A 72,089-nucleotide genomic window follows, 5' to 3' on the forward strand; every position below is an offset into this window, starting at 1 on the left:
AGAGAAATCATTCTCTGCTAAAATAGACTGAAAAAGTCAATCATCTGTAGGACAAGAAAAATTCTCTGTTAAAATAGACTGAAGATGTCAATCATCTGTAGGAAGAGAAAACATTCTCTGCTAAAATAGACTGAAGATGTCAATCATCTGTAGGAAGAGAAAACATTTTCTGCTAAAATAGACTGAAGATGTCAATCATCTGTAGGAAGAAAAAACATTCTTTGCTAAAATAGACTGAAGATGTCAATCATCTGTAGGAAGAGAAAACATTCTCTGCTAAAATAGACTGAAGATGTCAATCATCTGTAGGAAGAGAAAACATTCTCTGTTAAAATAGACTGAAGATGTCAATCATCTGTAGGAAGAGAAAACATTCTCTGCTAAAACAGACTGAAGATGTCAATCATCTGTAGGAAGAGAAAACATTCTCTGTTAAAATAAACTGAAGATGTCAATCATCTGTAGGAAGAGAAAACATTCTCTGCTAAAACAGACTGAAGATGTCAATCATCTGTAGGAAGAGAAAACATTCTCTGCTAAAATAGACTGAAGATGTCAATCATCTGTAGGAAGAGAAAACATTCTCTGTTAAAATAAACTGAAGATGTCAATCATCTGTAGGAAGAGAAAACATTCTCTGCTAAAACAGACTGAAGATGTCAATCATCTGTAGGAAAGAGGAAACATTCTCTGCTAAAATAGACTGAAGATGTCAATCATCTGTAGGAAGAGAAAACATTCTCTGCTAAAATAGACTGAAGATGTCAATCATCTGTAGGAAGAGAAAACATTCTCTGTTAAAATAAACTGAAGATGTCAATCATCTGTAGGAAGGGAAAACATTCTCTGCTAAAACAGACTGAAGATGTCAATCATCTGTACGAAGAGAAAACATCTCTGTTAAAATAAACTGAAGATGTCAATCATCTGTAGGAAGAGAAAACATTCTCTGCTAAAACAGACTGAAGATGTCAATCATCTGTAGGAAGAGAAAACATTCTCTGCTAAAATAGACTGAAGATGTCAATCATCTGTAGGAAGAGAAAACATTCTCTGCTAAAATAGACTGAACATGTCAATCATCTGTAGGAAGAGAAATCATTCTCTGCTGAAATAGACTGAAGAAGTCAATCATCTGTAGGACAAGAAAAATTCTCTGTTAAAATAGACTGAAGATGTCAATCATCTGTAGGAAGAGAAAACATTCTCTGCTAAAATAGACTGAATATGTCAATCATCTGTAGGAAGAGAAAACATTTTCTGCTAAAATAGACTGAAGATGTCAATCATCTGTAGGAAGAAAAAACATTCTTTGCTAAAATAGACTGAAGATGTCAATCATCTGTAAGAAGAGAAAACATTCTCTGCTAAAATAGACTGAAGATGTCAATCATCTGTAGGAAGAGAAAACATTCTCTGTTAAAATAGACAGAAGATGTCAATCATCTGTAGGAAGAGAAAACATTCTCTGCTCAAACAGACTCAAGATGTCAATCATCTGTAGGAAGAGAAAACATTCTCTGTTAAAATAGACTGAAGATGTCAATCATCTGTAGGAAGAGAAAACCTTCTCTGCTAAAACAGACTGAAGATGTTAATCATCTGTAGGAAGAGAAAACATTCTCTGCTAAAATAGACTGAAGATGTCAATCATTTGTAGAAAGAGAAAACATTCTTTGTTAAAATAAACTGAAGATGTCAATCATTTGTAGGAAGAGAAAACATTCTCTGCTAAAACAGACTGAACATGTCAATCATCTGTAGGAAAGAGGAAACATTCTCTGCTAAAATAGACTGAAGATGTCAATCATCTGTAGGAAGAGAAAACATTCTCTGCTAAAATAGACTGAAGATGTCAATCATCTGTAGGAAGAGAAAACATTCTCTGCTAAAATAGTCTGAAGATGTCAATCATCTGTAGGACAAGAAAAATTCTCTGCTAAAATAGACTGAAGATGTCAATCATCTGTAGGAAGAGAAATCATTCTCTGTTAAAATAGACTGAAGATGTCAATAATCTGTACGAAGAGAAAACATTCTCTGCTAAAATAGACTGAAGATGTCAATCATCTGTAGGAAGAGAAAACATTCTCTGCTAAAATAGACTGAAGATGTCAATCATCTGTAGGAAAGAAAAATTCTCTGTTAAAATAGACTGAAGATGTCAATCATCTGTAGGAAGAGAAAACATTCTCTGCTAAAATAGACTGAAGATGTCAATCATCTGTAGGAAGAGAAAACATTCTCTGCTAAAATAGACTGAAGATGTCAATCATCTGTAGGAAGAGAAAACATTCTCTGCTAAAATAGACTGAAGATGTCAATCATCTGTAGGAAGAGAAAACATTCTCTGCTAAAATAGACTGAAGATGTCAATCATCTGTAGGAAAGAAAAATTCTCTGTTAAAATAGACTGAAGATGTCAATCATCTGTAGGAAGAGAAAACATTCTCTGCTAAAACAGACTGAAGATGTCAATCATCTGTAGGAAGAGAAAACATTTTCTGCTAAAATAGACTGAACATGTCAATCATCTGTAGGAAGAGAAAACATTCTCTGCTAAAATAGACTGAAGATGTCAAACATCTGTAGGAAGAGAAAACATTCTCTGCTAAAATAGACTGAAGATGTCAATCATCTGTAGGAAGAGAAAACATTCTCTGCTAAAATAGACTGAAGATGTCAATCATCTGTAGGAAGAGAAAACATTCTCTGCTAAAATAGACTGAAGATGTCAATCATCTGTAGGAAGAGAAAACATTCTCTGCTAAAATAGACTGAAGATGTCAATCATCTGTAGGAAGAGAAAACATTCTCTGTTAAAATAAACTGAAGATGTCAATCATCTGTAGGAAGGAAAACATTCTCTGCTAAAACAGACTGAAGATGTCAATCATCTGTAGGAAGAGAAAACATTCTCTGTTAAAATAGACTGAAGATGTCAATCATCTGTAGGAAGAGAAAACATTCTCTGCTAAAACAGACTGAAGATGTCAATCATCTGTAGGAAGAGAAAACATTCTCTGTTAAAATAGACTGAAGATGTCAATCATCTGTAGGAAGAGACAATCATCTGTAGGAAGGAAAACTCTGCTAAAATAGACTGAAGATGTCAATCATCTGTAGGAAGAGAAAACATCTCTGTTAAAATAAACTGAAGATGTCAATCATCTGTAGGAAGAGAAAACATTCTCTGCTAAAACAGACTGAAGATGTCAATCATCTGTAGGAAGAGGAAACATTCTCTGCTAAAATAGACTGAAGATGTCAATCATCTGTAGGAAGAGAAAACATTCTCTGCTAAAATAGACTGAAGATGTCAATCATCTGTAGGAAGAGAAAACATTCTCTGCTAAAATAGACTGAAGATGTCAATCATCTGTAGGACAAGAAAAATTCTCTGTTAAAATAGACTGAAGATGTCAATCATCTGTAGGAAGAGAAAACATTCTCTGCTAAAATAGACTGAAGATGTCAATCATCTGTAGGAAGAGAAAACATTTTCTGCTAAAATAGACTGAAGATGTCAATCATCTGTAGGAAGAAAAAACATTCTCTGCTAAAATAGACTGAAGATGTCAATCATCTGTAGGAAGAGAAAACATTCTCTGCTAAAATAGACTGAAGATGTCAATCATCTGTATGAAGAGAAAACATTATCTGTTAAAATAGACTGAAGATGTCAATCATCTGTAGGAAGAGAAAACATTCTCTGCTAAAATAGACTGAAGATGTCAATCATCTGTAGGAAGAGAAAACATTCTCTGTTAAAATAGACTGAAGATGTCAATCATCTGTAGGAAGAGAAAACATTCTCTGCTAAAACAGACTGAAGATGTTAATCATCTGTAGGAAGAGAAAACATTCTCTGCTAAAATAGACTGAAGATGTCAATCATTTGTAGAAAGAGAAAACATTCTCTGTTAAAATAAACTGAAGATGTCAATCATTTGTAGGAAGAGAAAACATTCTCTGCTAAAACAGACTGAAGATGTCAATCATCTGTAGGAAGAGGAAACATTCTCTGCTAAAATAGACTGAAGATGTCAATCATCTGTAGGAAGAGAAAACATTCTCTGCTAAAATAGACTGAAGATGTCAATCATCTGTAGGAAGAGAAAACATTCTCTGCTAAAATAGACTGAAGATGTCAATCATCTGTAGGAAAGAAAAATTCTCTGCTAAAATAGACTGAAGATGTCAATCATCTGTAGGAAGAGAAAACATTCTCTGCTAAAATAGACTGAAGATGTCAATCATCTGTAGGAAGAGAAAACATTCTCTGCTAAAATAGACTGAAGATGTCAATCATCTGTAGGAAGAGAAAACATTCTCTGCTAAAATAGACTGAAGATGTCAATCATCTGTAGGAAAGAAAAAATTCTCTGTTAAAATAGACTGAAGATGTCAATCATCTGTAGGAAGAGAAAACATTTTCTGCTAAAATAGACTGAAGATGTCAATCATCTGTAGGAAGAGAAAACCTTCTCTGCTAAAATAGACTGAAGATGTCAATCATCTGTAGGAAGAGAAAACATTCTCTGCTAAAATAGACTGAAGATGTCAATCATCTGTAGGAAGAGAAAACATTCTCTGCTAAAATAGACTGAAGATGTCAATCATCTGTAGGACAAGAAAAATTCTCTGTTAAAATAGACTGAAGATGTCAATCATCTGTAGGAAGAGAAAACATTCTCTGCTAAAATAGACTGAAGATGTCAATCATCTGTAGGAAGAGAAAACATTTTCTGCTAAAATAGACTGAAGATGTCAATCATCTGTAGGAAGAGAAAACATTCTCTGCTAAAATAGACTGAAGATGTCAATCATCTGTAGGAAGAGAAAACATTCTCTGCTAAAATAGACAGAAGATGTCAATCATCTGTAGGAAGAGAAAACATTCTCTGCTAAAATAGACTGAAGATGTCAATCATCTGTAGGAAGAGAAAACATTCTCTGCTAAAACAGACTGAAGATGTCAATCATCTGTAGGAAGAGAAAACATTCTCTGCTAAAATAGACTGAAGATGTCAATCATCTGTAGGAAGAGAAAACATTCTCTGTTAAAATAAACTGAAGATGTCAATCATCTGTAGGAAGGGAAAACATTCTCTGCTAAAATAGACTGAAGATGTCAATCATCTGTACGAAGAGAAAACATCTCTGTTAAAATAAACTGAAGATGTCAATCATCTGTAGGAAGAGAAAACATTCTCTGCTAAAACAGACTGAAGATGTCAATCATCTGTAGGAAGAGGAAACATTCTCTGCTAAAATAGACTGAAGATGTCAATCATCTGTAGGAAGAGAAAACATTCTCTGCTAAAATAGACTGAAGATGTCAATCATCTGTAGGAAGAGAAAACATTCTCTGTTAAAATAAACTGAAGATGTCAATCATCTGTAGGAAGGGAAAACATTCTCTGCTAAAACAGACTGAAGATGTCAATCATCTGTACGAAGAGAAAACATCTCTGTTAAAATAAACTGAAGATGTCAATCATCTGTAGGAAGAGAAAACATTCTCTGCTAAAACAGACTGAAAATGTCAATCATCTGTAGGAAAGAGGAAACATTCTCTGCTAAAATAGACTGAAGATGTCAATCATCTGTAGGAAGAGAAAACATTCTCTGCTAAAATAGACTGAAGATGTCAATCATCTGTAGGAAGAGAAATCATTCTCTGCTAAAATAGACTGAAGATGTCAATCATCTGTAGGAAAGAAAAATTCTCTGTTAAAATAGACTGAAGATGTCAATCATCTGTAGGAAGAGAAAACATTCTCTGCTAAAATAGACTGAAGATGTCAATCATCTGTAGGAAAGAGGAAACATTCTCTGCTAAAATAGACTGAACTTGTCAATCATCTGTAGGAAGAGGAAACATTCTCTGCTAAAATAGACTGAAGATGTCAATCATCTGTAGGAAGAGAAAACATTCTCTGCTAAAATAGACTGAAGATGTCAATCATCTGTAGGAAGAGAAAACATTCTCTGCTAAAATAGACTGAAGATGTCAATCATCTGTAGGAAGAGAAAACATTCTCTGCTAAAATAGACTGAAGATGTCAATCATCTGTAGGAAGAGAAAACATTCTCTGCTAAAATAGACTGAAGATGTCAATCATCTGTAGGAAGAGAAAACATTCTCTGTTAAAATAGACAGAAGATGTCAATCATCTGTAGGAAGAGAAAACATTCTCTGCTAAAACAGACTCAAGATGTCAATCATCTGTAGGAAGAGAAAACATTCTCTGTTAAAATAAACTGAAGATGTCAATCATCTGTAGGAAGAAAACATTCTCTGCTAAAACAGACTGAAGATGTTAATCATCTGTAGGAAGAGAAAACATTCTCTGCTAAAATAGACTGAAGATGTCAATCATCTGTAGGAAGAGAAAACATTCTTTGTTAAAATAAACTGAAGATGTCAATCATCTGTAGGAAGAGAAAACATTCTCTGCTAAAACAGACTGAACATGTCAATCATCTGTAGGAAAGAGGAAACATTCTCTGCTAAAATAGACTGAAGATGTCAATCATCTGTAGGAAGAGAAAACATTCTCTGCTAAAATAGACTGAAGATGTCAATCATCTGTAGGAAGAGAAAACATTCTCTGCTAAAATAGACTGAAGATGTCAATCATCTGTAGGACAAGAAAAATTCTCTGTTAAAATAGACTGAAGATGTCAATCATCTGTAGGAAGAGAAAATATTCTCTGCTAAAATAGACTGAAGATGTCAATCATCTGTAGGAAGAGAAATCATTCTCTGTTAAAATAGACTGAAGATGTCAATAATCTGTACGAAGAGAAAACATTCTCTGCTAAAATAGACTGAACATGTCAATCATCTGTAGGAAAGAGGAAACATTCTCTGCTAAAATAGACTGAAGATGTCAATCATGTGTTGGAAAAGAAAACATTCTCTGCTAAAATATACTGAAGATGTCAATCATCTGTAGGAAGAGAAAACATTCTCTGCTAAAATAGACTGAAGATGTCAATCATCTGTAGGAAGAGAAAACATTCTCTGCTAAAATAGACTGAAGATTTCAATCATCTGTAGGAAGAGAAAACATTCTCTGCTAAAATAGACTGAAGATGTCAATCATCTGTAGGACAAGAAAAATTCTCTGTTAAAATAGACTGAAGATGTCAATCATCTGTAGGAAGAGAAAACATTCTCTGCTAAAATAGACTGAAGATGTCAATCATCTGTAGGAAGAGAAAACATTTTCTGCTAAAATAGACTGAACATGTCAATCATCTGTAGGAAGAGAAAACATTCTCTGCTAAAATAGACTGAAGATGTCAATCATCTGTAGGAAGAGAAAACATTCTCTGCTAAAATAGACTGAAGATGTCAATCATCTGTAGGAAGAGAAAACATTCTCTGCTAAAATAGACTGAAGATGTCAATCATCTGTAGGACAAGAAAAATTCTCTGTTAAAATAAACTGAAGATGTCAATCATCTGTAGGAAGAGAAAACATTCTCTGCTAAAACAGACTGAAGATGTTAATCATCTGTAGGAAGAGAAAACATTTTCTGCTAAAATAGACTGAAGATGTCAATCATCTGTAGGAAGAGAAAACATTCTCTGCTAAAATAGACTGAAGATGTCAATCATCTGTAGGAAGAGAAAACATTCTCTGCTAAAATAGACTGAAGATGTCAATCATCTGTAGGAAGAGAAAACATTCTCTGCTAAAATAGACTGAAGATGTCAATCATCTGTAGGAAGAGAAAACATTCTCTGCTAAAATAGACTGAAGATGTCAATCATCTGTAGGAAGAGAAAACATTCTCTGCTAAAATAGACTGAAGATGTCAATCATCTGTAGGAAAGAAAACATTCTCTGTTAAAATAGACTGAAGATGTCAATCATCTGTAGGAAGAGAAAACATTCTCTGCTAAAATAGACTGAAGATGTCAATCATCTGTAGGAAGAGAAAACATTCTCTGCTAAAATAGACTGAAGATGTCAATCATCTGTAGGAAGAGAAAACATTCTCTGCTAAAATAGACTGAAGATGTCAATCATCTGTAGGAAGAGAAAACATTCTCTGCTAAAATAGACTGAAGATGTCAATCATCTGTAGGAAGAGAAACATTCTCTGCTAAAATAGACTGAAGATGTCAATCATCTGTAGGAAGAGAAAACATTCTCTGCTAAAATAGACTGAAGATGTCAATCATCTGTAGGAAGAGAAAACATTCTCTGCTAAAATAGACTGAAGATGTCAATCATCTGTAGGAAGAGGAAACATTCTCTGCTAAAATAGACTGAAGATGTCAATCATCTGTAGGAAGAGAAAACATTCTCTGCTAAAATAGACTGAAGATGTCAATCATCTGTAGGAAGAGAAAACATTCTCTGCTAAAATAGACTGAAGATGTCAATCATCTGTAGGAAAGAAAAATTCTCTGTTAAAATAGACTGAAGATGTCAATCATCTGTAGGAAGAGAAAACATTCTCTGCTAAAATAGACTGAAGATGTCAATCATCTGTAGGAAGAGAAAACATTTTCTGCTAAAATAGACTGAAGATGTCAATCATCTGTAGGAAGAAAAACATTCTCTGCTAAAATAGACTGAAGATGTCAATCATCTGTAGGAAGAGAAAACATTCTCTGCTAAAATAGACTGAAGATGTCAATCATCTGTAGGAAGAGAAAACATTCTCTGTTAAAATAGACTGAAGATGTCAATCATCTGTAGGAAGAGAAAACATTCTCTGCTAAAACAGACTCAAGATGTCAATCATCTGTAGGAAGAGAAAACATTCTCTGTTAAAATAAACTGAAGATGTCAATCATCTGTAGGAAGAGAAAACATTCTCTGCTAAAACAGACTGAAGATGTCAATCATCTGTAGGAAGAGAAAACATTCTCTGCTAAAATAGACTGAAGATGTCAATCATCTGTAGGAAGAGAAAACATTCTCTGTTAAAATAAACTGAAGATGTCAATCATCTGTAGGAAGAGAAAACATTCTCTGCTAAAACAGACTGAAGATGTCAATCATCTGTAGGAAGAGGAAACATTCTCTGCTAAAATAGACTGAAGATGTCAATCATCTGTAGGAAGAGAAAACATTCTCTGCTAAAATAGACTGAAGATGTCAATCATCTGTAGGAAGAGAAAACATTCTCTGCTAAAATAGACTGAAGATGTCAATCATCTGTAGGAAAAGAAAAATTCTCTGCTAAAATAGACTGAAGATGTCAATCATCTGTAGGAAGAGAAATCATTCTCTGTTAAAATAGACTGAAGATGTCAATAATCTGTACGAAGAGAAAACATTCTCTGCTAAAATAGACTGAAGATGTCAATCATCTGTAGGAAGAGAAAACATTCTCTGCTAAAATAGACTGAAGATGTCAATCATCTGTAGGAAGAGGAAACATTCTCTGCTAAAATAGACTGAAGATGTCAATCATCTGTAGGAAGAGAAAACATTCTCTGCTAAAATAGACTGAAGATGTCAATCATCTGTAGGAAGAGAAAACATTCTCTGCTAAAATAGACTGAAGATGTCAATCATCTGTAGGAAGAGAAAACATTCTCTGCTAAAATAGACTGAAGATGTCAATCATCTGTAGGAAGAGAAAACATTCTCTGCTAAAATAGACTGAAGATGTCAATCATCTGTAGGAAGAGAAAACATTCTCTGCTAAAATAGACTGAAGATGTCAATCATCTGTAGGAAGAGAAAACATTCTCTGCTAAAATAGACTGAAGATGTCAATCATCTGTAGGAAGAGAAAACATTCTCTGCTAAAATAGACTGAAGATGTCAATCATCTGTAGGAAGAGAAAACATTCTCTGCTAAAATAGACTGAAGATGTCAATCATCTGTAGGAAGAGAAAACATTCTCTGCTAAAATAGACTGAAGATGTCAATCATCTGTAGGAAGAGAAAACATTCTCTGCTAAAATAGACTGAAGATGTCAATCATCTGTAGGAAGAGAAAACATTCTCTGCTAAAATAGACTGAAGATGTCAATCATCTGTAGGAAGAGAAAACATTCTCTGCTAAAATAGACTGAAGATGTCAATCATCTGTAGGAAGAGAAAACATTCTCTGCTAAAATAGACTGAAGATGTCAATCATCTGTAGGAAGAGAAAACATTCTCTGCTAAAATAGACTGAAGATGTCAATCATCTGTAGGAAGAGAAAACATTCTCTGCTAAAATAGACTGAAGATGTCAATCATCTGTAGGAAGAGAAAACATTCTCTGCTAAAATAGACTGAAGATGTCAATCATCTGTAGGAAGAGAAAACATTCTCTGCTAAAATAGACTGAAGATGTCAATCATCTGTAGGAAGAGAAAACATTCTCTGCTAAAATAGACTGAAGATGTCAATCATCTGTAGGAAGAGAAAACATTCTCTGCTAAAATAGACTGAAGATGTCAATCATCTGTAGGAAGAGAAAACATTCTCTGCTAAAATAGACTGAAGATGTCAATCATCTGTAGGAAGAGAAAACATTCTCTGCTAAAATAGACTGAAGATGTCAATCATCTGTAGGAAGAGAAAACATTCTCTGCTAAAATAGACTGAAGATGTCAATCATCTGTAGGAAAGAAAAATTCTCTGCTAAAATAGACTGAAGATGTCAATCATCTGTAGGAAGAGAAAACATTCTCTGCTAAAATAGACTGAAGATGTCAATCATCTGTAGGAAGAGAAAACATTCTCTGCTAAAATAGACTGAAGATGTCAATCATCTGTAGGAAGAGAAAACATTCTCTGCTAAAATAGACTGAAGATGTCAATCATCTGTAGGAAGAGAAAACATTCTCTGCTAAAATAGACTGAAGATGTCAATCATCTGTAGGAAGAGAAAACATTCTCTGCTAAAATAGACTGAAGATGTCAATCATCTGTAGGAAGAGAAAACATTCTCTGCTAAAATAGACTGAAGATGTCAATCATCTGTAGGAAGAGAAAACATTCTCTGCTAAAATAGACTGAAGATGTCAATCATCTGTAGGAAGAGAAAACATTCTCTGCTAAAATAGACTGAAGATGTCAATCATCTGTAGGAAGAGAAAACATTCTCTGTTAAAATAGACTGAAGATGTCAATCATCTGTAGGAAGAGAAAACATTCTCTGCTAAAATAGACTGAAGATGTCAATCATCTGTAGGAAGAGAAAACATTCTCTGCTAAAATAGACTGAAGATGTCAATCATCTGTAGGAAGAGAAAACATTCTCTGCTAAAATAGACTGAAGATGTCAATCATCTGTAGGAAGAGAAAACATTCTCTGCTAAAATAGACTGAAGATGTCAATCATCTGTAGGAAGAGAAAACATTCTCTGTTAAAATAGACTGAAGATGTCAATCATCTGTAGGAAGAGAAAACATTCTCTGCTAAAATAGACTGAAGATGTCAATCATCTGTAGGAAGAGAAAACATTCTCTGCTAAAATAGACTGAAGATGTCAATCATCTGTAGGAAGAGAAAACATTCTCTGCTAAAATAGACTGAAGATGTCAATCATCTGTAGGAAGAGAAAACATTCTCTGCTAAAATAGACTGAAGATGTCAATCATCTGTAGGAAGAGAAAAAATTCTCTGTTAAAATAGACTGAAGATGTCAATCATCTGTAGGAAGAGAAAACATTCTCTGCTAAAATAGACTGAAGATGTCAATCATCTGTAGGAAGAGAAAACATTCTCTGCTAAAATAGACTGAAGATGTCAATCATCTGTAGGAAGAGAAAACATTCTCTGCTAAAATAGACTGAAGATGTCAATCATCTGTAGGAAGAGAAAACATTCTCTGCTAAAATAGACTGAAGATGTCAATCATCTGTAGGAAGAGAAAACATTCTCTGCTAAAATAGACTGAAGATGTCAATCATCTGTAGGAAGAGAAAACATTCTCTGCTAAAATAGACTGAAGATGTCAATCATCTGTAGGAAGAGGAAACATTCTCTGCTAAAATAGACTGAAGATGTCAATCATCTGTAGGAAGAGAAAACATTCTCTGCTAAAATAGACTGAAGATGTCAATCATCTGTAGGAAGAGAAAACATTCTCTGCTAAAATAGACTGAAGATGTCAATCATCTGTAGGAAGAGAAAACATTCTCTGCTAAAATAGACTGAAGATGTCAATCATCTGTAGGAAGAAAAACATTCTCTGCTAAAATAGACTGAAGATGTCAATCATCTGTAGGAAGAGAAAACATTCTCTGCTAAAATAGACTGAAGATGTCAATCATCTGTAGGAAGAGAAAACATTCTCTGCTAAAATAGACTGAAGATGTCAATCATCTGTAGGAAGAGAAAACATTCTCTGCTAAAATAGACTGAACATGTCAATCATCTGTAGGAAGAGAAAACATTCTCTGTTAATATAAACTGAAGATGTCAATCATCTGTAGGAAGAGAAAACATTCTCTGCTAAAATAGACTGAAGATGTCAATCATCTGTAGGAAGAGAAAACATTCTCTGCTAAAATAGACTGAAGATGTCAATCATCTGTAGGAAGAGAAAACATTCTCTGTTAAAATAGACTGAAGATGTCAATCATCTGTAGGAAGAGAAAACATTCTCTGCTAAAACAGACTGAAGATGTCAATCATCTGTAGGAAGAGGAAACATTCTCTGCTAAAATAGACTGAAGATGTCAATCATCTGTAGGAAGAGAAAACATTCTCTGCTAAAATAGACTGAAGATGTCAATCATCTGTAGGAAGAGAAAACATTCTCTGCTAAAATAGACTGAAGATGTCAATCATCTGTAGGACAAGAAAAATTCTCTGTTAAAATAGACTGAAGATGTCAATCATCTGTAGGAAGAGAAAACATTCTCTGCTAAAATAGACTGAACATGTCAATCATCTGTAGGAAGAGAAAACATTCTCTGTTAAAATAGACTGAAGATGTCAATCATCTGTAGGAAGAGAAAACATTCTCTGCTAAAATAGACTGAAGATGTCAATCATCTGTAGGAAGAGAAAACATTCTCTGCTAAAATAGACTGAAGATGTCAATCATCTGTAGGAAGAGAAAACATTCTCTGCTAAAATAGACTGAAGATGTCAATCATCTGTAGGAAGAGAAAACATTCTCTGCTAAAATAGACTGAAGATGTCAATCATCTGTAGGAAGAGAAAACATTCTCTGCTAAAATAGACTGAAGATGTCAATCATCTGTAGGAAGAGAAAACATTCTCTGCTAAAATAGACTGAAGATGTCAATCATCTGTAGGAAAGAAAAAATTCTCTGTTAAAATAGACTGAAGATGTCAATCATCTGTAGGAAGAGAAAACATTCTCTGCTAAAATAGACTGAAGATGTCAATCATCTGTAGGAAGAGAAAACATTCTCTGCTAAAATAGACTGAAGATGTCAATCATCTGTAGGAAGAGAAAACATTCTCTGCTAAAATAGACTGAAGATGTCAATCATCTGTAGGAAGAGAAAACATTCTCTGCTAAAATAGACTGAAGATGTCAATCATCTGTAGGAAGAGAAAACATTCTCTGCTAAAATAGACTGAAGATGTCAATCATCTGTAGGAAAGAAAACATTCTCTGTTAAAATAGACTGAAGATGTCAATCATCTGTAGGAAGAGAAAACATTCTCTGCTAAAATAGACTGAAGATGTCAATCATCTGTAGGAAGAGAAAACATTCTCTGCTAAAATAGACTGAAGATGTCAATCATCTGTAGGAAGAGAAAACATTCTCTGCTAAAATAGACTGAAGATGTCAATCATCTGTAGGAAGAGAAAACATTCTCTGCTAAAATAGACTGAAGATGTCAATCATCTGTAGGAAGAGAAAACATTCTCTGTTAAAATAGACTGAAGATGTCAATCATCTGTAGGAAGAGAAAACATTCTCTGCTAAAATAGACTGAAGATGTCAATCATCTGTAGGAAGAGAAAACATTCTCTGCTAAAATAGACTGAAGATGTCAATCATCTGTAGGAAAGAAAACATTCTCTGCTAAAATAGACTGAAGATGTCAATCATCTGTAGGAAGAGAAAACATTCTCTGCTAAAATAGACTGAAGATGTCAATCATCTGTAGGAAGAGAAAACATTCTCTGCTAAAATAGACTGAAGATGTCAATCATCTGTAGGAAGAGAAAACATTCTCTGCTAAAATAGACTGAAGATGTCAATCATCTGTAGGAAGAGAAAACATTCTCTGCTAAAATAGACTGAAGATGTCAATCATCTGTAGGAAGAGAAAACATTCTCTGCTAAAATAGACTGAAGATGTCAATCATCTGTAGGAAAGAAAAATTCTCTGCTAAAATAGACTGAAGATGTCAATCATCTGTAGGAAGAGAAAACATTCTCTGCTAAAATAGACTGAAGATGTCAATCATCTGTAGGAAGAGAAAACATTCTCTGCTAAAATAGACTGAAGATGTCAATCATCTGTAGGAAGAGAAAACATTCTCTGCTAAAATAGACTGAAGATGTCAATCATCTGTAGGAAGAGAAAACATTCTCTGCTAAAATAGACTGAAGATGTCAATCATCTGTAGGAAGAGAAAACATTCTCTGCTAAAATAGACTGAAGATGTCAATCATCTGTAGGAAAGAAAAATTCTCTGTTAAAATAGACTGAAGATGTCAATCATCTGTAGGAAGAGAAAACATTCTCTGCTAAAATAGACTGAAGATGTCAATCATCTGTAGGAAGAGAAAACATTTTCTGCTAAAATAGACTGAAGATGTCAATCATCTGTAGGAAGAAAAACATTCTCTGCTAAAATAGACTGAAGATGTCAATCATCTGTAGGAAGAGAAAACATTCTCTGCTAAAATAGACTGAAGATGTCAATCATCTGTAGGAAGAGAAAACATTCTCTGTTAAAATAGACTGAAGATGTCAATCATCTGTAGGAAGAGAAAACATTCTCTGCTAAAATAGACTGAAGATGTCAATCATCTGTAGGAAGAGAAAACATTCTCTGTTAAAATAGACTGAAGATGTCAATCATCTGTAGGAAGAGAAAACATTCTCTGCTAAAACAGACTGAAGATGTCAATCATCTGTAGGAAGAGAAAACATTCTCTGCTAAAATAGACTGAAGATGTCAATCATCTGTAGGAAGAGAAAACATTCTCTGTTAAAATAAACTGAAGATGTCAATCATCTGTAGGAAGAGAAAACATTCTCTGCTAAAATAGACTGAAGATGTCAATCATCTGTAGGAAGAGGAAACATTCTCTGCTAAAATAGACTGAAGATGTCAATCATCTGTAGGAAGAGAAAACATTCTCTGCTAAAATAGACTGAAGATGTCAATCATCTGTAGGAAGAGAAAACATTCTCTGCTAAAATAGACTGAAGATGTCAATCATCTGTAGGAAAGAAAAATTCTCTGTTAAAATAGACTGAAGATGTCAATCATCTGTAGGAAGAGAAAACATTCTCTGCTAAAATAGACTGAAGATGTCAATCATCTGTAGGAAGAGAAAACATTCTCTGTTAAAATAGACTGAAGATGTCAATCATCTGTAGGAAGAGAAAACATTCTCTGCTAAAATAGACTGAAGATGTCAATCATCTGTAGGAAGAGAAAACATTCTCTGCTAAAATAGACTGAAGATGTCAATCATCTGTAGGAAGAGAAAACATTCTCTGCTAAAATAGACTGAAGATGTCAATCATCTGTAGGAAGAGAAAACATTCTCTGCTAAAATAGACTGAAGATGTCAATCATCTGTAGGAAGAGAAAACATTCTCTGCTAAAATAGACTGAAGATGTCAATCATCTGTAGGAAGAGAAAACATTTTCTGCTAAAATAGACTGAAGATGTCAATCATCTGTAGGAAGAGAAAACATTCTCTGCTAAAATAGACTGAAGATGTCAATCATCTGTAGGAAGAGAAAACATTCTCTGCTAAAATAGACTGAAGATGTCAATCATCTGTAGGAAGAGAAAACATTCTCTGCTAAAATAGACTGAAGATGTCAATCATCTGTAGGAAGAGAAAACATTCTCTGCTAAAATAGACTGAAGATGTCAATCATCTGTAGGAAGAGAAAACATTCTCTGCTAAAATAGACTGAAGATGTCAATCATCTGTAGGAAGAGAAACATTCTCTGTTAAAATAGACTGAAGATGTCAATCATCTGTAGGAAGGAAAACATTCTCTGCTAAAATAGACTGAAGATGTCAATCATCTGTAGGAAGAGAAAACATTCTCTGTTAAAATAGACTGAAGATGTCAATCATCTGTAGGAAGAGAAAACATTCTCTGCTAAAATAGACTGAAGATGTCAATCATCTGTAGGAAGAGAAAACATTCTCTGCTAAAATAGACTGAAGATGTCAATCATCTGTAGGAAGAGAAAACATTCTCTGCTAAAATAGACTGAAGATGTCAATCATCTGTAGGAAGAGAAAACATTCTCTGTTAAAATAGACTGAAGATGTCAATCATCTGTAGGAAGAGAAAACATTCTCTGCTAAAATAGACTGAAGATGTCAATCATCTGTAGGAAGAGAAAACATCTCTGTTAAAATAAACTGAAGATGTCAATCATCTGTAGGAAGAGAAAACATTCTCTGCTAAAACAGACTGAAGATGTCAATCATCTGTAGGAAGAGGAAACATTCTCTGCTAAAATAGACTGAAGATGTCAATCATCTGTAGGAAGAGAAAACATTCTCTGCTAAAATAGACTGAAGATGTCAATCATCTGTAGGAAGAGAAAACATTCTCTGCTAAAATAGACTGAAGATGTCAATCATCTGTAGGAAGAGAAAACATTCTCTGCTAAAATAGACTGAAGATGTCAATCATCTGTAGGAAGAGAAAACATTCTCTGCTAAAATAGACTGAAGATGTCAATCATCTGTAGGAAGAGGAAACATTCTCTGCTAAAATAGACTGAAGATGTCAATCATCTGTAGGAAGAGAAAACATTCTCTGTTAAAATAGACTGAAGATGTCAATCATCTGTAGGAAGAGAAAACATTCTCTGCTAAAATAGACTGAAGATGTCAATCATCTGTAGGAAGAGAAAACATTCTCTGCTAAAATAGACTGAAGATGTCAATCATCTGTAGGAAGAAAAAACATTTTCTGCTAAAATAGACTGAAGATGTCAATCATCTGTAGGAAGAGAAAACATTCTCTGCTAAAATAGACTGAAGATGTCAATCATCTGTAGGAAGAGAAAACATTCTCTGTTAAAATAGACTGAAGATGTCAATCATCTGTAGGAAGAGAAAACATTCTCTGCTAAAACAGACTGAAGATGTCAATCATCTGTAGGAAGAGAAAACATTCTCTGTTAAAATAAACTGAAGATGTCAATCATCTGTAGGAAGAGAAAACCTTCTCTGCTAAAACAGACTGAAGATGTTAATTATCTGTAGGAAGAGAAAACATTCTCTGCTAAAATAGACTGAAGATGTCAATCATTTGTAGGAAGAGAAAACATTCTTTGTTAAAATAAACTGAAGATGTCAATCATCTGTAGGAAGAGAAAACATTCTCTGCTAAAACAGACTGAAGATGTCAATCATCTGTAGGAAAGAGGAAACATTCTCTGCTAAAATAGACTGAAGATGTCAATCATCTGTAGGAAGAGAAAACATTCTCTGCTAAAATAGACTGAAGATGTCAATCATCTGTAGGAAGAGAAAACATTCTCTGCTAAAATAGACTGAAGATGTCAATCATCTGTAGGAAAGAAAAAATTCTCTGTTAAAATAGACTGAAGATGTCAATCATCTGTAGGAAGAGAAAATATTCTCTGCTAAAATAGACTGAAGATGTCAATCATCTGTAGGAAGAGAAAACATTCTCTGTTAAAATAGACTGAAGATGTCAATCATCTGTAGGAGAGAAAACATTCTCTGCTAAAATAGACTGAAGATGTCAATCATCTGTAGGAAGAGGAAACATTCTCTGCTAAAATAGACTGAAGATGTCAATCATCTGTGGAAGAGAAAACATTCTCTGCTAAAATAGACTGAAGATGTCAATCATCTGTAGGAAGAGAAAACATTCTCTGCTAAAATAGACTGAAGATGTCAATCATCTGTAGGAAGAGAAAACATTCTCTGCTAAAATAGACTGAAGATGTCAATCATCTGTAGGAAGAGAAAACATTCTCTGCTAAAATAGACTGAAGATGTCAATCATCTGTAGGAAAGAAAAATTCTCTGTTAAAATAGACTGAAGATGTCAATCATCTGTAGGAAGAGAAAACATTCTCTGCTAAAATAGACTGAAGATGTCAATCATCTGTAGGAAGAGAAAACATTCTCTGCTAAAATAGACTGAAGATGTCAATCATCTGTAGGAAGAGAAAACATTCTCTGCTAAAATAGACTGAAGATGTCAATCATCTGTAGGAAGAGAAAACATTCTCTGCTAAAATAGACTGAAGATGTCAATCATCTGTAGGAAGAGAAAACATTCTCTGCTAAAATAGACTGAAGATGTCAATCATCTGTAGGAAAGAAAAAATTCTCTGTTAAAATAGACTGAAGATGTCAATCATCTGTAGGAAGAGAAAACATTCTCTGCTAAAATAGACTGAAGATGTCAATCATCTGTAGGAAGAGAAAACATTCTCTGCTAAAATAGACTGAAGATGTCAATCATCTGTAGGAAGAGAAAACATTCTCTGCTAAAATAGACTGAAGATGTCAATCATCTGTAGGAAGAGAAAACATTCTCTGCTAAAATAGACTGAAGATGTCAATCATCTGTAGAAGAGAAAACATTCTCTGTTAAAATAGACTGAAGATGTCAATCATCTGTAGGAAGAGAAAACATTCTCTGCTAAAATAGACTGAAGATGTCAATCATCTGTAGGAAGAGAAAACATTCTCTGCTAAAATAGACTGAAGATGTCAATCATCTGTAGGAAGAGAAAACATTCTCTGCTAAAATAGACTGAAGATGTCAATCATCTGTAGGAAGAGAAAACATTCTCTGCTAAAATAGACTGAAGATGTCAATCATCTGTAGGAAAGAAAAATTCTCTGTTAAAATAGACTGAAGATGTCAATCATCTGTAGGAGAGAAAACATTCTCTGCTAAAATAGACTGAAGATGTCAATCATCTGTAGGAAGAGAAAACATTCTCTGCTAAAATAGACTGAAGATGTCAATCATCTGTAGGGAAGAAAACATTCTCTGCTAAAATAGACTGAAGATGTCAATCATCTGTAGGAAGAGAAAACATTCTCTGTTAAAATAAACTGAAGATGTCAATCATCTGTAGGAAGGAAAACATTCTCTGCTAAAATAGACTGAAGATGTCAATCATCTGTAGGAAGAGAAAACATCTCTGTTAAAATAGACTGAAGATGTCAATCATCTGTAGGAAGAGAAAACATTCTCTGCTAAAATAGACTGAAGATGTCAATCATCTGTAGGAAGAGGAAACATTCTCTGCTAAAATAGACTGAAGATGTCAATCATCTGTAGGAAGAGAAAACATTCTCTGCTAAAATAGACTGAAGATGTCAATCATCTGTAGGAAGAGAAATCATTCTCTGCTAAAATAGACTGAAGATGTCAATCATCTGTAGGAAAGAAAAATTCTCTGTTAAAATAGACTGAAGATGTCAATCATCTGTAGGAAGAGAAAACATTCTCTGCTAAAATAGACTGAAGATGTCAATCATCTGTAGGAAGAGAAAACATTTTCTGCTAAAATAGACTGAAGATGTCAATCATCTGTAGGAAGAAAAACATTCTTTGCTAAAATAGACTGAAGATGTCAATCATCTGTAGGAAGAGAAAACATTCTCTGCTAAAATAGACTGAAGATGTCAAACATCTGTAGGAAGAGAAAACATTCTCTGCTAAAATAGACTGAAGATGTCAATCATCTGTAGGAAGAGAAAACATTCTCTGCTAAAACAGACTGAAGATGTCAATCATCTGTAGGAAGAGAAAACATTCTCTGTTAAAATAAACTGAAGATGTCAATCATCTGTAGGAAAGAAAACATTCTCTGCTAAAACAGACTGAAGATGTTAATCATCTGTAGGAAGAGAAAACATTCTCTGCTAAAATAGACTGAAGATGTCAATCATTTGTAGAAAGAGAAAACATTCTTTGTTAAAATAAACTGAAGATGTCAATCATTTGTAGGAAGAGAAAACATTCTCTGCTAAAACAGACTGAAGATGTCAATCATCTGTAGGAAGAGGAAACATTCTCTGCTAAAATAGACTGAAGATGTCAATCATCTGTAGGAAGAGAAAACATTCTCTGCTAAAATAGACTGAAGATGTCAATCATCTGTAGGAAGAGAAAACATTCTCTGCTAAAATAGACTGAAGATGTCAATCATCTGTAGGACAAGAAAAAATTCTCTGTTAAAATAGACTGAAGATGTCAATCATCTGTAGGAAGAGAAAATATTCTCTGCTAAAATAGACTGAAGATGTCAATCATCTGTAGGAAGAGAAAACATTCTCTGTTAAAATAGACTGAAGATGTCAATCATCTGTACGAAGAGAAAACATTCTCTGCTAAAATAGACTGAAGATGTCAATCATCTGTAGGAAGAGGAAACATTCTCTGCTAAAATAGACTGAAGATGTCAATCATCTGTAGGAAGAGAAAACATTCTCTGCTAAAATAGACTGAAGATGTCAATCATCTGTAGGAAGAGAAAACATTCTCTGCTAAAATAGACTGAAGATGTCAATCATCTGTAGGAAGAGAAAACATTCTCTGCTAAAATAGACTGAAGATGTCAATCATCTGTAGGAAGAGAAAACATTCTCTGCTAAAATAGACTGAAGATGTCAATCATCTGTAGGAAAGAAAAAATTCTCTGTTAAAATAGACTGAAGATGTCAATCATCTGTAGGAAGAGAAAACATTCTCTGCTAAAATAGACTGAAGATGTCAATCATCTGTAGGAAGAGAAAACATTTTCTGCTAAAATAGACTGAAGATGTCAATCATCTGTAGGAAGAGAAAACATTCTCTGCTAAAATAGACTGAAGATGTCAATCATCTGTAGGAAGAGAAAACATTCTCTGCTAAAATAGACTGAAGATGTCAATCATCTGTAGGAAGAGAAAACATTCTCTGCTAAAATAGACTGAAGATGTCAATCATCTGTAGGAAAGAAAAATTCTCTGTTAAAATAGACTGAAGATGTCAATCATCTGTAGGAAGAGAAAACATTCTCTGCTAAAATAGACTGAAGATGTCAATCATCTGTAGGAAGAGAAAACATTCTCTGCTAAAATAGACTGAAGATGTCAATCATCTGTAGGAAGAGAAAACATTCTCTGCTAAAATAGACTGAAGATGTCAATCATCTGTAGGAAGAGAAAACATTCTCTGCTAAAATAGACTGAAGATGTCAATCATCTGTAGGAAGAGAAAACATTCTCTGCTAAAATAGACTGAAGATGTCAATCATCTGTAGGAAGAGAAAACATTCTCTGCTAAAATAGACTGAAGATGTCAATCATCTGTAGGAAGAGAAAACATTCTCTGCTAAAATAGACTGAAGATGTCAATCATCTGTAGGAAGAGAAAACATTCTCTGCTAAAATAAACTGAAGATGTCAATCATCTGTAGGAAGGAAAACATTCTCTGCTAAAATAGACTGAAGATGTCAATCATCTGTAGGAGAGAAAACATTCTCTGTTAAAATAGACTGAAGATGTCAATCATCTGTAGGAAAGAAAACATTCTCTGCTAAAATAGACTGAAGATGTCAATCATCTGTAGGAAGAGAAAACATTCTCTGCTAAAATAGACTGAAGATGTCAATCATCTGTAGGAAGAGAAAACATTCTCTGCTAAAATAGACTGAAGATGTCAATCATCTGTAGGAAGAGAAAACATTCTCTGTTAAAATAGACTGAAGATGTCAATCATCTGTAGGAAGAGAAAACATTCTCTGCTAAAATAGACTGAAGATGTCAATCATCTGTAGGAAAGAAAACATCTCTGTTAAAATAGACTGAAGATGTCAATCATCTGTAGGAGAGAAAACATTCTCTGCTAAAACAGACTGAAGATGTCAATCATCTGTAGGAAGAGAAAACATTCTCTGCTAAAATAGACTGAAGATGTCAATCATCTGTAGGAAGAGAAAACATTCTCTGCTAAAATAGACTGAAGATGTCAATCATCTGTAGGAAGAGAAAACATTCTCTGCTAAAATAGACTGAAGATGTCAATCATCTGTAGGAAAGAAAAAATTCTCTGTTAAAATAGACTGAAGATGTCAATCATCTGTAGGAAGAGAAAACATTCTCTGCTAAAATAGACTGAAGATGTCAATCATCTGTAGGAAGAGAAACATTCTCTGCTAAAATAGACTGAAGATGTCAATCATCTGTAGGAAGAGGAAACATTCTCTGCTAAAATAGACTGAAGATGTCAATCATCTGTAGGAAGAGAAAACATTCTTTGTTAAAATAGACAGAAGATGTCAATCATCTGTAGGAAGAGAAAACATTCTCTGCTAAAATAGACTGAAGATGTCAATCATCTGTAGGAAGAGAAAACATTCTCTGCTAAAATAGACTGAAGATGTCAATCATCTGTAGGAAGAAAAACATTCTCTGCTAAAATAGACTGAAGATGTCAATCATCTGTAGGAAGAGAAAACATTCTCTGCTAAAATAGACTGAAGATGTCAATCATCTGTAGGAAAGAAAACATTCTCTGTTAAAATAGACTGAAGATGTCAATCATCTGTAGGAAGAGAAAACATTCTCTGCTAAAATAGACTGAAGATGTCAATCATCTGTAGGAAGAGAAAACATTCTCTGTTAAAATAGACTGAAGATGTCAATCATCTGTAGGAAGAGAAAACATTCTCTGCTAAAATAGACTGAAGATGTCAATCATCTGTAGGAAGAGAAAACATTCTCTGCTAAAATAGACTGAAGATGTCAATCATCTGTAGGAAGAGAAAACATTCTCTGTTAAAATAAACTGAAGATGTCAATCATCTGTAGGAAGAGAAAACATTCTCTGCTAAAATAGACTGAAGATGTCAATCATCTGTAGGAAGAGAAAACATTCTCTGCTAAAATAGACTGAAGATGTCAATCATCTGTAGGAAGAGAAAACATTCTCTGCTAAAATAGACTGAAGATGTCAATCATCTGTAGGAAGAAAACATTCTCTGCTAAAATAGACTGAAGATGTCAATCATCTGTAGGAAAGAAAAATTCTCTGTTAAAATAGACTGAAGATGTCAATCATCTGTAGGAAGAGAAAACATTCTCTGCTAAAATAGACTGAAGATGTCAATCATCTGTAGGAAGAGAAAACATTCTCTGTTAAAATAGACTGAAGATGTCAATCATCTGTAGGAAGAGAAAACATTCTCTGCTAAAATAGACTGAAGATGTCAATCATCTGTAGGAAGAGAGAAACATTCTCTGCTAAAATAGACTGAAGATGTCAATCATCTGTAGGAAGAGAAAACATTCTCTGCTAAAATAGACTGAAGATGTCAATCATCTGTAGGAAGAGAAAACATTCTCTGCTAAAATAGACTGAAGATGTCAATCATCTGTAGGAAGAGAAAACCTTCTCTGCTAAAATAGACTGAAGATGTCAATCATCTGTAGGAAGAGAAAACATTATCTGCTAAAATAGACTGAAGATGTCAATCATCTGTAGGAAGAGAAAAATTCTCTGTTAAAATAGACTGAAGATGTCAATCATCTGTAGGAAGAGAAAACATTCTCTGCTAAAATAGACTGAAGATGTCAATCATCTGTAGGAAGAGGAAACATTCTCTGCTAAAATAGACTGAAGATGTCAATCATCTGTAGGAAGAGAAAACATTCTCTGCTAAAATAGACTGAAGATGTCAATCATCTGTAGGAAGAGAAAACATTCTCTGTTAAAATAGACTGAAGATGTCAATCATCTGTAGGAAGAGAAAACATTCTCTGCTAAAATAGACTGAAGATGTCAATCATCTGTAGGAAGAGAAAACATTCTCTGCTAAAATAGACTGAATATGTCAATCATCTGTAGGAAGAAAAAACATTCTTTGCTAAAATAGACTGAAGATGTCAATCATCTGTAGGAAGAGAAAACATTCTCTGCTAAAATAGACTGAAGATGTCAATCATCTGTAGGAAGAGAAAACATTCTCTGTTAAAATAGACTGAAGATGTCAATCATCTGTAGGAAGAAAACATTCTCTGCTAAAACAGACTGAAGATGTCAATCATCTGTAGGAAGAAAACATTCTCTGTTAAAATAAACTGAAGATGTCAATCATCTGTAGGAAGAGAAAACATTCTCTGCTAAAATAGACTGAAGATGTCAATCATCTGTAGGAAGAGAAAACATTCTCTGCTAAAATAGACTGAAGATGTCAATCATCTGTAGGAAGAGAAAACATTCTCTGTTAAAATAAACTGAAGATGTCAATCATCTGTAGGAAGAGAAAACATTCTCTGCTAAAACAGACTGAAGATGTCAATCATCTGTAGGAAGAGAAAACATTCTCTGCTAAAATAGACTGAAGATGTCAATCATCTGTAGGAAGAGAAAACATTCTCTGCTAAAATAGACTGAAGATGTCAATCATCTGTAGGAAGAGAAAACATTCTCTGCTAAAATAGACTGAAGATGTCAATCATCTGTAGGACAAGAAAAATTCTCTGTTAAAATAGACTGAAGATGTCAATCATCTGTAGGAAGAGAAAACATTCTCTGCTAAAATAGACTGAAGATGTCAATCATCTGTAGGAAGAGAAAACATTCTCTGTTAAAATAGACTGAAGATGTCAATCATCTGTAGGAAGAGAAAACATTCTCTGCTAAAATAGACTGAAGATGTCAATCATCTGTAGGAAGAGGAAACATTCTCTGCTAAAATAGACTGAAGATGTCAATCATCTGTAGGAAGAGAAAACATTCTCTGCTAAAATAGACTGAAGATGTCAATCATCTGTAGGAAGAGAAAACATTCTCTGCTAAAATAGACTGAAGATGTCAATCATCTGTAGGAAGAGAAAACATTCTCTGCTAAAATAGACTGAAGATGTCAATCATCTGTAGGAAGAGAAAACATTCTCTGCTAAAATAGACTGAAGATGTCAATCATCTGTAGGAAAGAAAAATTCTCTGTTAAAATAGACTGAAGATGTCAATCATCTGTAGGAAGAGAAAACATTCTCTGCTAAAATAGACTGAAGATGTCAATCATCTGTAGGAAGAGAAAACATTCTCTGCTAAAATAGACTGAAGATGTCAATCATCTGTAGGAAGAGAAAACATTCTCTGCTAAAATAGACTGAAGATGTCAATCATCTGTAGGAAGAAAACATTCTCTGCTAAAATAGACTGAAGATGTCAATCATCTGTAGGAAGAGAAAACATTCTCTGCTAAAATAGACTGAAGATGTCAATCATCTGTAGGAAAGAAAAATTCTCTGTTAAAATAGACTGAAGATGTCAATCATCTGTAGGAAGAGAAAACATTCTCTGCTAAAATAGACTGAAGATGTCAATCATCTGTAGGAAGAGAAAACATTTTCTGCTAAAATAGACTGAAGATGTCAATCATCTGTAGGAAGAGAAAACATTCTCTGCTAAAATAGACTGAAGATGTCAATCATCTGTAGGAAGAGAAAACATTCTCTGCTAAAATAGACTGAAGATGTCAATCATCTGTAGGAAGAGAAAACATTCTCTGCTAAAATAGACTGAAGATGTCAATCATCTGTAGGAAGAGAAAACATTCTCTGCTAAAATAGACTGAAGATGTCAATCATCTGTAGGGAAGGAAACATTCTCTGCTAAAATAGACTGAAGATGTCAATTATCTGTAGGAAGAGAAAACATTCTTTGTTAAAATAGACTGAAGATGTCAATCATCTGTAGGAAGAGAAAACATTCTCTGCTAAAATAGACTGAAGATGTCAATCATCTGTAGGAAGAGAAAACATTCTCTGCTAAAATAGACTGAATATGTCAATCATCTGTAGGAAGAAAAAACATTCTCTGCTAAAATAGACTGAAGATGTCAATCATCTGTAGGAAGAGAAAACATTCTCTGCTAAAATAGACTGAAGATGTCAATCATCTGTAGGAAGAGAAAACATTCTCTGTTAAAATAGACAGAAGATGTCAATCATCTGTAGGAAGAGAAAACATTCTCTGCTAAAACAGACTGAAGATGTCAATCATCTGTAGGAAGAGAAAACATTCTCTGTTAAAATAAACTGAAGATGTCAATCATCTGTAGGAAAGAAAACATTCTCTGCTAAAATAGACTGAAGATGTCAATCATCTGTAGGAAGAGAAAACATTCTCTGCTAAAATAGACTGAAGATGTCAATCATCTGTACGAAGAGAAAACATTCTCTGTTAAAATAGACAGAAGATGTCAATCATCTGTAGGAAGAAAACATTCTCTGCTAAAATAGACTGAAGATGTCAATCATCTGTAGGAAGAGAAAACATTCTCTGTTAAAATAAACTGAAGATGTCAATCATCTGTAGGAAGAGAAAACATTCTCTGCTAAAATAGACTGAAGATGTCAATCATCTGTAGGAAGAGAAAACATTCTCTGCTAAAATAGACTGAAGATGTCAATCATCTGTAGGAAGAGAAAACATTCTCTGTTAAAATAAACTGAAGATGTCAATCATCTGTAGGAAGAGAAAACATTCTCTGCTAAAATAGACTGAAGATGTCAATCATCTGTAGGAAGAGGAAACATTCTCTGCTAAAATAGACTGAAGATGTCAATCATCTGTAGGAAGAGAAAACATTCTCTGCTAAAATAGACTGAAGATGTCAATCATCTGTAGGAAGAGAAAACATTCTCTGCTAAAATAGACTGAAGATGTCAATCATCTGTAGGACAAGAAAAATTCTCTGTTAAAATAGACTGAAGATGTCAATCATCTGTAGGAAGAGAAAACATTCTCTGCTAAAATAGACTGAAGATGTCAATCATCTGTAGGAAGAGAAAACATTCTCTGTTAAAATAGACTGAAGATGTCAATCATCTGTAGGAAGAGAAAACATTCTCTGCTAAAATAGACTGAAGATGTCAATCATCTGTAGGAAGAGAAACATTCTCTGCTAAAATAGACTGAAGATGTCAATCATCTGTAGGAAGAGAAAACATTCTCTGCTAAAATATACTGAAGATGTCAATCATCTGTAGGAAGAGAAAACATTCTCTGCTAAAATAGACTGAAGATGTCAATCATCTGTAGGAAGAAAACATTCTCTGCTAAAATAGACTGAAGATGTCAATCATCTGTAGGAAGAGAAAACATTCTCTGCTAAAATAGACTGAAGATGTCAATCATCTGTAGGAAAAGAAAAAATTCTCTGTTAAAATAGACTGAAGATGTCAATCATCTGTAGGAAGAGAAAACATTCTCTGCTAAAATAGACTGAAGATGTCAATCATCTGTAGGAAGAGAAAACATTTTCTGCTAAAATAGACTGAAGATGTCAATCATCTGTAGGAAGAGAAAACATTCTCTGCTAAAATAGACTGAAGATGTCAATCATCTGTAGGAAGAGAAAACATTCTCTGCTAAAATAGACTGAAGATGTCAATCATCTGTAGGAAGAGAAAACATTCTCTGCTAAAATAGACTGAAGATGTCAATCATCTGTAGGAAAGAAAAATTCTCTGCTAAAATAAACTGAAGATGTCAATCATCTGTAGGAAGAAAACATTCTCTGCTAAAATAGACTGAAGATGTCAATCATCTGTAGGAAGAGAAAACATTTTCTGCTAAAATAGACTGAAGATGTCAATCATCTGTAGGAAGAGAAAACATTCTCTGCTAAAATAGACTGAAGATGTCAATCATCTGTAGGAAGAGAAAACATTCTCTGCTAAAATAGACTGAAGATGTCAATCATCTGTAGGAGAGAAAACATTCTCTGCTAAAATAGACTGAAGATGTCAATCATCTGTAGGAAGAGAAAACATTCTCTGCCAAAATAGACTGAACTTGTCAATCATCTGTAGGAAAGAGGAAACATTCTCTGCTAAAATAGACTGAAGATGTCAATTATCTGTAGGAAGAGAAAACATTCTTTGTTAAAATAGACAGAAGATGTGAATCATCCGTAGGAACAGAAAACATTCTCTGCTAAAATAGACTGAAGATGTCAATCATCTGTAGGAAGAGAAAACATTCTCTGCTAAAATAGACTGAATATGTCAATCATCTGTAGGAAGAAAAAACATTCTTTGCTAAAATAGACTGAAGATGTCAATCATCTGTAGGAAGAGAAAACATTTTCTGCTAAAATAGACTGAAGATGTCAATCATCTGTACGAAGAGAAAACATTCTCTGTTAAAATAGACAGAAGATGTCAATCATCTGTAGGAAGAGAAAACATTCTCTGCTAAAACAGACTCAAGATGTCAATCATCTGTAGGAAGAGAAAACATTCTCTGTTAAAATAAACTGAAGATGTCAATCATCTGTAGGAAGAGAAAACATTCTCTGCTAAAACAGACTGAAGATGTCAATCATCTGTAGGAAGAGAAAACATTCTCTGCTAAAATAGACTGAAGATGTCAATCATCTGTAGGAAGAGAAAACATTCTCTGTTAAAATAAACTGAAGATGTCAATCATCTGTAGGAAGAGAAAACATTCTCTGCTAAAACAGACTGAAGATGTTAATCATCTGTAGGAAGAGGAAACATTCTCTGCTAAAATAGACTGAAGATGTCAATCATCTGTAGGAAGAGAAAACATTCTCTGCTAAAATAGACTGAAGATGTCAATCATCTGTAGGAAGAGAAAACATTCTCTGCTAAAATAGACTGAAGATGTCAATCATCTGTAGGACAAGAAAAATTCTCTGTTAAAATAGACTGAAGATGTCAATCATCTGTAGGAAGAGAAAATATTCTCTGCTAAAATAGACTGAAGATGTCAATCATCTGTAGGAAGAGAAATCATTCTCTGTTAAAATAGACTGAAGATGTCAATAATCTGTACGAAGAGAAAACATTCTCTGCTAAAATAGACTGAACATGTCAATCATCTGTAGGAAAGAGGAAACATTCTCTGCTAAAATAGACTGAAGATGTCAATCATCTGTGGAAGAGAAAACATTCTCTGCTAAAATAGACTGAAGATGTCAAACATCTGTAGGAAGAGAAAACATTCTCTGCTAAAATAGACTGAAGATGTCAATCATCTGTAGGAAGAGAAAACATTCTCTGCTAAAATAGACTGAATATGTCAATCATCTGTAGGAAGAGAAAACATTCTCTGCTAAAATAGACTGAAGATGTCAATCATCTGTAGGAAAGAAAAATTCTCTGTTAAAATAGACTGAAGATGTCAATCATCTGTAGGAAGAGAAAACATTCTCTGCTAAAATAGACTGAAGATGTCAATCATCTGTAGGAAGAGAAAACATTCTCTGCTAAAATAGACTGAAGATGTCAATCATCTGTAGGAAGAAAACATTCTCTGCTAAAATAGACTGAAGATGTCAATCATCTGTAGGAAGAGAAAACATTCTCTGCTAAAATAGACTGAAGATGTCAATCATCTGTAGGAAGAGAAAACATTCTCTGCTAAAATAGACTGAAGATGTCAATCATCTGTAGGACAAGAAAAATTCTCTGTTAAAATAAACTGAAGATGTCAATCATCTGTAGGAAGAGAAAACATTCTCTGCTAAAACAGACTGAAGATGTCAATCATCTGTAGGAAGAGAAAACATTCTCTGCTAAAATAGACTGAAGATGTCAATCATCTGTAAGAAGAAAACATTCTCTGCTAAAATAGACTGAAGATGTCAAACATCTGTAGGAAGAGAAAACATTATCTGCTAAAATAGACAGAAGATGTCAATCATCTGTAGGAGAAGAAAACATTCTCTGCTAAAATAGACTGAAGATATCAATCATCTGTAGGAAGAGAAAACATTCTCTGCTAAAATAGACTGAAGATGTCAATCATCTGTAGGAAGAGAAAACATTCTCTGCTAAAATAGACTGAAGATGTCAAACATCTGTAGGAAGAGAAAACATTCTCTGCTAAAATAGACAGAAGATGTCAATCATCTGTAGGAAGAGAAAACATTCTCTGCTAAAATAGACTAAAGATGTCAATCATCTGTAGGAAGAGAAAACATTCTCTGCTAAAATAGACTGAAGATGTCAATCATCTGTAGGAAGAGAAAACATTCTCTGCTAAAATAGACTGAAGATGTCAATCATCTGTAGGAAGAGAAAACATTTTCTGCTAAAATAGACTGAAGATGTCAATCATCTGTAGGAAGAGAAAACATTCTCTGCTAAAATAGACTAAAGATGTCAATCATCTGTAGGAGGAGAAAACATTCTCTGCTAAAATAGACTGAAGATATCAATCATCTGTAGGAAGAGAAAACATTCTCTGTTAAAATAGACTGAAGATGTCAATCATCTGTAGGAAGAGAAAACATTCTCTGCTTAAATAGACTGAAGATGTCAATCATCTGTAGGAAGAGAAAACATTCTCTGCTAAAATAGACTGAAGATATCAATCATCTGTAGGAAGAGAAAACATTCTCTGTTAAAATAGACTGAAGATGTCAATCATCTGTAGGAAGAGAAAACATTCTCTGTTAAAATAGACTGAAGATGTCAATCATCTGTAGGAAAGAGGATTAGTTTTCTTCGGAAAAAGTACAAGTATATATACAATTAGATGGTCATCGTATGTTTCAAAGACACCAATATGTAGCATGTTTGTTTAGTTATTTATTCAGGAGTAACGTATAGTAAGCTATAGAAAAATAAAATTTTTATATTTCCAGTTATTAATTTTTTTTCTCTGTTAACAGTTGTTTAAAAAACAGTTTTAATTTCCAGTAGTTTCTGTCATTTGTGATAAAATTTGATGCTACTTTTACATAAGTGAAAAGATATATTTTTTGTGTTAAAACGTTTTCTTGATCACGTCTTAAAGTTTAACGATATGTAAACTTTGATAATGTAGTTCGTGTTTGTACAAAGTTATATTTGTTCATCTCTAACGTAAACAATTCGTGATGTAGAGAAACTCGTATGTAAATGATGTCATTTCTCCTTGTAAACACATTTCTTCTTTACCTTCATTGAATCCCACGAGATCCTGTTTTGGATTATATTTCTAGTTATCATCGAGCGAGTTACAAACTCCCAAAGTTACAACAAGGTCTTCAGGCCTCCAGTGAACGAACTTCAGGACTGTCCAGATTACGTCATACGCTGTATGGAAGAATGTTGGGATGAAAACCCAGAAACCAGACCAGACTTTCGCTTAATCAACCACAAACTAAGAGATATGCAGGCTGGTTTGTAAGTCATGTTTAATGTGGTCATGTAGATAATGCTTTGGAGTTGACCTAACTTTCAGTTAAATCAAACTCACCTCAGATTATGATTTCTAACAAAAAGCTTCCTTCTTTGTAGTGATTACGAAATATACAAGTTAAGGTATAATTGCAAATCCATAGGCTTAACTTACAAGCAAACAGTACTTGATGTTGTGATATACAAATAAACACACGCCACGTAAAAAAAAATTACAAAACTAGTTTTTAGTTACGTTAAGTTGAGAGTATAATCATACCCTATAAAGTTATAATAAAGTTTCCAAATTGTATGTCAAAACGCATAGTATGGGTATTAATAATACTTATTATTAAAGCAGAGAAGAACGTTTCGACTTTCCCAGGTTATCTTTAAACTCTTCATGTTACTTGAAATTCATTCTCTTTACGTTATTTGTAGTTTAACTCTTAATGTTACTTGTAGTTTAAACTATCTGTGCTACTTACAGCTGTTAAAACTATTTGTGTTACTCGTAATTTAGACTCTATGTTACTTGTAGTTTATCTCTTTGTGTTACTTGTAGTTTAATCTCTTTATGTTACTTGTAGTTTAAACTGGTTATGTTATTTGCAATTTAAACTCTTTGTGTTACTTGTAATTTACTCTCTTTATGTTACTTGTAGTTTAAACTGTTTACGTTATTTGTAATTTAAACTCTTTGTGTTACTTGTAATTTAATCTCTTTATGTTACTTGTAGTTTAAACTGTTTATGTTATTTGTAATTTAAACTCTTTGTGTTACTTGTAATTTAATCTCTTTATGTTACTTGTAGTTTAAACTGTTTATGTTATGTAATTTAAAATCTTTATGGTACTTGTAATTTTTCACTTTACGTTATTTGTAATTTAAACTCTTTATGTTACTTGTAATTTAATCTCTTTATGGTACTTGTAGTTTAAACACTTTATGTTACTTGTAGTTTAATCTCTTTGACTTCTAATTTAAACTGTTTATGGTACTTGTAATTTAAACTCCTTGTGATACTCGTAGTTCAAATACTTTGTGATTTTTGTAGTTTAAATTGTTTGTGTTACTTTCAGTTTCGCTTTTCTTGAGTTTGAGATTCGCAGTGACACAACCTCGATGTTAATAAAACATTAAACAGTTTAGATGATGTTCATTTCTCTCTTTCTACATATATATTTAACAAAAAGAACAATATCACTATGTATCGAATTTAGCAACACAACTTTTTCTTTAAGTTATGGTTTTGTATTTATATCCTTAGGAAAAATAATATTTTTGATAACATGATGGCAATGATGGAGAAATACGCCTACAATTTAGAAGGTTTAGTCCAGGAAAGGACTTATCAGTTAATGGAAGAGAAGAAAAAAACTGAAAACTTACTCGTCCGTATGTTACCAAAGTAAGTTTTAACTTCAAACTATAAAATATAAAACCTGTGATAGTTTAACATTACCAAATTAAGTTTTAAGTGCAAACTATAAAATGTAAAACCTGTGATAGTTTATCATTATTTTACCAAAGTACGTTTTAACTGTAAACTACAAAACGTAAAGCATGTGTTTCTTTAATCTTATGTCACCAAAGTAAGTTTTCATTCTAAGTTACAAAGTTGAACCTCTTCAAACAACGAAACGTAAAGCTTGTACTTCCCTTTATTTGTATCACACTGTAACAGAACTCTTGCTTATATGATACTAGAAAAAATGTTTTATTAAGCGATGTGCAATCTCCAACTTCGCGAAATTTATATCCTGTTTAGATATAGAATTACGATAGGGTCACGATTTTTCCCGTTTTGTTTCCGTTTTCCGTCACTGAACACTTTATTTTTACCCATTCTCATGGTGAAGGTATGACGTCATGAATAAGTCATACGCGGATCTAATGTATTTGTGCCACAGGAAATCGACTATATACATAAAGAAGATTGTTCTCGTAAAATAATAGAAATAAGACCGCCATTCTTTATACCTATACTGTTATTAGGTTATTAAAAAAAGATATTCACAAAATATTTATTTAGGTATTATTTTGAAACAAAAAATCATAATTTCTCATCATGGGACGGGCATTCAGTTTGTACCATTAAACATGTTAAACCTACAAACTTATTATTACTTGATTATATGAGCTAACAAAATTTGAAACTTTGTGCAAGTGACTATAGTTCCACCTTAACGTGTATTTAGTTTAATAAAATCATAGCTTCATAACGTTATTTATTCCACGAAGTTTCCTTATTTTATGATTAGGACGTTATGGATAAACATTAATTACCTAAACCTAAGGAGAAGAAAGTTATAGAAGTGTCGTTCGGTCCGCTCAGCGTCAGTTTAATATTTGTATTTTCGAAATTTTATTTTTAAAATAATTAATTAATTCTCTTTTTATTGCAACTTATTGAGATTGTAACATGTTCACTACTTTTATAAATATGTGAAGGTTTGTGAAACCAAATTAAAAACAGTATATTAACAGCAACAATAAGACGTCTATAAAAGTATTTGTATACAAATGTTTAAATGAAATGGCAAGTACAAAAATATATAGCTCAGTGGCGCCACTGAAATGTTTCGAATACAGAATTTTAATTGTTTTTAAAATTGTTTTAAAAACTGTAAATACAGACAAGTAGCAGAACAACTTAAGTATAAAAGTGTTATTACAGACAAGTAGCAGAACAACTTAAGTATAAAACTGTTATTACAGACCAGTAGCAGAACAACTTAAGTATAAAGTATTATTACAGACAAGTAGCAGAACAACTTAAGTATAAAGTGTTATTACAGACAAGTAGCAGAACAACTTAAGTATAAAAGTGTTATTACAGACAAGTAGCAGAACAACTTAAGTATAAAGTATTATTACAGACCAGTAGTAGAACAACTTAAGTATAAAACTGTTATTACAGACAAGTAGCAGAACAACTTAAGTATAAAGTATTATTACAGACCAGTAGCAGAACAACTTAAGTATAAAGTATTATTACAGACAAGTAGCAGAACAACTTAAGTATAAAGTATTATTACAGACCAGTAGTAGAACAACTTAAGTATAAAGTATTATTACAGACCAGTAGTAGAACAACTTAAGTATAAAGTATTATTACAGACCAGTAGCAGAACAACTTAAGTTTAAAACTGTTATTACAGACAAGTAGCAGAACAACTTAAGTATAAAAGTGTTATTACAGACAAGTAGCAGAACAACTTAAGTATAAAACTGTTATTACAGACAAGTAGCAGAACAACTTAAGTATAAAAGTGTTATTACAGGTAAGTAGCAGAACAACTTAAGTATAAAACTGTTATTACAGACAAGTAGCAGAACAACTTAAGTATAAAACTGTTATTACAGACAAGTAGCAGAACAACTTAAGTATAAAACTGTTATTACAGACAAGTAGCAGAACAACTTAAGTATAAAAGTGTTATTACAGACAAGTAGCAGAACAACTTAAGTATAAAGTGTTATTACAGACAAGTAGCAGAACAACTTAAGTATAAAGTGTTATTACAGACAAGTAGCAGAACAACTTAAGTATAAAAGTGTTATTACAGACAAGTAGCAGAACAACTTAAGTATAAAAGTGTTATTACAGACAAGTAGCAGAACAACTTAAGTATAAAGTATTATTACAGACCAGTAGCAGAACAACTAAAACGTGGAGAACAAGTGGAAGCAGAGAGTTTTGACTGCGTCACAATCTATTTCAGCGACATCGTTGGCTTCACTGTTCTTTCTGCTCTCAGTACCCCTCTTCAGGTGAGATTTATACACGCAACTAAAATCATTTATTGAAACATTATTTGTAATAATGGGATTATTGCCATCTCGTGATGAAAGAAGCACTCAATTATTTTACGCAGAACGCAGAATATTTTATTGTGCAATAGGCTTTTATTAACGAGGCTATTATTTTTATCATAATAAGAATACTTCGTCGTGGTGTGTGTTTTTCTGATAGTAAAGCCACATGGGGCTATCTGCTGAGTTCATGGAAGGGAATCGAACCTATTATTTTAGCGTTGGAAATCAGTAGCCTTGTCGCTGTACAAGTGGGTGATTCACGTGGTGACGAACGAAACAGAGATATCTCAGGTCATTAACTGTTCTGTGGGTTTTATTCTGTAAGTTGAATTATGTTTGAAAGTGTGTTATTGATAAAATAATTTGATGTTAGAATGGCTCTGTACTGTGATGTTACAGGTGGTTGACCTCCTAAATGACCTTTACACGTGTTTCGACTCTATCATCGGCAACTACGACGTATACAAGGTGGAAACAATCGGCGATGCCTACATGGTCGTAAGTGGTCTACCCTTAAGAAATGGAGATAAACATGCTGGCGAGATAGCTTCCATGGCCCTCCATCTTTTAGGGGCAATTCAGAACTTTGAAATAAGACACAGGAAAGAGGACCAGTTAAAGCTGAGGATTGGTATTCACTCCGGTAAGTTATACTTAAAATTGTTGTAAATAAACACAGAGCTTACAAAATAGACTATCTGTGCTGTGGCCATAATGGTGTCGCAAACCTTTACCTTTGACCTTCTGGTATCACCACTGGGATAGCTGAGTCCACTAATAAAACTGAGTATTTTCAAAACATCCTTTTAACACTCACTACAACAAATATGTGTTTATGTGTATATATAAGCTTTAATACTACTGTTAGGTGAATGAGTGGAAGTTATAAGAATTAGCGCCTCCTCGTGGTATGTCTGCGTATTTATACTGCTAGAAGCGGGTTTCGATACCCGTGGTGGGCAGAGCACAAATAGCTCTTTTATGTAGTTTTGTACATAAACAAACAAATATTATAATTTGCGACACCTGTAGGACTAATTCTATAAAATATAACGGTACTGTTGCTGATACGAACTCGGACACTGAAATTCCGCGTGTTGTAACCTGTTGTCTCTGTTCGAACAAGATACACAGTGAAGCCATGCTTTTAAACGTTAATATAAGAATACACTCCAATTAGTGTTCGTTGTTTAACGTATTATTATAGGGACGGGTTTGGTTTCTTTCGAATTAGGCGCAAATTTCCAAGGTTGTTTGCGCTGACCATCCCTAATTTAGCTCTGATAGACTAGAGGGAAGACAACTAGTCAACATCACCAACCGCCAACTCTTGGCTTATCGTTTTTTTACCATAGTAAGATTGGCTACAAAATTATAACACCCCTACCGCTGAAAGGGTGATCATGGTCTGTGACAAGAACTCGAGCTTGTCACGAATTGCGAATCGAGCGCCCCCTAATAACCGGGTCTTGTCAGGCCATCTCTGTTTGGGAGTTAACTGTTTTCTTATAAACGTAGTCGAGAGCTAAGTGTTAGGAAAATGATAGAATAATAATATTAGTATAGTGGTACAGCTGGTAACGTATAATTAATTCTCTAGGTCCTTGTGTAGCAGGAGTGGTAGGACTAAAGATGCCCAGATACTGTTTGTTTGGAGACACAGTCAACACAGCGTCCAGGATGGAATCGACTGGAGAAGGTAACTAGCAGTGTACTTTCAACTCGTTCTGTCTTCGCATCAGTTAAACATGTATGGTTTATTCGTATACACTGAGAATATATTGTTATTTAAATTTACGAAGAAAAATCACCAGTCTCTTCAGTATGCAATTAAAGTTTTAATTCATCAAATTCACCTGTAAAAGAGTTTAAAAACGACAACTTATATTTTACTACGTTAAAGGTTGCTTTACGTAGAATATTTCTTTATTTATGACTTATACTTAACAGCGTTGGGTGTGTTATTAACATGTTAAGTTCAGTTTCAGGCACTGTAAAAGTGATGTGGTTATTTCTATAGTGGAATAAAACAATAGACTCTCAGAAATAAAAACAACAGGGAATCCTCAGTGATCGCGGCACATGAAATTATTTTAGGCAGGATTAAAGTTAATCTATGAGGCCTTTGTTTCATTTTGATCAGATATATTTTTGTGTATCAGTAATACCAAGCGTGGGACACGGGTATACCGGATTTAACTTTGTTACTCATTAGAATCTCTACCAGCCTACCCTCAAATTAATTTTTTTAGGCAGAATTAAATATAATTAATGTATGAGAGTCCAGAATTATAATTAAGTATTAAGTAGGTCAAGGGGTGATGGAACTGTAGCTAGAAGTTTGTACTTGAAATAAAAACAAAAAAACTCAAAGATGTACAGCCAAGAAAGACATTAATTTCAGTGTTAGGATATTAGCTACCAACTTCAGACTTATGACATTCATTTCAACGTTAGGATATTAGCTACCAACTTCAGACTTATGATATTAATTTCAACGTTAGGATATTAGCTACCGACTTCCCACTTATGACATTCATTTCAACGTTAGGATATTAGCTACCAACTTCAGACTTATGACATTAATTTCAACGTTAGGATATTAGCTACCAACTTCTAACTTATTACATTAATTTCAACGTTAGGATATTAGCTACCGACTTCCCACTTATGACATTCATTTCAACGTTAGGATATTAGCTACCAACTTCAGACTTATGATATTAATTTCAACGTTAGGATATTAGCTACCGACTTCCCACTTATGACATTCATTTCAACGTTAGGATATTAGCTACCAACTTCAGACTTATGACATTCATTTAAACGTTAGGATATTAGCTACCAACTTCAGACTTATGACATTCATTTAAACGTTAGGATATTAGCTACCGACTTCCCACTTATGACATTCATTTTAACGTTAGGATATTAGCTACCGACTTCACACTTATGACATTCATTTCAACGTTAGGATATTAACTGCCGTCTTCACACTTATGACATTCATTTCAACGTTAGGATATTAGCTACCGATTTCACAATTATGACATTAGTTTCCACGTTAGGATATTAACTGCCGACTTCACACTATGACATTCATTTCAACGTTAGAATATAAGCTACCAACTTCAGACTCATGACATTAGTTTCCACGTTAGGATATTAGCTACCGACTTCGGACTTATGTTAACTCAGTTCCATTTATTTTGTGTTACAATTCATTTAACTGTGCTCTAAATTTAATGTATATATTTCCATTTGTATTTTACCATAAGCTAATGGGTCATGGTGAAGGGTATTTTTGTATTTTACCATAAGCTAATGGGTCATGGTGAAGGGTATTTTTGTATTTTACCATAAGCTAATGGGTCATGGTGAAGGGTATATAACTTTTATTTGCGTGAGTTAAAAGTATTAACGAGAAGTGACTTTCATGATGAATTGTTTGTTTTGTTTGTTTTTTTAATTTCGCGCAAAGTCTACACGAGGGCTATCTGTGCTAACCGTCCCTAATTTATCAGTGTAAGGCTAGAAGGAAGGCAGCTAGTCATCAACACCCACCGCCAACTCTTGGGCTTCTCCTTTACCAACGAATAGTGGATTTATCGTCACATTATAACGCCCACACGGCTGAAATGGCGAGCATGTTTGGTGCGACGGGGATTCGAACCTTCGACCTTTAGAGTATTAGTCGAATGCCTTAACCCACCTAACCATGCCGGGCCCATGATGAATAGAAACCAACTTGAAGTAAAAATGTATTCTCAAGACGAGTGCTATGGGTGTTAAAACTCTAATTAAAATAAAATGTAGAACAGTTTGTTGCAAGCTCTTTGTTAACGTGAAGATGACCTAAGAAGGCAGAAACGTTGTTCTGTATTTTATTCTAATTAAAATTTTGATACTCACATCAGGAGTCTTGAGAGTACCTTATGTTATGTCCAATTTTAGATTCAGAGAAAGAGAAATGATTTCAAACGCTTTTAATGTTATTTAATCAATAATGTATGTTCCATAATTATTAATTACTTCCTGCTAATGATTCACAAGCTTCTGAATGTCACTTCTATAAAATTATTGGGGTTTAGAGGAAAAGAACGTAGAGATGGTAGTTTTGACATCTTCACGTGTTCCAAGCTCTTTTCCATCAAGATAGTTCTGCAAACTTAGGAACAGATGATAATCAGATGGGGCAAGGTCTGGAGAATAAGGAAGATGTGTAAGTTTTACCAGTCTAGATCTTCAATCTTTACAGATGTGATCTTTGCTGTATGGGGCCGTACATTATCCTGGTGTAACATAACATGCTGTATGTTGCCGTACATTATCCTGGTGTAACATAACATGCTGTATGGTGCCGTACATTATCCTGGTGTAACATAACATGCTGTATGGTGCCGTACATTATCCTGGTGTAACATAACATGCTGTATGGTGCCGTACATTATCCTGGTGCAACATAACATGCTGTATGGTGCCGTACATTATCCTGGTGTAACACAACATGCTGTATGGTGCCGTACATTATCCAGGTGTAACACAACATGCTGTATGGGGTCGTACATTATCCTGGTGTAACACGACACCTTTACGACTGGTCAAATCAGGCCTCTTTTCTTTCAGTGAAACATTCAAGTGCTCTAACTGTTGACAATAGAAGTCTGATGTAATCGTTACATTGAGTGGCAGCAACTCAAAGTGGATCACGCCAACAATATCCCACCAAACACTTAACAAGGCTTTCCTAGGGTGGAGGTCCATTTTGGGCTGTGCTTTAACCAGTTTACCTGCACTGAGCCATTGTCTGCGACGCTTAACATTTTTATAAAATATCCGTTTTTCATCTTCAGTCACTAACTTGTCCAAAAAAGATGAATTACGTTTACTAGAGTGCAGAGAAGTGCAAATGTCCACTCTTGATCTAAGGTTGGCTTCTGTCAAATCATGGGGAACCCATTTCCCAAGTTTTGACACGTATCCAAGCTGTTGCAGATGACAGTGAACTGTTGAATGGGTTGAATTAAGTTTCTATACTAGTTCTTCAACTGTTACAGCACAATCTTCATCAAGTGCAGCCAGCAGCAAGTCATCATTAGACTCAACAGGACGACCTGAACTTAACCTGTAGTCACCTGATATGAACTTCTGAAACCACCTTCGACACTTTCTTTCATTGAGAGACTCCGCACCATAAACACCTTGAATGTTCCGTGTAGTTTCTGCTACACTATTGCCTTTTGTAAACTCATAAAACATTATATGCCTAATGTGCTTCTCAGACACATCCATCTTCGTTAGGGTTTAGTTGATTAATGATTTATAAAAGTGTAGTTAGGTTAGTTTATTTTATTTGTCCCAACATTTTTATACACGTCCTACTACATGTTTTAGTCATTAAAGCCTTCTACAGAAACAGAAATGATGATGCACTTTCTGTATTAAATTTTCATACATTACTTATGAGATGACCTGATACTCAATCTATGTATTCAATGGTTAGTTTCTTCCATAAAAATAAAGTCTAAAATATATTTATATTTTTGTACAGAAAACCAAAAACTAATTCAAGAACAAAAATGCTTCAAATAAAATCAGTTTCCATAACGACGGTAAAAAAGACGTGTTTGTTTGTAAAAATGCACAAAGCTACACAATGGGCTATCTGTGTTGGGCCCACCAAGAATATTGATATAAGTGTGTGTGTGTGTGACTGTTTCTTATATAAATTTTATATATTCAAACATCTAATACCGCCCTCTACATTTCGACACACAGTTACACAACCCCTTTCAAACATGTGGTCAGCTTCCGGTCAGTTACCTCTTTCTTTGTGAACCTGACGATGACCGAAGAAGGTCGAAACGTTGTTCGCTCTTCTATATAAAATATTTTCTCAACCCAAACGAGCCGTTTTTGCATATAAATTTCTCAACAAGTGGGTTTCTCGACATCACTGAGGATTCTTGTCTGTTTCACTCTAGCACGCGCATGTGGGAATATTCTTTGTTGATTTTCCCGCGAACCTGCACGAGCCATTTCTAATTTTGAAGTGATAAACTAGCTGAAGGGTACTTAGTCAACGTCACTCATCCCAAGTCTTGGACTACTATTTTCTCAACAAACAATGTGATTGATTATTACATTATAAAGCCCCCACGGCTGAAAGGGCGAGGATGTTCGGCGAAGACATTCGAACCCAAGACCTTCACACTACGAATTGAGTAACAGCGGCAAATTTATGGAATTACAACGTTAAAATCCGAGATTCGATTCTTCGCGGAGGTCACAGCCCTTTAAAAAACAACATCAACAGCCACTAAGACCTATTATGGTATTATTTGTAGCTATTTAAAACGGTTTAGTCTTCACGTATATTTACACCAAGTTCACTACTTTTCCTCATTTTTCAGTGGAGATACGTGACCACTATAAACCAGTGACCACTAATAAGAAACAAATAACACAGGCCTGCGAATTTAAACTTCATAAAACTTGGTTTGGCTTTTAATAACGGATTTTACGTAATTCAGATACGCGGATTTTTAAAACATTTTTTTTCTATCACGTACGGATTTTTTACAAATCAGGAAGTGTAAACAAACACTTACTTGGATCAAATTATTATTTCGCTTACAGAATGAATATTTGTCACTATTATGTTTGGATTCTAGTACGATCGATAAGACGGCCACGTCGCGATTGGTCTAGAAAAATCTATAGCCAGGGGTTGTCAATATTTTCCTTTAAGAACTAGATATTAACACGTCTTTATTGTCATGTTATTCATGGTAAACAAATTAATGTAGATGTTAATTAATGTTGATTTTCTTTCATTCGGCAGCATTAAAGATTCACGTGAGCGAAGCAACAAAGGAAATACTTGATAACATAGGAGGTTACACGTGCGAAGAACGAGGCTTAACGACAGTAAAAGTGAGTATATCGTGTTTGACGAAGGTTTACAAAGAGCTGTGTGTTTGGAGTATGTCGTGTTTGATGAAGGTTTACAAGGAACTGGGTGTTTGGACTTTATTATTATTTTCAAATGGCGTAAGTTGAGACGTTGACAGTTAACCTCAATTATCTCTCTGGTGTTACTGTTCCCATTAATTAATTATCCACATAAACTACCCTTCTGTCAAACTTCTTTAACTACCAATAAGTTCACCACACGTGGAAAGAAACATCAGAAATGCCAACCATTACGATTTAAGTGTAATCATTACGATTTTGGTGTATACATTGCGACTATACGCTCATACAGACAAATATTACAACTTGTTGCAACTCCCAAATTATTATATATTATATAGGCCTATACAATAAAGTGATAAATTGTTCCCCAGGGCTTGAAATGGGTGAAAAGAAAATTTCTAGTGAGATACAAATAAATTTTGATAATAAATAAAAGACAGAGTCCAAATGGCTACTTGTGATAATCATGTTTGTGCTTGAAATAATAAAAAAATATTTGTATCTCCAACGTCTACCAACAGTTTGAGTGCGGTGCTTCTCCATACTGGGTACGTGGGGGAATCCATAGTTACGTCATCAGTGCTTATCAACCAATCAGCGCTCGCGTAGATGGGTATTTCTCGTTTTCTAAGCGGCATAGAAACACCAATGCGATTGTTCACAATAACGATCTGTCTACAGTCATTACGCTCAGTCATTTGAAACAGTTGGCGGTTTCTTAAACTCCTGTTTACTAAACGTGTATACTGGAAATCCTCAAATAAGTATTGTGGTAATTGTGACTTATATATATGTGATGTTTTAGTAAAATATCTTTAAAAAATGATTAAAAATACAGAAACGTTTACATAAAAAGTAAATGTTATGCTATTGACCACGTATTTCCCCAATTTGCTCTGAAAATAAATGCATTAACATTATTTTGTTTCATAACTTATTGGTTCAACAGGAATGTTTCAATGTTAAGCGTGTCTTATAGGTTTTTGTTGTTTTTTTTTAATTTCGCGCGAAGCTACACGAGGGCTATCTGCGTTAGCCATCCCTAGCTTAGCAGTGTAAGACTAGAGGACAGGTAGCTAGTTATCACCACCCACCGCCAACTCCTAGGCTGCTCTTTTACCAATGAATAGTGGGATTGATTGTGCATCATAACGCCCCCACAGCTGAGAGGGCGAACAAGGTTGGTGTGACGGTGATTTGAACCCGCGACCCCCTGATTACGAGTCGAGTGCCTCAACCACCTGTCAATTCTTATGTATTTTACGGAAGAGTTAATATTTATATATATATATATCTGAATCAGTATAAAAGCTATACAGGTGCTGATACTGTACGTTTTGCAGTTACTTAATCTAAACTTTGGTAAATATGGAGATACAGTACTGTGTGGTGTGGCCATAATAACCTGCAGGACACTGTGTGTTATTAATAGAAATAATAGTTTTCTTCCTCCTATATCTCGGACTGTGGTTATCCAAGCTATCAGAGGATATTATCAACTGGACTGTCACGTCACATACCAAATCTGGAAGCAATCCATTTAGACATACACGAGATATAAAATCTTCCCCATTTGTTTTTCTCCTGCGCACCGAAAGTACAGGTTTGGCTTTTTTTGTTTTTTTTTAATTTCGCACAAAGCTACTCGAGAGCTATCTGTGCTAGCCGTCCCTAATTTAGAAGTGTAAGACTAGAGGGAAGGCAGCTAGTCATCACCACCCACCGCCAACTCTTGGGCTACTCTTTTACCAACGAATAGTGGGATTGACCGTCACATTATAACGCCCCCATGGCTGAAAGGGCGAGCATGTTCAGCGCGACGGGGCCGAAAGTACAGAGACACTACCTACCATCATGTCTCTGTTGAACGGCCTGGCTAATCAATGAATGAATATGTGGTCTATAATTATTGTGATTGTAGCTACCAGTTTGGACACCAACCAGTTTTGATTTCTTTGTCCTATTTTGACATGTATCTACTCCTTACACTTGGCCCAGCATGACCAGATGGGTTAAAGCATTCGACTCGTAATCCGACGGTCGCAGGTTCGAATCCCCGTCGCACCAAACATGCTCGCCCTTTTAGCCGTGGGGGCGTTATAACGTGACGGTCAGTCCCACTACCCGTTGGTAAAAGAGTAGCCCAAGAGTCGGCGGTGGGTTGTGATGACTAGCTGCCTTCCGTTTAGTCTTACACTGCTAAATTAGAGACGGCTAGCTCAGATAGCCCTCGAGTATCTTTGCGCGAAATTCAAAAGAAACTAATCTTCACACTTAAGGTATTTTTGGATAGATGTATACTACATGTACTCAGGTGTGCTTGTGATAAATCGATTAAAAATAGATTGAACTAATTGTATCATCTACAAGTCTTTATACTTCTGAATTTAAAGCAAAGCCATGTCGGGTTATCTGCTGTGTCCACCGTGAGGATTTGTTTGTTTGTTTTTATTTCACGCAAAGCTACATGAGGGCTACCTGCGCTAACCGTCCTTAATTTAGCAGTGTAAGACTACAGGAAGGTAGCTAGTCATCACCACCCACCGCCAATTCTTGGACTACACTTTTACCAAAAAAATAGTGGGATTGACTGTCATTTATAACTCCCCTCACGACTAAATGGTCGAGAATGTGTGGCGTGATGGAGACTCGAGCCTCTGATTTTGAGATTAAGAGTCTAGCGCCCTAACCAGCAAGCCATGCTAGGCCTCCGCCACGAGGAATCGAAGTCGGATTTTAGCGTTGTAACATTGAAGACATACCGCTGTCTCACTGGGGGACTTAAGCACCAAGACGCATATATGTTTCATCGTACTAATCCTAATTTGATAGAAAAAACATAATAATTGTTCAGTTCCCTCGTTAAAAAACGAACAAATCGCATGTTCACTGATGACCATACTGTGTTTCTTTTCTATATATAGGGCAAGGGTGAAATGTTGACTTACTGGCTTATTGAAAAAGAAGGGTCACTGACATCTGGACGAAGTCAGGTCACATCCGAAGAAATTCTGAACAGTTTTGAAGACTTAGATGCATCTTTTACTGGCGACGATGACGAATCTGACCTCATATCGTCAGTAAGACCTGCAGCGACATCTATTGTTCACTCGGCCCAGGATTCTCCGGAAGTGAAAATGTTGCTTAGCAACGAGTCTGACGAAGACGTTGAAAAGGGGAAGGATGGACGGAGTGTGGTCAGTCACGAATATAGTAGTTGCTTGACCTTGTTTCAAGAATGTAAAAAAAACATACTGAGAGACCTGCGATACACCGGACGCTCTTCGTTCAACGGCTACAGGTCTGCCCCCATAATATCATTAAGGGACAAATCGTCTTGTCACAATTACTTATTATAAGTTATGTTTTGTTCTAGACTCAGGCTGAACACATCCGCTACAATATTCTGCTCAAGTAATGAAGTGGAAGTTAAACGTGTGATTTTGGTTTTGATGCTTTCGGGTTTATAAGAGAGTCGATTGTAGACACGACCTCGAACTTGTTGTTAGCGAGATGTATATGTTTGTGACCAAAATAGTTCCCTGTCTGTAGGACACAGTGTACGAATCTAAAATAGTTCCCTGTCTGTAGGACACAGTGTACAAAATAGTTCCCTGTCTGTAGGACACAGTGTACGAAATAGTTCCCTGTCTGTAGGACACAGTGTACGAATCTAAAATAGTTCCCTGTCTGTAGGACACAGTGTACGAATCTAAAATAGTTCCCTGTCTGTAGGACACAGTGTACGAATCTAAAATAGTTCCCTGTCTGTAGGACACAGTGTACGAATCTAAAATAGTTCCCTGTCTGTAGGACACAGTGTACGAATCTATTTGCATAGCTATGAATAACACCCACTTAGATTACCCTATTTTCCTATCTATGAATAACACCCATTTAGGTTACTCTATTTACCTATCTATGAAAAACACCCGCTAGATTACCCTATTTTCCTTTCTATGAATAACACCCACTTAGATTACCCTATTTTCCTATCTATGAATAACACCCACTTAGGTTACTCTATTTACCTATCTATGAAAAACACCCGCTAGATTACCCTATTTTCCTTTCTATGAATGACGCCCTCTAGATTACCCTATTTTCCTTTCTAAGAATAACACCCACTTAGATTACCCTATTTTCCTATCTATGAATAACACCCACTTAGGTTACTCTATTTCTTTATCTATGACTAGCACCCACCTAGGTAATCCTGTTTCCCTTTCTATGAAAAACACCCTCTAGATTACCATATTTTCCTTTCTGTGAATAACACCTACTTAGATTCACCTATTTCCTCACTTTGAATAATATCCACTTATTGTTGACCTATTTCCCTTGCTATGAATGACACCCATTTAGGTTGCCCTATTGTCCTATCTATGAATGACACCCACTTAAGCAACTATATTTTCCGAACTATGAATAACACCTACTTAGGTTTGTAACAGAAATATATGAACCACTTAACCATTACAATGAATGATGAACTATTTGTAAGTACAATATGAGAAACAAAAACAAAATGATTTACAGACCAGTTAGTGAAGTGTGTAATAGTCAAAATAGAGTAACTTTAGTAGTTGATAGAATTAATACAACATACAACAGCCGTTCATTACGAAATTGTTACATCTTTAATTTATCGTAATTTATTTTTGCCTTGAATTTGTATAAGGATTGTCTTTGGACATACGTTTTCTTTATGTATATAATGTATATATATATATATATATGTGTGTGTGTTATATGTGTGTGCGTGCGTATAGGAAGAAATTACAATGATAAACGGTATATACTATTTACGTATATACGTACACAACTCTTAACTTTTTAAGTACTTATGTTAGCCACCAGTGACTCTGATATTTAAAACGTTATATAACAAATAAATAAAGTACCCTTACATTAATGGCGTAACCAAGGTTGTGAATACATGGTAATTATATCGATTACATTTATTTACAACTTGTCGATTTACATTTAAGAGGCTTTTACACAAACCCTAATTGCTTGTTAGCACACATCGCTATTGGATGAAGATATCTTGGAAACAGCTGGACTAATAATTAAGGTTCAAAGTGATGACGCTTAAACACCTGATTACAGAAACTGACTCTATGTCGCGAATTGTTTAGCGAACGTCACTAAAGTTGTGCTATATAGATATTGTTTACATATGTAAATATTTCATGTTTTCGTTACGAGTCTCCGTTATTTACTATTGTAAATGTACACTATGAATATTTACCTTATTTCAACAGTTGCTACCGTAAGGTAATGAATCTCTTCTTTTAGGCTTAAATATACGATTCTTTTATAATAAAGAACACTTGTAAGATACCATTTTAGTAATACCGCTAGCATATCTTAATCATTGTGTTATACAGTGCATATAGTAACGGACTTCTAGAAATTGATTTTATCAACACATGTGCAACGGGTAAACGTATTGTGTAAACGTTGCTAAGATAAACAATCAAACTAACTATAATTAACCAGACTGCAGCACATAATTCATTATGAAGTGTTATTTCTATGAAACGTATAAATTCTGTGACCTATATTGAATATAGCAGTTTTTTGACATAAGTTCACAAATTATAGTGAACAAACAGGCTTTCAACCAATCAATTATAGTGAACAAACAGGCTTTCAACCAATCAGAAAAGTTAGAGTAAAACCCGACGGTGGGACAGCGGTACATCCACTGACCTCGAAGGTCTGGGGTTCGATTCCCTGCTGTGGATCCACCAAATAGTTAAGTGTGTCTGCGCTCTAAAACTTATAATCATTGTTTTTCATATGTTGCGTTACCGATTTCCAAGTGGTGATGAAAACAATTTATGTATACCAAAATTACTGACTTTCTAATAAGGAGGAATGTTTTATCTTTACCCGTTTTAAAATGATTAGAAATTAGCTGTGCTTCAGTGAAGAGAAAGTAGTGACTTCAGGCCCATCACGAACTAGTTATTGGTAAATTAATATTGTATGAAGGAGCTGAAAAATGTTTGTGGGAGATGATTTCTTAGACATGCAGATTGTACAACGACAGATTGAAAGTGCAAGGAGCTGCTAAAAAGCCAAGGGCAGCTCAAGGTAAGGAGATTTGGGGGGTATGACCCCCATGAAAATTAATATAATAATTAATAGTTGCTACGAAAATCAGATGTGTAAAAGTAAGGGTGTGCTTCTTTCAGTAAAAGTGTGTATGTATATATACATGTCTTTGTGTAAGCGAAATATTTTTGAGATATTGAAATTTCAAACAGTCTATGCGAAACTGTTGCGTTTAGTTAACATGTCATATCATACAGTTTCTCTCTTCGAAGTTACTGTTGTTTTACTTCACGTGTAAAATTTGATGATCCAGAAATACAAGAAAATATCTAATATTTTAGTGTGCAATGTTTGTCTTTGTGCCATTAAACCCGAGCTCACCACTTTGCGAATAATTATCCCGCCTGTCGCCAGTTGCTTTTTATATCTATAAAATCCAGTAATTGGTATTTACTGTTTCACACAGTACGAAGTAATGGTAAAAACACAGCCACGTATTTTGTGTTTCAGCTAACGACACCCAAGGTAACTTTCTTTAATAATGCAACTGTAAAAACTTTTAATTAGTGAAGAAATCTTAATTAAGCCAGAATCGTAACACATAGAGTGGTCATAAATAAAAATTCCGTATTTAAAATTATCACATTTAAATACCTTCACTGCGGCTGGTACATTTATGGATTCTTTATTTTAAGCTTTCAGCGCGAGGTGGTGGATCGTGAACTTTTGTGGTAATGTCCATCGATTTTCCGCTATATGCTTCTATACAGTAAATTAATTATGTCTGTTTTCTGTGTGGCAGTTTCCCTCAGTATGTTAAAAAGATCTGTACGACAGCATCTCGGTGTCAAGGCAACAAGTGTCGTCAAAGCTAGAGACAAATCCAGGTTATTTTATGGATTTACTAGAGAGTATTATATTTGGTGGACTGACAAAATGAACAGAAGTAGAAAGAAAAATGTCTAGCGGCCACTGTATTTATTAGAGAAAGTTCGTTCATTACACAGGATACATACAAATATACCAAACCTGTTATTCTCTCTCTCTTTCATTGTCCTCCTGTGGCTCTACTCTCTCTCTCTCTCTCAGTGTCCTCCTGTGGCTCTACTCTCTCTCTTTCAGTGTCCTCCTGTGGCTCTACTCTCTCTCTCTCTCTCTCTCAGTGTCCTCCTGGGCTCTACTCTATCTCTCTTCAGTGTTGTCCTCCTCTACTCTCTCTCTCTCTCTAGTGTCCTCCTGTGGCTCTACTCTCTCTCTCTCAGTGTCCTCCTGTGGATCTCTCTCTCTCTTTCAGTGTCCTCTGTGGTTTTATATATCTCTCAGTGTGTCCTCCTGAGCCTCTCTCTCTCTTTCAGTGTCCTCCCATGTATATATCTCGGTTCCTATATATGATGAACCATGATATACTCATATATATATATATCTTTCATTGATCCTCCTTGATCTATATATATATATAGGTCCTCCTGATTCCTCCTCTGAGACTTATCTATATATATATCCTGATTGATTCTCTCTGATATGTCCTATATATCTACTCTTCTCTTTCAGTGTCCTCCTAGGGACTCTCTCTTTCATTGTCCTCCTGAACCTCTACTCTCTCTCTCTCAGTGTCCTCCTGAGCTCTCTCTCTCTCTTCAGTGTCCTCCTGTGGCTCCACTCTCTCTTTCATTTGTCCTCCTGTGGTTCTACTCTCTCTCTCTTTCAGTGTCCTCCTGTGGCTCTACTCTCTCTTTTTCATTGTCCTCCTGTGGCTCTACTCTCTCTCTCTCTCAGTGTCCTCCTGTGGCTCTACTCTCTCTCTTTCAGTGTCCTCCTGTGGCTCTACTTTCTCTCTTTCATTGTCCTCCTGTGGCTCAGCGGGATGTTTACCATACCTGTAGTGATAGTCCATTCTATAGCTTTGTGTTTGAATGTTTTAAACTTTCCAACCATGTGAAATTCTTCAATGGGATAACAAACATGTGATACTTGTAGCAGTTAAATTTAGATACAAGTCTCATATGGTCATTGAGAATAATGAAAAACATATTGGACACTTCCTCTAATTGGATAGGCTTAATATGCTGGTTGAACCTTCGGTGACCTGATAGGCTTGATATACTGCTTGGGCCTCCTGTGATTGGATAAGCTTGATTGATATGATGGTTGGGCCTCCTGTGATTGGATAAGCTTGATTGATATGATGGTTGGGCCTCCTGTGATTGGATAAGCTTGATTAATATGATGGTTGGGCCTCCTGTGATTGGATAAGCTTGATATACTGTTTTAACCTAATGCTACCTGATAGTGTGATATGCTGGCTGGACGTTTTGTGCCCTGATAGGATTCATAATATGCTGGTTGGGCCTCCTGCGAACTGATTTGCTTGATATGCTGGTTTGACCTTCTGTGACCTGATAGGTTTGATATACTGGTTGGGATCGTCTGTGATTGGATAGGCTTGATATTCTGGCTGGACCTTCTGTGACCTGATAAACTTGGCATGGTGGTTGGGATTTCTTTGATTGGATAGTCTTGATGTACTGGCTGAAAATGATATAAATGTTGATGCTCGTCGTGGATAACTTTTTGTACTGAACAACAAATAATTTAAGATATGTATCTTCTCTCAGTATCCTTGATAACCGATGATCTTCTCTGTGGATATTTTGGTATTCACTGACAAAATGATTCTACAAATATGAAACCTGTACTAATAAAGTTTACTTTGGATGAAACTTTTCCTGTTAGTCAATACAATAAATGTTTGATAGTATTATTCTAAGGAAGGTAATATGGTTCCACTCACGTTGATTCATGGATATATATACAAAATTTAAAATCATACACAGACCCTCATAAAATGTTAAATATTAATGTAAAAACTGATTTGGCAAAATGTAAACACTCGTAACACATAACGGTATACAATCGTTGCTTGTGTATATATGTATGTCATGGGTGACTACTAGAGCGGTATGTCTCCGTATGGGATAACACAAATACTGTTTTCATCCTGGAACTTCTAAGATAAGTAACACTTCAACTGATCTATCGTGGAAACAGTTGTTTACATGTGACTAATGTGCTGTTCTTCCAGATGCAAATCCTTCTTGATTGTATTGCGTACGTTTGATTGGGTCACATGGATGGAGTTTACTACTGACATCTGTGTTTGTAGATCCCTACGTGTTACAAGGTAGCACAATTCGCTCACCATGGTTAAGAACGCGACTCACTGCAGGTCTCTTTCTAAATGGTGCTGACACCCCAAGTTGATCTATAGTCCTTTCTTTTCCAGTGCCATGAAGTATAAGAGATATCACCGTTCTAAAAATTGTAAGTCCCCGATATGTAAACGTCCTTACGATCAGAGTGCTTGAATATCTTTGAATCAAAAACGACTATTCATGTAACTGCCATAAGTGCTCTGTTTTCGGTGAGATTATGCGCGAAACATCAAACAATGTCAACACGTAATTACAACACAAATCGTTTCACCACGACTTTATATCGGTTGTATTGTACGTGACTTACTGATTTTGCATATTCAAAAGCTTTTGAATATAAATACTCAACTCTTTGTATATTGATTTTAACTAAGAACAAAAGTACGAAACACTAGTGTCGAGTTGTATATTAGTGTTAGCTGACAGATGTTAGGTTAAGGGAATACACTGTTCAGTGTTGAGAATAATAAACGTGTTATTTGATAGATAGTATAATACAAAATATATATACCGCTTAGTGGTGGTGAACAATATATTGCCGTTAGCGTAGAAAATAATACGTTTTTGAAAATTCCATAATTTACGAATTATACATCGCATTGCTTGTCTTTCTTAAGACATCGTTAGAGAAATACTTAAACTGTTAACGGGTTCTAGTTATTCAACTCTTGAAAGTAAGGCTTAAAGTAATGATGCTTAGAGTATGCTTTCTCTGTTGGCCCGGCATGGCCAAGCGTGTTAAGGCGTGCGACTCGTAATCTGAGGGTCGCGGGTTCTCATCCCCGTCGCGCCAAACATGCTCGCCCTCCCAGCCGTGGGGGCGTTATAATGGTACGGTCAATCTCACTATTCGTTGGTAAAAGAGTAGCCCAAGAGTTGGCGGTGGGTGGTGATGATGACTAGCTGCCTTCCCTCTAGTCTTACACTGCTAATTTAGGGTCGGCTAGCACAGATAACCCTCGAGTAGCTTTGTGCGAAATTCCTAAACAAACAAGCTTTCTCTGTCTTATATCAGAATTGGGTACTGTTTTACGAGCACAATATTAAATTCTTAAAAACGTTGGCACTTGATGCATGTTAACTAAATATTTATTTTATCATATTTGTAATAAGTAGAATAAAAAACAAACTAAATGAATTTATGATACTTATAAAGACGTAACTTATCAAACAAGGACATCTGTAACAGACAAGTAAATCTGCAGATACAAATGTGGAGAAGATTAGGATTCTTGTTCTGAGAAGCTGCTGAAAACATTCCCAATTAGTCAGTAGTTAGTTCGCTTGACTCGCATACTGCGGGTCACAGGCTCGAATCTTCTTTACAATGCATAGAATATTTAGTGCGACAGGGATTTGAACCCTCAATCCTCAGAATACGCATCGAGCGCCCTAACCACGTGGCCGTTGCCAGGACTTTCTGTTATTGTACTTCTCATTTTCTTTTTTCTACATTCTAGCAATCACTAGCGGCATCTACAAAAAATGATTTTTTTTGTCTATTATTATCATGTATACAACATTTAAATTTTTTGTCAGAATTTTTACAGGTCTAAAAATATTTGAAAATAATGCTAAATTTAACTCTGACCCTACAAGAGCTTAATTAAGTACTTTTATTAGTAGAGTTAAATGTCTATTCTTTACAGTATTGTTTTATAGCCTGTTAAGTAGTTTCTACAGAAATCTAGCGTATTTTCTTATATTTTGTTCTCTCTACGTAATAACTTTACTCTGTGTGACGTCACCGTTGGAGGTCATCAATTTTATTATTTGTTATTTAAAAAATGGGATTTTTTTTTATTTCTGAGGGTGTTCTGAGATACAGTGGCGCTCTCTGGGTAGCATACTATCCAAATCGGTTGGCTTAGAAGCAAGTTTACAGGTTTACGACGCTATAAATCGGGTTTTGATTCCCGCTGTGTACAGAGCAAAGATATCCTATTGTGTAGCTTTGGGCTTAACAAAAACCAAATCAAAGATAAGATAAGGAGGTAAAAACATAGTTTTATAAGTAGATGTTTTCTGATGGTTGGGCTGGAAAATGATGACTAAGAACATGTATTCATTCATTCATATAAATTTCTGTCTCTGATAGAATCTTTATTTATAAGATATAATGTTCTCTGATCGCAACTAGACCGGAATATACTGCATTTTATACCAAGCCTAATGTAATAGACGTTGTGAATTATAAACCGCGTGTTTTCTAGACCACATGGTATTCCGCAGAGAAATTAATATACTGAGTTACCTGAAGAGTGGTAAACAAGATGTGTGATACTGTGAAAACTTCTGGGGCTCTAACTGTATAGTGTAACAACACTGATAGAAAACTCATAACTTTCAACGTATGTTATAATATATTGGTTAATGCTTACGACGTGTCACATCTTATTAATTATTTAATATTCAATGAATGAATTTACGATCTCTCTATATATTTTTTTTGGAGGGTGACGTCACACTTTTAGTTTCTTGAGACATAAGCTATTCATATTTGTCACGTGATCCTTGATTTTTTTTTACTTGTTTGGTGTTAGGCACAAAGTTATAAAATGGGCTATCCGTGCAGTGCCCTCCTGAAGTAATCATTATTTTAGTCCTCAGTGTTATTATTGAGCCAGCATGGAAGATAATATCATTCCGATAGTGGCATCGTGGTATATCTACGGATTTGCACCTGTAAAAACCAGGTTTAGGTACCCGTGGTGGACAGAGCACATATAGCCCACTGTGTAGTTTTGGGCTTAATTACAAACAAACGAAAAATAATATTAACTATTTCACTGAGAATTCTTTTTTTTTTTGTCAATTACCAAACATGTTCCATTTTTCTTTGAAAATCAAAAACACAAAAATAAAGTTTGTGATCACACGTTTAAAGCTGTTTATATTTGTGAATTCACTTACAAGAAATTTCGGTGCTTAAAGATAATAACAAAGATTACAAAATGAGAAAACCAGAGTGCATGAAAAAAGTGGAGTGTGGTTGTGTTTATATTGAATCTTATCTTATCTAACACTGACCGAGAACCATCGGGCTAAATACTAAAGATTGCTTTCTTTCCAACCATGAAATTACATTAAACGTTACGCATGCGTCAGAGTTGTTTTTCCGACAAAACATTTATAAATAAATTGCGCCTCAAGATAACCTAGGAAAGTCGAAACGTTGTTCTCTGCTTACCAATAACAGTGTTAATACCCATACCAGCCATTCTGAGATACATATTTATTTCAAATGGGTTTCTCGTCATCAAGAATTTGTGCCTCAAAATGCATACATGCCAGAAAACATCGTGTAAAACAAAGACATATGGTTCTAACTGTCGCGTTGAAAGTTTTTATTGTTTGCAAATAAACAAGATAATTTTTGTAATCTTAAATATACGCTTAATCCAACATTATTCAACATTTCTTTATTGTGAAGTACAAAGCTACACAATGGATTATCTGTGCATTGTCCGTGATGGATTATCGAAATCCAATAGAAAACGTGTTTTAAACTCTGAATAAAGTTATAACTGACAGAACTTATAAATAACAAAGCATAGCGGTCCCACTTCAGTCCTATAATGGTGCCTTCTAGTGACACAACAACATGTCTGCGGACTCACACCGCTAGAAACCGGGGGGTTCGATACCCCTTGTGTACAGAGCACAGATAACCTATTGTGTAGGTTTGAGTTAAACTACAAACGAATGGCTACAGTAGTAAGTTCGATGAAGGTTTGTAGCCGTTTCAAAGAATCTCATGTTTCTAGTTCTTATCATAATGAGTTTCAGTGCAAAGTTAGATGATTATTTTATCACGAAGCAAAAAAGTACTGAGTCGTTTTGTCCAATGATGGCGTGACAGAGTTAATGTCTTCCACCTGTAAGCGACCAGTCCAATAATTCAATGTTCTAAATACTCCTTCTGTACTCTTAATTTCACTTAGTATTCCATGGAAGACTAGATGTCTGAAGCGTTCTTTAGTTGATTAATACATGGCAGCTTAGCTGTATCAAAATTCCCAGTTGGATTCGTTACAGACGTTATGTGGTCTTTGATATAGTGAAAGTACTGACGTTATAAATTATACCTCGCAAACTAATTTAGGTTACACAGTATTATAGCTTTCACAGACGATGTAACAGATAGCTTTCGTTGCACGGATAATACTGATCTGCTAAAAAGTAATCTTCGAAGTCCAAGTCACATTTGTACAAACATCATTTGTTGTACTGATGAAAGTTTAACGATGCGTTGTTTTCTAGGTAAGGCCTTCGGTTGTTTTTATTTACTTAAAGACCATATTTCGTTCACCTATTTTTAAATGCCAAATATAATTTAGGCATAAACAATGTGGATAATGCAGAGGTAAATGCATTTCTTTTTTCTTTCTAAATCTAATAATACGGTTGGGTCTGTTTTAAATGTCGCGCAAAGCTACACGAGAACTATTACGCTAGCTGACCTTAATTTAGCATGGCCGGCTGGTTAGAGGGCGCTCGTAATCTGAGCGTAGTGGGTTCGAATTCCAGTCACACCAAACATGCTCGCTCCTTTCAGCCGTGGGAGCGTTATATTATGTCGATCAATTCCACTATTCGTTGGTAAAAGAGTAGCCCAAGGGTTGGCGCTGGGTGGTGATGACTTCTCTCTAGATTATACTGCTAAATTAGAGGTGACCAGAGCAGACAGTCTTCGTATAGCTTTGCGCAAAAATTCAAAAAATAAAGAAAAAAAATTCTGTAAATGTTAGTTATTTAGTTGGCTCGGTGTAAGACTAAAGGAAAACAGCTAGTCATCACCACACACCGCCAACTCTTGGGCTACTTTTTTACCAAAGAATAGTGGTATTGACCGTCACATTATAACACTCTCACGGCTGAAATGGCGAGCATATTTGGTGCGACGGAGATTCGGACCTGCGAATTACGAATCGAGTGCCTTAACCACCTGGCCATGCCGGGCCTCTAAACTCTTTGAACAGTTTCATAACAGTCTTTATCTTATTGAAACTTAATCAAGAGACGAAAGAGCGATCGAAACTTACAGTTTAATATAATTTGGTATCACGTGACATTCAACTTTTCAATTTATTTGGAACGATAAAGACAATGTATAGTAAAAGCAAGCAATCACTAGTTCCAAACATGGCTTAATTATTAGCGCGCTATATTTCGAATCTGTGGATCCGTGATTCGTGCATCCGTTATTATTCCCCCTCCATACAAAACACATCCGTTCCATACTTTGTGACTTTGGGTGTGTTATAAGCGTTATTGTCAAATCCCACTATTCCGCCTGACAAGAGTAGACCAAGAATTGGCGGTGAGCGATATTGAGTAGCTTCTCTCTAGTCTGTCACTTAATAGTAAGAACGACTGACGTAGATGGCGTTTCAGACGCTCTGCGCGAAATTCAGCAACCAAACAATTAATTTAAAAAACCTATAACAATATTATGATAGGCACATTTCTATTGCGCACTAATCAAAATAACGTTTATCTCTACTTTAGGACTTTTATATAATTTGAATTCCTTAAAAGACATCGAAAAACTATTTAAACTCATAAAATGTAGACTACACAAACTTTGTGTACGTTCATTAAGTATTACTACCCGATGCATTATTTAAAATTCGTTTCTTAACTTTTGGTTTGTTCTTGGGAGTTGGGGGAGAGAATTCTAACATAGGACAAAATTACACAATGGATTTATAACACAAATACCACAGTCTTACTTATTTTATCATCATTGTTGAAGTGTTTAAGTAGCCCGGCATAGCCAAGCGTGTTAAGGCGTTCGACTCCTAATCCCGAGGGTCGCGGGTTCGAATCTCGGTCGCGCACCAAACATGCTCGTCCCCATGGGGGGGGCATTATAATGTGACGGTCAATCCAACTATTCGTTGGTAAAAGAGTAGTCCAAGAGTTGGCGGTGGGTGGTGATGACTAGCTGCATTCCCTCTAGTCTTACACTGCAAAATTAGGGACGGCTAGCACAGATAGCCCTCGAGTAGCTTTGTGCGAAATTCAAAAACAAACAAGCGAAGTGTTTAGGTTCTCTAACTTTGTCTGTTATAAACTACTGCTTTTAGCCTTGCAAAAAGTCGCGCAATGAACTCTCGGTTCTGTATCTGCAGTAGGAATCGAATCTTAAATTTCAGAGTTATTATCCCTACAACTTGTCGCTGAGCCTTAAATGAGGTAAGAAGATTTCGAACATATTGATATTTTGTTTCGGGAATCACTTTCATGTTGCACATGCTGTTTGTAATTCTGTAATCTGTCTCCTTGTAATAAAAAGGATTCTCAACATGACGGTGAAACTCTAATATTTCTAGTATTGTAAGTCTGCAGATATGCCGCTGTGCCACTAGGAGGCGATGTTAATGGTTGTTGTTGTTTTGAATTAAGCACAAAGCTACACAATGCCCACCACGAGTATCGAAACCTGGTTTTTAGCGTTGTAAGTCCGCAGACATACCGCTGAGCCACTGGGGGACGATTTTAATGGTTAAAAAAATGTTTGGACAGACTATCTAACAAAAAATATAAGACACGATGAATAAATGTTTGACCATATTTAACAACGTTACTAAGAATTTCAAATATTCATAACAAATAAAGTAATTTTTATTCAAAAGCTAAGGTATAAATTATTGAAAATATATCTGCTATCAGATAGCTATCTGCGGGGTCCAATGCAAAAAAATCGAACCCCTGATTTCAGCCTTGTATGTGCCTGTTTTGTAATATCAAAACCCCATTGGGCTATCTGCCGGAATCGAACGTCTGATTTTAGCATTATAAATCCGCAGACTTAACTCTGCCTGACTGGAGGACAGTTAACGTTGAAAGTCAGGCCTTATATTGGCGAAACTAGTTTCGACATGTTCGTGTGTCTTTTTCACTCTTACATTGTTTCACGAACACATCGAAACTAAGTTTCCCCCAATATCAAAACACTTTTATTCCATATACTACGGTTTTCAGTTAACCTCTGCACGTGATATTGTGTTTCTCTGTTTGCTAATTACATATATAGTTCATATTTATAAAATGTGATAGTATTAATTATTACTCGCATTAACTTCAATTTCTTTTATTCCTTTTAGCTCAAACCCGTATTATTATTTATAAAAAAATAAATCGCTCTACACTAAGCCTAATATTCTTGGAAAGTTCCTATTATTTCACTGAAAAGGTGTCTTTCAAAGCATATTGTATTGTATTGTTAAAGCTGATTCTAGAATGTATGTCACCAGCACGTGTACTTGTAACTGACATGTTGTGGTAAACAGACACAACAAAAGGAACTTTATCGAATCTTCTCACGTTGGCAAACAAACAAGACGTTTCATGTACTATATCGACCTTACTTTAGTGTATAGTACAGAGATGCCAACCATTACGATTTGAGCGTAACCATTACGATTTTGATGTATACATTACGACTATACGCTCATACAGACAAATATTACGACTTGTTGGAACTCCCAAATTATTATATATTATATAGGCCTATACAATAAAGTGATAAATTGTTCCCCCAGGGCTTGAAAGGGGTGAAAAGAAAATTTCTAGTGAGATACAAATAAATGTTGATAATAAATAAAAGACATAGTCCAAATGGCTACTTGCGATAATCGTGTTTGTGCTTGAAATAATAGAAAAATATTTGTATCTCTGACGCCTACCAACAGTTTGAGTGTGGTGCTTCTCCATACTGGGTACGTGGGGGAATCCATAGTTAAGTCATCAGTCCTTGTCAGCCAATCAGCGCTCGCGTAGATGGGTATTTCTCGTTTTCTAAGCGGCATAGAAACACCAATGCAATCGTTCACAAATGTTTAAAAAAAGGTCTCGTTCACCAGATTGTCTTGTTTCTGGCAAATCTAAAAGGACTAAAACTGTGAAAGGGCTCTGTCTACAATCATTACGCTCAGTCACTTGAAATAGTTGGCATCTCTGATGGTGTCGGTAAAAATTAACATTACAATTAGATATAATATAATTCATACGTGATAGAATGTAACAGTGAAAATAACTAATTCACAGCGTCATAAAATCTTGTTTGTTTCTACGCATAGCCACACAATAAATCATCTACTGTTCTGTCCGCTCCGACGAATCGAACACCGGGTTTTAGCGTTACAAGTCCGTAAACCTACAGCTATCCTACTGGGAGAGACTTAAAAAAATCGTTTGGTTCTAGTTCTATAACGTGTTGACGGGTTTGTCTCCTTTGTTTGTGCGTTTCTTTGGAGATTTGGATTTACAGCTGATCTAAGTGGTTATGGTTTTACAGCTGATCTAAGTGGTTATGGTTTTACAGTTGATCTAATTGGTTAAATTACGCTGGAACTAAGGTCGTCACTAATAACACTAATCTTTTGTTTTAGTTTATTTGTTTCTGAATTTCGCGCAAAGCTACACGAGGGCTATCTGCGCTAGCCGTCTCTAATTTAACAGTGTAAGACTAGAGGTAAGGCAGTTAGTTGTCACCACCCACCAACAACTCTTGGGCTACTTTTTTTACCAAATAATAGTGGGATTGACTGTCACATTATAACGCTCCCAAGGCTTAAAGGGCGAGTATGTTTGGTGAGACAGGTGTTCGAACCCTCGACCCTGGGGATTACGAGTCGAGTGCCTTAATCACTTGGCTATGCTAGGCGCTCTATTTTAGCCTAAGCAGTGTTGTATGATAACTTAAAGTAATTAAATGCCTTTGGAAATTTATAGATCGTGAACTAGAGAAACTACTACATGATTTCTTCGGTTACAGTTTTACTGTCTTTTTTTTTGTTGTCAGTTTATGATAATATTTATCTGTGTACATTTTTTTCCAATTTAAGGTTTGTTCTGTTTCTGTCAAGCAAAAAAAACACTTAATGGGTTATTTGTCCTGTGCTCGTGAATATTCGGACGTACGACCGCGCCACCTACTAACATCGTTTTCTGGAAGAATAAACTTAAAATGAAAGAAATTATTTATTTCGCTTTTCAATGTTTTACCACAACTTAGAAAAGAAACAATTGCAAACATAATTATGGTACGTAGGCTCACTCGAGTGTCACTACATAAAACTCACCCTAATACAGAAAATCTGGGATTTATGTTGCTGTTGTTAAATAAAACTTTAAAATCTCTGTCAGGCAGAGTACAGACAGCCCATTTTGTAGCTTCGTATTTTACTTGAAACAGATAAATAAACTTTATCTGACGATCTTGTTGCCATGGAATTATATTAAAATTATTACGTGACGTCATTACTTCACGTGATCTAATAAAAAAAAACTTTATTGTTTCAGTAAACAGAATCTGCTATCTGTTCAGTTGCTCCTAACCGAATAATGGGGTTGACTATCACAGGTACAGTGTTCCTCGTGGTTGAAAGTTTAGCGATATATCGCGGCTCGAGCCTTGGACCTTACCGTCCACAGCAAAGCTAATCATTAATCAATGCCTGACTTTCCTAAAATAATTACATACGAAGACGTAATGTATTTTATAAAGACAGCGACAAGTACGTCACAAAATCTAAGAGTTCGTGATGTTTTAATTCGGTATTTTCAAAATTACTTCATAAGCCAGAGTAATTTGATTATTACTGTAATTGTAATGCAACGTAGCTAGGTAACTGTTGAAAATAATCCAGTAGTCGCGAACCGTGTCTCCTGGGAGTCAGCAGTAAATTTAAATCCAGGGTTCGATTCCCCCAGTGAACAGAGTGCAGATAGCCCACTGAGCATTAGCTTTGCGCGCTGAAAACGAACACACAAACATTTTTGTTTTAAGAAAGGTAAACATTATGCATTTATGGACTAACAAGTTGATCATGAATAGGGACGTTCTAATTAATTATTTTAATCTGTTGTCTGATTTTGAATAATACGATAACAAGATGATCTCTTAAGAAAGGAAGTTTACTTTTCTTTGGTCATAATTTTTAAAAATGTTCAAGAATATATTGAATTTGGAGAAGTGCTAATCATACAATATCGATGAACTTAGAAAAGTGACAACTATTCGTTTCCATTGTATTAGGCCCGGCACGTAAAGCGTGTTAAGGCGTGCGACTCGTAAACTGAGTTCCGGGTTCGCATCCCTGTGGCGCCAAACATGCTCGCTCTTTCAGCCGTAGGGGCGTTATAATGTGATGGTCAATCCCAATATTCGTTAGTAAAAAGAGTAGCCCAAGAGTAGATAGCGCTCGAGTAGCTTTGTGCGAAATTCGAAAACAAACAAACAAACCATTGTATTTATGGAGAAATTGAAACATTTTTGTGACAGCGATCAAATGACGTGTTAACCGGTTCTCAGTAATATACAATGTAAATACAAATAACTTTTTTTTATATTATATGCATTCGCATTGCTTTGACAGTGAATGATATATTAACAGCTGGTATGCATATAAATAATTTCAGCGTTAAAAGCTCTTAAATTCAATGAGCTACCACATTGATAGTGGAAAGTAACAGACGCATGGTAATTGATATTACGTAGTTTTCTTGTTTGGAAAACCTAATAGGCCAGATAATGGAAATTCTTACAAGTCTTACTATGTCGTGATATTACCCTTAAAATTCATCTGACACTTTAAGTTATTTAGATGTCACCAAGTGATGGTGGTAGTTTATAACTTTGTTCGCTAATTTTGTTTATATCTTTAAATCACAAAACTTAAGAATGAAAATTAGCGAGCGACTGATTAGCCCTTAAAATATAATTGTATAGTCATAAAAAATATCAAGCATGTGCTTTAAAATACAATCTTATATTGACCGGTGACTGTATGCAATAATACCTGTATCTCAATACCATGAGAATTGAATAATGATAAAATAAGACCTAATAATTTCAAAGCTTTCACAGCTTACACGATAATTTAACACGTCTTTGTTATGACATATCTGTTTTTTATTACACGATAATTTAACACGTCTTTGTTATGACATATCTGTTTTTTATTATACGATAATTTAACACGTCTTTGTTATGACATATCTGTTTTTTATTATACGATAATTTAACACGTCTTTGTTATGACATATCTGTTTTTTATTACACGATAATTTAACACGTCTTTGTTATGACATATCTGTTTTTTATTATACGATAATTTAACACGTCTTTGTTATGACATATCTGTTGTTTTATTAAAGCAAATGTAAAAAACGTTTACGATGTTCTTTCGGCTGAATTGAAAAAAGTCCATCACGAGGACTTACGTTCCTGGTGTTTAAATATCTGTGAAGAAAAACAAGGCAGAGCAACATTGGAATATGTTTCTAACAAAGTGTGGCCCATCATGGTTCAGGCACTATTACTTCTTTTATACTTTCTAACACATTTTATACCTTTTGTTGTAATTATTTAACAAGGTGGTATCTTGCAGTGTTTTCTCTCCATATTTAACTAGTGTTTTATTTCATGTATTTTTGTTTATACCTTTGACGTGAGATGAATAAAGAGAAGAAAAAACACGACTCGTAATCCGAGGGTTCCAAGTTCGAATCCCCGTCACATAAAAAATATTCGCTCTTTTAGTTGTGCACGCGTTATGTCACGGTCAATCTCACTGTTTATTGGTAAAAGAGTAGCCCAAGAGTTAGCGTTGGGTGATAATAACTAGCTGCCTTCCCTCTGGTCTTACACTGCTAAATTAGGAACGACTAACGCAGATATAGCTCGTGGATCTTCGTACGAAATTCGAACCAGTTCTAACGATGTAACTTCCCAAGTGTTAATTATGAACAAAATAATCCAAAATTCGACCTGTTTATTACCAATATTATTTTAGGTATAAAAGTAGCAGATACTCACATATTCTTTATCGGTTGTTAACTATAGGACTTAGTCCAAGTTTGTTTACAATAACGTTTTATAACAATTTTCAATAACACTTATTATTATTATTGCGTTAAATTAACGCCCTCTACAAAGTGGTGAAGTACAATTTAATTAGTTATATATGTCATAAAACATTAGTATAAGACGTTACATACGTTTTTCAAGATTGTATAACAATAGTATTTCAGTCACTCTATATTTCGTTTATCCACATGTCTTCTACACTCTTTGGAGTACAAAAACACACGATAATTTAGTGTTAAAAATATAATAGGCTTAATACTAATGTTGTGTGGCACGTATAATTAATTATAATCATGTTTACACCATAACAACTGTCGTAACAATGGCTTATACAAATACAGTTGTTAAAATATAATAGGCCTAATACTAATGTTGTTTGTTTGTTTTTGAATTTCGCACAAAGATACACGAGGACTATCTGCGCTAGCCCTCTCTAATTTAGCAGTGTAAAACTAAAGGAAAGGTAATTAGTAATCATCACCGATCGCTAACTCTTTTACCAACGAATTATGGGATTGGCCGACAAATTATAACGACACCACGGCTGAAAGGGCGAGCATGTTTGGTGTGACGGGGATTCGAATCCGCCACCCTCAGATTACGAATCGAATCCCTTAACCACCTTGCCATGTCGGTTTTTCTAATGTTATGTGGCAAGTGTAAATAAACGTTGTAACAATAGCTTAAACAAATACTGTTGTTAAAAAATATAATAGGCCTCATTTAAATGCCTCATGACAGGAACTTTATTATTTTATATTATGTGCCCATCTGTTTCTGTTCTTATATGCTCATGAATATATATATCTAGAAGCTATCTTTGTTTAGCTCCCTACCGACTTTGAAATTCGATATTGTGTTTACCTATCTAAGCACATGTGGCCAACTGTTTCCTGGATGGTTGTCATCGTACTCTAATTATAACTTGACAAAACTTCCACACGTCTGGCCATCGTTCACGTAAAATAAACCTTCAACAATCTAGTTATTTTAGCAATTTTAATAAAGTTTCTACCCAGATACTTTCTTAAGCCAACACGCACCTGTATACATATCTCAGTCCATATAAACAAACAGAGTTCTTCCTTTGACCCAGTTAGACAAGTAGTTTCAATTAATATATTTATCAACGTTGCTGTATTTCTAACACTTAATGTTCTTTCTCTTATTTTTAGTAATTAATTCTATGTGTTTTCTGATGTTAATTAATCGAATATAGCATTTAGTATCTCTATTGACGGACTTTTTGTACTCAAATTGAAGACATAATTTGACACGGTGCATACAACAGGCGCTCTCATGCTGGCCTGGATCGTGTCTTCTTCTAAGTGACTGCAGTAAAAAAAACAACAAAAAAACAGTAAAATAAACACCCTGGTGTCTCCATGCACTACCTATTAAGCACAAGCTGCAGTGTGTCAATTTGTTTGAAGCGGAGAGTGCTACAAAAACACCGGCAAGGCTTTCTGAAACGAATACGTATCTAAAGATACCGTAAATCTATCTGCACGCACCCTTCTTTGTTATAAACAAATTGAGGGTATTATAATAACGTTAAATATACGGGGGGAGGTGGGGGGAAACTGGCAGGATACCCTTAACAGTTAAAGTATATTCATGATCACAAGGGTTAAACGGTCAGCCAGGTCAAAGTCTTTAAGGTTCTGGTATATTTGTTTCTAATTTAGAATCGCTGACCAAACGCAAGGAAACCAGTTATAAACACCTTTCACTTAAAACGGCTGTCCTACACCATACTTTTGTAACGAGTCCACATCTGTAGCTACTTAGTTGACTCTAACAGGTCAGAGACGTTATGTTTCTGGTATATTTGTCCCTAATTTAGGATCGCTGACCAAAAGCAAGGCAACTAGTTATAAACACCTTCCGCCTACACAGCTATCCTTGACCGCCACTGTTATAACGAATCCACATCTCAGGTTACTTAGTCGACTTTAATCTTTAATATTTAGACATGCAGATACAGTCACTAGGCAACGGTAAGTGATCTATTACAAACAAAGTTTAGGCTACTTGAAGTACTCGTATACGATGCAAAACACAACAACCACTACGTCTTTAGAAGACACGGATTGCTCGTTATTAGGATTGAAAGTAAGCAATTTGATGGATTCTCTTATTAAAGAATATTCGTTTCTTCGTATCTACGTCTGTTCAACATTGTCGTACTCGTAACGACTTGAGATATTATAATTAATTATAAAATCGTGCTTCGCCAGATTATAAAAGGCACTCACATAATAACAATTATTGTCACAATGTAATATCGTTTCGACCACTAACGTATTTGTTGTTAAAAAATATAATAGGCCTTATTTAAATATGCTATGGAAAGTTTAATTCCACTTGTATGCTCATAAGCAAGAAGTTACCGACCTTGACCCAGTTTCAATTTACAGTTACATGGTCATGAAACTGACCTTCTAAAAGTGACCTTATCAGCAAGAAGTTACCGACCTTGACCCAGTTTTAATTTACAGTTACATGGTCATGAAACTGACCTTCTGAAAGTAGTGACCTTATCATTAAGAAGTTACCGACCTTGACCCAATTTCAGTTTACAGTTATCTACAATTACACGGTTATAAACCTGACCTTCTGAAAGTGATCTAATTAGTAAAAATATACTTCGTGTTTGTTATAATAAAAGGCGACTTAAGACTGGCTTGCTTTGCATGTGTATTTTATTTTTCTCTGTGGTTAATGTTTGAGATGCATCACCCATAATTACTTAGCACCATGCCAGTTTGTGTTTTCTAAAAGTAGTGTTCACCTAAAGTCGTAATATTCTGAACCACATGTAAGTTTAAATGATTTAACACACTGCAGGCGCTTGCATGACCAGGTGGTTAGAGCGCTGGACTCGTAATTTGAAGGTCGTGGGTTCGAATCCCCATCTCACCGGACATGCTCGCCATTTCAACCGTGGGGGGCTCGGCATGGCCAGGTGGTAAGAGCATTCGGCTCGTAATCTGATGGCCGTGGGTTCAAATCCCAGTGATACCAATCATGCTCACCTTTTCAGCTGTGGGGGCGTTATAATGTGACGGTCAAACCCACTATTTTGTTGGTAGAAGTGTAGCCCAAGAGTTGGCAATGGGTGGTGATGACTAGCTGCCTTCCCTCTAGTCTTACACTGCTAAATTAGGGACGGCTAGCGCAGATAGCCCTCGAGTAGCTTTGCGCGAAACTCAAAAACAAAACCTTTGACGTGGCTTTGCGCGAAATTTACAACAAACCAGACCTTGATACATTTGTCCCTGTAGTGCCATCTATTATCAGTCACTGTTTCTACTTAGTAACATTCATTTACGTTGGTCTCGCATTGTCTTAAAGGTTCACATAGTATACAGTGTAGACTAGTGTATTAAAATACAATTAAATGCTTATGTATAAAATTAAAGAAACGTGAACTTAAACCACTCAGTTTGAGCACAGTGAGGAAGAACAAACAGAGAAAGGGAGTTCACTAAGCCTATTTTCTAAGCCTATTTTTCAAAATTTCCACATAATATTTTTGGAAGTTAAATTTCCTCATTCGTGAAAATCTGGCTATAACGAATGATATAACGTTAAACTATAGCGCGCAAACGCCAGGCGGTATTCAACATAATAAAGTTTGCAACAACAAATAATGTCAAACATAATTCCATCACTGTGTATTTTAAAAATAAAAAAGCAATAATCATTGTTATTTAACAACTTATTTTAAAGTAATGTATTAAAATGCTCTAACGATCGTGTAATTCTGGATAATCTCCCCCCCCTGCCCCATGGGCAGAACACATATAGCCCATTGTGTAGCTTTGTGTTTAATTCCAATCAATCAATTAATACTGGTTACAAATTAACACTTACTTTGTTGATGACTTAATAACTATCTACAGTGTGATAAACTATCTGCTTTGGTGTTTTCTTGACGTGTTTGGTTTCATTGGGTTCTCACTTCCATGTGATTATTTCCCTTTAATATTCATCAAATATTTACAGCAGTGGTCGTTAAGTAGAAGTGATTCTCTCTTGAAATCTCCGAGTTTATTATAAAAACAGTTGTTATGGGCTACAGAAACGAATGGTGTGTAATGACGGAATATTTACTTACCAATCTTTACATTTCGACAATATCAACTAAGAAAACAAAACTGTACGTCGACATTAACAGAGACACCTGTAGTCAAATATTTAAAACATTACAAAAAACAAACGAGTTTAATTTAATTTATATTTTTTTAACAAGCTTCAAATTTGCCGAGTTCTGCTTCTCTTTTTACGTCATGTCATGCGCACAGCTAAAAACGTAAGAACATCTGATTCGTAGACAATATCAACTTACCACGTTGTCTGTTTCCAGGTGCCACGTGTCATGGAGAGCTCTCCGGCCACGTTGCAGTGAAATAGAATCAATGTGATCGTATTACAACTTTAAACCATCTGTATTTCAATACTTTTATCGGGAAGCAGCGTTTCTAGATCAACACCATAATTTATTTATTTTTCCATAGTTACCTTAATTTGATGCGATGTGAAAAAGGGTAATCTGTTACCACGTTTTAATATTAAATAAAATCTTTAAAAAATTCCGCCTATTTGCTGCGAATATTTCACTAGCTAAGAGTATTGGAACGGAATTTGTATTACAGAGATCTAGATGTGTTTAAATTCAGCCCACTAGTGCACAGCGGCATGTCTGCGGGCTTACACTGCTGGCTAATCGGTTTCGATATCCGTGGTGGGCAGAGCACAGGTAGACCATTATGTAGTTTTATGCCTAATTTCAATGTAAACAAATCTTTAAACGTGTAGCATTGGTTACTCATTGTTCTATAATCAAGTTTCACTCTGCACGTTTTCGTGCCGGTGAGCAAACTGATAAAACAAACAAACGTCCTATATTTTTATAATCGTAGGAGTATTCCAACACAACTTTCAGAATGTTTAATATAACTTCACATTTACTTGTTAAAACGTGAATTTAAAACACATGGAATAGATATGTATGTGCCACGAAAAATATTATTTTTATGACAACATGTTAAATTATCAGAAAATGTTCGGTATGTATTTTGAACAGTCAGTTTCATCAGTTGCACACCACGAGCGTTAATGGCGACTATACAACATGGTTGACAACAAAGGTGGCCCGGCATGGTCAAGCGCGTTAAGGCGTGCGACTCCTAATCGAAATCGAAATCAGGTTCGCATCGGAGTCGCGCCAAACATGCTCGCCCTCCCAGCCGTGGGGGCGTTATAATGTGACGGTCAATCCCACTATTCGTTGGTAACAGAGAAGCCCAAGAGTTGGCGGTGGGTGGTGATGACTAGCCTTCCCTCTAGTCTTATACTGCTAAATTAGGGACGGCTAGCACAGATAGCCCTCGTGTAGCTTTGTACGAAATTCCAAAACAAACAAACAAAGACAACAAAGGAAGAAATTCGCAGGCGATTGTCACAAGAAGTGTGGATTATATTTTGACAAAATAGTACCAATAATATCCAAAATTAAAAAACGTCCATGGATCGCGTTGTTTTCTGTAAAATAGTAATCTCTTTAACACACACATCCATTAACATGTTTCACCCTTAAACATAAACCATACGGTTTTCTACCTGTGGACCCAAACCCTGAGATGGTTGCTGAGAAATACTTCCACTGCTTGTAAAGTTTCATTTACAAATAACTCAGTTCGTCAATCACGTTAGCTTTTCATGTTCAAATTTTGTTTACGTTCTTAATTACTTCAAACAACAGTGATAGACGTTAGTAACGATTGTATTGTGTTTAGTATGGGTTCAGCATGGTCAAGTGATAAGAGTAATCTGTGGGTCACAAGTTCAAATCCCCATCACACGAAACGTGCTCGCCCTTTCAGCTGGGGCGTTATATGTAAAGCCAATCCCCTTATTAATTGGTAAGATAGGAGTCCAAGAGTTGGCGGTGGATGGTGATGACTAGCTGTCCTCCCTCTACTCTTAAACTCCTAGAGTAGGGACTGCTAACGCAGGAAACCCTCGAGTATCTTTGCGCTGTATTAAAAAAACAAACAAACGTTTTTAAGCAAGATTGTCCTGCCATCTAGTAGCAGCGACATGCAATATAAAACCGAACTTAAAAGGAATAAAAATAAAACTCATAGAATACATTAGTTTCACTGTGTGTCAGTAAGTGATGAAGAATCACGTTTTGTGGCAGTTAGCGAAACGTTTATCACAAATATTCAAATTGCTCTGTAAAGGTTCCTAAAGACTAAAGCCAGAGGAAGAATTTTTGACGTTGCGAAACGAAAGCTCTACATGTAGAATTCCGCTTCCTATATATATATATTAATCTATTATATATATATTTTTATCTTTTGATATTTGGAATTTATAAAATAACGTCATATCCAGTGGCTCTACATGTAACATGCTGTCACATAGTAAAGACATAAATTATTGCTCAGCCGTTCGTGGATCAACGGCTAGATTGTGAATTTGAGGGTTCGTGCTTCGTAACCCGTTGAGAAATAATCACACTTCATCATTTTAGATGCATAGGTGTATTATACCAGTGACGATGCATATGTATACAGACAATATACTTTAAAAAACTTGGCGCTATTCGTAAGGTACTTTTGATCCCGTGGACTTAATTGGAGCAAAATTACCTCACGAATAGCGCCAAGTTTCTTGTAGTTTTAGAATTGTTTTGTGTAGTTTTACGTAAAATATTTATACAACAAATGAACGGAACCTTTAATGAAATAACGTTACATAAATTCGTGTTTTTATTTCGTTTTCTGTGTAGCTTCTTTAGTCTTTTTGTTAATAAAACCGACACAAAAGTGAGAACAAGTTTTTGATTTTCCTTGTTTTTCTCATCCCATAATAGTAGTGTTTTTGTGTTATACGGTTAATTTTTCTAACAACTAAATGTATAGAAAGAGCCCACACATTTTATTTTTTGTTTAGACGCTCACATCTACCTGAAGTGAAGTAAAGAACACGAAGCCACGAAAAATATAGAATAACAAATATATATATATATACACGTTGATATTTACCCAGAAGTCCTATCGATGCTGAAACAGACGAGTAAAAACCCTTGAGAAATCTAAGTACGTCATCACCGATATAAACCTTGAACACTGTTACTTGTACCATATAGAATAACTCCGTTTGGAAGTTTTGAAAATGTGCACTGACACATTTCAAAGAAGCATAGCAAACTTCTAGCAAACTACTAGGAGCGCGAATAATACAAAAAAGAAAAAAATACTGTATTTCAAGAATGTACCAGTGAAAGAAAAATAAATAAATATACTAATAAGCCGAGAACACTCAAATGTGACATAACTATTGTCATTGAAGCTTTTCACACTACGACAGAGATCTTTAGGTCAAGATACGACTCATGCAGCGGTGGTATACGCCATGTTTTTGTCATTAATTTCATGAACAACAAATAATACGTGAGTTAGGCTTAGTGAGATGATTTAGGCTTAGCGAACTTCAGTTACTATGAATTATATTTATTTTAACCTATTTCTCTTTCACCCGTTCTGTAACCAAACTTGAGGTAAAATAATATTTTAAAGTTTTGTTATATGTTTCGTTTAATACCGTCTTTATAAATACATATAACACATACATATGTCTATGGTATAATTAATCACCGTTTTTATAAATACATATGACACATACATACGTCTATGGTATAATTAATCACCGTTTTTATAAATACATATAACACATACATACGTCTATGGTATAATTAATCCCATCGTTATAAATACATATAACACATACATACGTCTATGATATAATTAATCTCATTTTCATAAATACATATAACACATACATACGTCTATGATATAATTAATCCCATTTTTATAAATACATATAACACATACATACGTCTATGGTATAATTAATCCCATCGTTATAAATACATATAACACATACATACGTCTATGATATAATTAATCTCATTTTCATAAATACATATAACACATACATACGTCTATGGTATAATTAATCCCATTTTCATAAACACGTAAGTCTATAGCATAGTTAATCCCATCTTTATAAATACATATAATATATACCTACGTCTAGGGTGTAATTAATCCCACCTTTATAAATACATATAACACATATTTTTTGTCTATGATATAATTAATCCTATTTTTATAAACACATATATAACACATACATACGTCTATGGTATAATTAATCCCATTTTCTTAAACACGTAAGTCTATAGCATAGTTAATCCCATCTTTATAAATACATATAATATATACCTACGTCTAGGGTGTAATTAATCCCACCTTTATAAATACATATAACACATATTTTTGTCTATGATATAATTAATCCTATTTTTATAAACACATATAACACATACATACGTCTATGGTATAATTAATCCCATTTTCTTAAACACGTAAGTCTATAGCATAGTTAATCCCATCTTTATAAATACATATAATATATACCTACGTCTAGGGTGTAATTAATCCCATCTTTATAAATACATATAATATATACTTACGTCTAGGGTGTAATTAATCCCACCTTTATAAATACATATAACACATACATACGTCTAGGTGTAATTAATCCCACCTTTATAAATACATATAACACACACATACGTCTATGATATTATCATACCTCCTAATTGGTTCTCTGAAACAATTTTAAGTTTTACATTTGCAATTTTAATACAATAACCATAATGTTGTTTTTTAACACCAGAGGCCGTCAGAATACAATTGAAGTTATCCGCTGTTTATTGTATTCATATATTA

General features: G+C 34.9%; 1 protein-coding gene across 1 annotated transcript; it reads left to right on the forward strand.

Moving 5' to 3' along the window:
• The first annotated feature begins 31,093 nt into the window (after positions 1–31,093).
• LOC143224759 (guanylate cyclase 32E-like) lies at positions 31,094–48,518 on the forward strand. The gene is made up of 7 exons (XM_076453029.1): positions 31,094–31,322; positions 32,588–32,728; positions 34,971–35,094; positions 35,539–35,782; positions 36,740–36,838; positions 41,984–42,075; positions 45,042–48,518. Exons 1-7 carry the CDS (start codon positions 31,237–31,239, stop codon positions 45,474–45,476), a joined length of 1,221 nt encoding a protein of 406 aa, XP_076309144.1. The 5' UTR covers positions 31,094–31,236; the 3' UTR covers positions 45,477–48,518.
• Positions 48,519–72,089: the final 23,571 nt, after the last annotated feature.

The sequence above is a fragment of the Tachypleus tridentatus genome, chromosome 9 (genome assembly GCF_004210375.1).
Source record: "Tachypleus tridentatus isolate NWPU-2018 chromosome 9, ASM421037v1, whole genome shotgun sequence".
Lineage (NCBI taxonomy): Eukaryota > Metazoa > Arthropoda > Merostomata > Xiphosura > Limulidae > Tachypleus > Tachypleus tridentatus.

Bases quoted from the DNA above. Each gene is read 5' to 3' on its own strand.
- LOC143224759 (XM_076453029.1), top strand. From the start codon at position 31,237: ATGGAAGAATGTTGGGATGAAAACCCAGAAACCAGACCAGACTTTCGC. The intron at 35,095-35,538 runs GTGAGATTTATA...GTGATGTTACAG, and splicing joins CTCTCAGTACCCCTCTTCAG to GTGGTTGACCTCCTAAATGA. The intron at 35,783-36,739 runs GTAAGTTATACT...TTAATTCTCTAG, and splicing joins GAGGATTGGTATTCACTCCG to GTCCTTGTGTAGCAGGAGTG.